Source organism: Elephas maximus, chromosome 24 (genome assembly GCF_024166365.1).
Source record: "Elephas maximus indicus isolate mEleMax1 chromosome 24, mEleMax1 primary haplotype, whole genome shotgun sequence".
NCBI lineage: Eukaryota > Metazoa > Chordata > Mammalia > Proboscidea > Elephantidae > Elephas > Elephas maximus.
Window position 1 is genome coordinate 59,303,937 of NC_064842.1, and position 72,089 is coordinate 59,376,025.

The 72,089-nt window shown below is 38.6% G+C and overlaps 1 long non-coding RNA gene across 2 annotated transcripts; it reads right to left on the bottom strand.

Annotated features, from left to right (window-relative positions):
* Nucleotides 1-7,162: 7,162 nt before the first annotated feature.
* Nucleotides 7,163-44,300, bottom strand: LOC126066821 (uncharacterized). 2 transcript variants are annotated; one of them, XR_007515269.1, is made up of 3 exons: nt 44,225-44,300; nt 43,878-43,979; nt 7,163-7,254 (listed from the first exon to the last, which is right to left on the bottom strand). It is a non-coding gene; the product is annotated as an uncharacterized LOC126066821 (long non-coding RNA). The 2 variants fall into 2 exon arrangements; XR_007515268.1 differs by lacking the exon at nt 7,163-7,254 and adding an exon at nt 32,923-33,014.
* Nucleotides 44,301-72,089: the final 27,789 nt, after the last annotated feature.

Here is a 72,089-nt window from a genome sequence, read left to right on the forward strand (position 1 = left end):
ACTGATGAGCTTTTCCATTGTCTCTTTCCATAGATATAGTTGATTTGATTTCTGTGTTTTCCACTGGTGAGATCCATGTATATAGTTGCTGTTTATGTTGTTGAAAAAAGGTGTTTGCAATGAAGTCATTGGTCTTGCAAAATTCTATCATGAGATCTCTGGCTTTGTTTCTATGACCAAGGCCATATTTTCTGACTACTGATCCTTCTTTTTTTCCAATTTTCACATTCTAATCACCAGTAATTATCAATGTATCCTGATTTGCATGTTTGATCAATTTCAAACTGCATAAGTTGGTAAAAATCTTCAGTTTCTTCATCTTTGGTGTTAGTGGTTGGTGTGTAAATTTGCATAATAGTTGTATTAACTGGTCTTCCTTGTAGGCATATGGATATTATTCTGTCACTGACAACACTGTACTTCAGGATAGATCTTGAAATATTTTTTTGTCAATAAATGCAACACCTCTCCTCTTCAATTTGTCTTTTCAGGCATAGTATACCATATGATTATCTCGTTCTAAATGACCAATACCAGTCCATTTCAGCACACTAATGCCTTGGATATTGATCTTTATGCATTCGATTTCATTTTTGATGACTTCCAATTTTCCTAGGATCATATTTCGTTCATTTCCTATCCTGATTATTAATGGATGTTTGCAGCTGCTTCTCATCTTGAGTTGTACTGTATCAGCAAATGAAGATCCCAAAAGCTTTACTTCATTCATATCATTAAGGTCAACTCTACTTTGAGGAGGCAGCTCTTGTCCAGTTGAATTTTGAGTGCCTTCTAACTTGAGGGGCCCATCTTTTGGCACTATATCAGACAATGTTTTGCTGCTATTCATAAGGTTTTCACTGGCCAATTTTTTCAGAAGTAGGCTACCAGGTTCTTCTTCCTGTTCTGTCTCAGTCTAGAAGCTCTACTGACGCCTGGAGGAATGAGACTGACCAAACAAAGCAAATAAGTAAATATGTACTACATTAGGAGTTGAAAATTATATGATGACATATAAATCAGGTTAAGTTGATAGAAGAATGACAGTAGGTATATAAAGTTTAACATAAGTTGGTCAGAAAGGACAGTTACCTAAAGTAAGGAGGGAGCAATCCAAGCAGATATCTTTGGGGAGAGCATAACAGTTCAAGGGAACAGTGAGTGCAAATGCTCTGCTGAGTGATGAGAGGAGGGTTGGCTTGTCTAAGGTTCTAGAGGAGTGACTAAGGGTGACAGTTGTCAGAGACAAGGTTCTTATAGTCTGGTGTAAAGACTCCGGAATTTTCTCCAAGTGATAAAGAAACCATGAGAAGTTTTCAAGCCAAGGAGTGATCTGATCTGAGTGTATTTTAACACAGGGGCTCTTGCTATTCTGCAAACAATGAATGCAAGGGCAATAGTAGAAGTAAGGAAATTGGTTTGGGAGGTAATTAAAACAGTCTAACCTCCTTCCCTTTCCCATTATCAAATGGTGACTTGGCGGAAGTTGGTGGCAAAGGTAGTGGTGGTGGGGTGCAGAGTCTGAGTGTATTTCCAAGACAGGTGTCTTCTAGAATTGCTGATAAAATAGATATGGCAGAAAGAGAAGTCAAGGATACCTGTCCAAAGTTTTTGGGCTGAGCATCTGGGATGATGGGAATTATTTCTATGGAGGTGGAAAAGTCTGTGTAAGAAGCATATACAGTGACAAAATTAAGAGTGCATTGTTAAAAAAAAATTCTGATGTATAAATTATAATATATTAAAAGCAAAGACAATTTTCTTATTGAGTGGGATGGTTATACAGATATAGATTTTACCTCGGGACTTAATACATGCTGTCAACCATTTACAGGGTATCACGAGTCAGGATATCACGACTCATCATGAGCATTATTAAGTACTCATCTAATGGGCAAAAATCAGACTATCTTTAAAAAACTCAAGTATGTTAACTTTAATAACAATCTGTCAAACTGCAACTTTTACAGGGGACTGCATTATTATTGAATTATTCCTCTTTATCCAGAAATGTTTCTTTTGTGCCTGTGAGCATTTTAGGTAAAACCTGTCATAATTCAGTGTAAGAGAGATTAAATTTTTGTTGGATGCATGTAGTTTCTCTTAAACATTGATAATTGGCATGATGATGGATTCAAGTCCATTTTCAGTCTCTTTCTTTGTGGGGCCAGCAGTTGAAAAGGGAATAGTAATGGAGGCATGGTTGTATGACTTTTGACAAGCCCCTCTTTCTTATCCCTTCTGTCAAACTAGGAATAATCTTTTTCTGTCTCCATTACCTTATCACCACCAAGAGTTGCCCTCAAGTTCTCTCTGATTCATGACGACCCTATGTGTGTCAGAGCAGAAATGTGCTCCATAAGGTGTTCAGTGATTAATTTTTTGGAAGTAGATCACCAGGCTTTTCTCCAGAGATGCGTCTGGATAAACTCAAACCTCCAACCTTTTGGTTAGGAGCCAAGCACGCTAAATTTTTGCACCATCCAGGGGCTCCATAATGATCGAAGTGATGTGCACACTTGTGTGTTGTATACCCTCCATCCCCAGATACTTTTCTTATTGAATCAAGATTGCTGATACACACTGTTTTATTAAAAATTAGAATTTTGACCCTTTAGTTCCTGGATACGCCTTGATATAAATAAAGAATTATAGGACTAAAGAGTTTGATATAAAAAGGGACCACCAAATTTTGTTTTAATGAAACAGTGGTATATTTTCATTTTGAGAAACAAAGGACTGTTTTTGGTAAGGACACTCCATGTTGTTGTCAGTGGAAGCTGTGCATATATTATGTTTGAACCAGACAAATCACAGTCAAGTTGGAGGCTGCCTGAAGCAGCAGACAGAAGCAATGACTGGGAGTCAAGACATTGAGGTCTTCACTTATAAAGTGCTATTTTCTTACTATGAGAGTTTGACCTGGCAGAAAACTTCTGACAGAAAGCATGCAGCCCCAAGTAACAATGTATAAGGCTGATCTTGAAGGATTACTCAGGAGAAAAGGTTTTCAGAAACAACAACAACAAAGCAAAAATCGAAAACCTGCGTTTAGTTGGATGGTGGCTTGGAAGTAGCATGTATGTGTATGCACAGGGTGGCATATATAGATAATGACTTCCTAGGAAGTCTGCTTTTGTTTGTTTGTTTTTTAAATCACACAGCATTGTGACTCCACTTTCTCTGTCTGAGGTAACCTAATATGCATTTTACTTTGAAATCCATCAGTTTTTTGTATGGAAAATGTATGAATAGAAGTTTAAAGTTATTAATGGCATGACTTTTTTGAGGATAAGCGTGTTTCTTGCCTATATTTTGATGTGAAAATACACAAGCATGGAGAAGCTTTGACTGGGCCTGCTACAGGTGCAGCTGCTGTAGAAGAGTATGAAGGTGCCACAAGGCCCTGCCCACCTGCAAATACTTTCTTCCTGCCTCCTCACATATCTTGGCAAGACCACAAAAGTAAAGGCATTTCTGTGAGAAATGGTCCATTTAAACATACGTATCCTGGTGTGAAGTGGTATGTTCTTTTGGAAGTCATTTCCCACTCTAGACTTCTCCTGTACACATGTGAACATGGATGGGCTTGAGAAATTACAAGCTCTTAACTTGTGTGCTTTGTAAAGGAAAAGAGGATGAGATTCGGAAGAGTATTAGTGGAATGGAAATAGTATGGGGCAGGAAAAAGAGAATGTGATACTGTGTGCAGGCCCACGGTGGCCAGGACCCAATGGTGGGATGCTCAGATAAGGCACACTAGAAATGAAGAGAGATTGAAGAAAGTGTGTAGACTTGGGTGTATACTTTGCCTCCTTCACAGCTTTGTCTACCACATTCCTGATGATGCTCTTTGAATTGCTTTTCCCTTAAGACTATTGTACATTTATTCTCCTTGAGAAAAATGAGGATACTTTTTATATCCTAATTGTCTGACATAAGGGAATAGTATATCAAATGAAATTTGACACACTGAGAAAAAAGTTCTGTTTTTAAAAGAGATTTAGAAATGGATAAATATACGAATATACTCAATACTACGAAGAAGTGAACACTCCCCAAAATAATTTCTATTTTTGTCCAAAATACCAAAATGATTTTGGAGGGGAACTAATCAAACTTATGGGGCTAATAGTGGCTCAATGGTAGAATTCTCACCTTCTGTCAGGAGGTGCAGGTTGGAATCCAAGCCTATGGGCCTCATGCAGATCTACCACCTGTCAGTGGAGGCTTGAGTGTTGCTATGATGCTGAACAGGTTTCGGTAGAGGTTCCAGACTAAGAAAGGCCAGGAAGAAAGGCCTGGCAATCTACTTCTGAAAATCAGCCAATAAAAACCTTATGGCTCACAATGCACTGATCCACAACGGATCACATGGTTGGCACAGGACTGGGCAGTTCCTTTGCGCATGGGGTCACAATGAGTCAGGGCCAACTTGAAGACACCTAGCAAAACCAGTCAGGCTAATTGCATTGTGTATATGGAAAAAATAAACATGTAACAGGATAATTCTTTAGGCAGAGATTAATGCAATATTAGTTAGGACAATGTAGAATGAAAGACTGGCATGTGCATTGGTGGATTAGAGCAGCCCAGTGCTTGGAAGTGTGGGCTTGAGGTAGGTTGCCTAGATTTATATCCTGTCTCTGCCACTTACTGGCTGTGGGATTTTGTGGAAATTACCTACTGTTTCTGTCTTTTCCCTACTTTTTTATCTGGATATTAAAATAATATTAATCTCATAGATGTTGGTAAGGGGCTAGATGAGTTAACATACATAAAAGGCTTTAAGCAGCGAGAGTTATCCTCATCAGAGAACAGCGTGATGACCTCTACCACCACCAGCACCCCACCAACAGAACGGAAGAGGAAGTCCAAGGAGAGACCCAAGCACATATGGGGATACTACATGTAGTTCAGATGTAAGTCAGTGAGTGTCATGGATTTTATTGTGTTCCCCCAAAGTACTTGTGGGAATCCTAACCCCTGTTTCTATGGATGTAATCCTGTTTGAGTATAGGATTTTCTTTGTTATGTTAATGAGGCTATATCAGTGTAGGGTGTGCCCTAAACCTAATCACTTCTGAGTTATAAAAGAGCATAGATTAGACATGGAAGTAAGCACAAACGGAAGACAGATGCCTCCTGAAGATTGTCAAAGAGCTAAAGAATGCAGGGGATACTGACACTGAAAGAGACAAGGATCTTCCCCCAGAGCCAACGGAAAGACCCTTTCCCTAAAGCAGAGGTCCTCAATTCAGACTTCTAGCCTCCTGAACTGTGAGAAAATAAATTTCTCTTCTTCAAAGTCACTCGTTTGTAGTATTTTCGTTACAGCAGCCCTAGGAAACTAAGATAGTAAGGAAAACATTATTTAATAAATGATGTTCAGAAAACTAACAAGCCATCAGGAAAAAATATTAGGAACTCCCTCCTGAAACTAAAAAAATTTCCAATGGGTCAATTATATACTTAATAAATGAAAACATACAGTGGAGTCATTGGGAGGCACCAAGAGTTAACTACTCAACTGCTCAACTGCTAATCAAAGGTGAGCCTACCCAGAGGGGCCTCAGAAGAAAAGTCTTACAACCTACTTCTGAAAAATCAGTCATTGAAAACCCTATTCTGACACATATGGGGTGCCCATGATTTGGAGTCAACTCAACTGCAGCTGGTATAGTACATATCAAAATGTGAAGTCTGTATTCTTCATCCTGAATACGGGTTCTGCGATTTCTTGACCAATAGATTATGATCTTTAAGAAACTGAACTCTTCTACTTTCTCTCATTTGAGACACTTGCTTTTGAAACTCAACCACCAAGCTGAGAGGAAGCTCAGGCCACATAAGTCCACGTGTAGGAGTGCTGGCTGAGGGCCTCAGCAGAGGTCTTAGCCAAGAGCTAGAATCAGCTATCAGACGCATGAGTGAGGAAGCCCTTGAGGTGACTCCAGTTCCAGACACTGTATGACTTCAACTCTATGAGAAGTCCTAAGCGAGAACCACCGGCTGAGGCCAGGCAATCTTCAGAACCATTAGAAACAATGATAAAATGATGGTCGTTGTTTTAAGCCACAAAGTTTGGGGGTGATTTGTTCTTCACCATTAGATATCTGGAACAAAAGATCTAAAAAGAAAAATAGGATATTAAAATAAATAACTCTGAACAGAGAGAATTTTTCTGTACATGGCACAAAATACATAAACCATAGAAGAAAAAAATTGATAAGTACATTAACAAAAATTATAATATTTTCTATGGTAAAAAACATGATAAACAAAATTAAAGGACAAACTAGCAAAAATATTTGCCACACATACAACATAGTGTTAAGTGTTTTACTACATCATGAGCATTTAAAAATCAATAAGAAAAACTACTGACAATGTATAAAATGAACACAGAACATAAAATATAATGAAATCTTTATAGTTTTTAAGACCATGAAAAGATAGTCATCTCATTACAATATAAAAAATACAAATCAATGCTACAATACTGTTAGAGATTGAATTACATCCCTCAAAAATATGTATTGTAAGTCCTAACCTCTATGCCTGTGGTTATAATCTCATTTGGGAGGCAAGATTAGTGTAGGGTGTATTTTTAGTTAATCTCTTTTGAGATATAAAAGAGATTAAACAAGCAAGCAAGTAAGCAGAGATGGGGGAAGGTAGGTGTCAAGCCACATGAAGATCATCCAGGAGTAGAAGCTCAAAAGAAACCTGGACCTTTCTCCAAACACAAGAGAGAGAGAGAAACCTTCCCCTAGGGCTGGCACCCTGAATTCCGATTTCTAGCTTCCCAAATTGAGAAATTTTGTTAAAGCCACCTACTTGTGGTATTTCTGTTATAAAATCACTAGATAAATAAGACAAATACAATACAATTTTACCTACCAAACTGGGAAAGATAAAGAGCTTATCTAATCTATCAATGTCATTTTAGGGATGGTGGCTAAACATGCCCTCCAATGTATTCTTGGTGAGTGTGTAAACTGGCTCAACCTCCCTGGGATAATTTAATCTTAACTAGCAAAATTTAAAATGGAGAGACACTTTCTGTTAAGGTAAATAATAACAACATCATCCAATAAAGATTTATTTCTTACTTGAGTCATAATACTGTAGGTATCAGGAATGGGTTGGAGATTCTATTCCATGCAGTCATTCAAGGACCTAGGCTCCTTCTGTGTAGATTCTTTGGTAGGCTGTAGATTTTTGAGTCTTCACTGGATTTTCTGCATCTGGCTGCCAAAGGATGGAAGAGAGAGTGTGTGAAGGTCTGTGGGGAGGGAGAGTAGCAGCCAGGCCTAGAAGTGGCATATATGTTTGTTTGGGTAAATGCATGTGCACGTATGCTATGTTGGTTCAACGGTGCTGGTTAGGTGGGGGAGAGAGCACTCACTGAAAATGATCAATTAAAGTAAATTTTGGGACTGGACTTATTTTAAAGTTCCAGCATTATACAAAGCTTTTTATTCCCTTCAACCAATCCTGACAGGTATTCTTTCTGGATTTCTTTTACATCATTGAGGCAACTTCTAAAAAGATGTTCTTAGTCTCAGAAATCTGCTTCAACTGTTTCTTCAATCTGGGAGCTTTGCATTTTTAAATAAATAGGCACGGTAAGATATTACTTTCATTTGTGTTGGAAGAAATAAGAAGGGAAAAACACAAACAATTTAAGAATGTGTATTAACATTTCAGACCAGAATCTCTCATGGAATAAAAACTACTTGTACATCTAGAGTGCTTCATGTTTCTCAATAAATAGTATGCATGGAAAAAGTACATTGTGATTTTATTTACTTCCATAATTGATTTTTGTGATCATTGTTATTAAAACATATTTTGATATCTGTCTCCTATGAACTCTCTTAATAAGGGACACAATGGGCATGAATTGAGTTTTTGTCTGCATTTATTTGAAGTAAGAGTTACAATTGGCAATGTGACAGGTTTAAAAAACAACACCTTCCCAACTGTATTAAAGAAGGCAATCAGGAAACGTAGATCTGAGGCATCTTAAGTCAAACATAATTAGGTGCACTGTATAAAATATTTCCTGCTGTTCACTTCAGTAATACTTGTGCTGCAGTTAAACAGATTTCCTCCAGTTCTGAACAACCTCATGCCCTCATCTCTGTGGCTGTGAACATAAATGTTCTTCCTGAATGTTCTTCCTCGCATTTTGCTCTAGAAAAATAGAGCCCCTACTCGTTAGTCAATGACCAGATCGGTTGTTATTTCCTTTGTGAAATCAGTGCTGTTCCTTCATAAGATAATTTTTGGAAAAAAATTATTAAAGAGAAGAGGATCTCACTAATAATAGTATTTCACTAATAATAGCATCTTATAAAATTTCAAAATAAACATGATTTTATTTTTCTCTCGTTCAAATTGAACTTCTGTTTGTCATCTTCTCTCAGATCTTGTGATTTGGATGTGAGCCATCCCTCATAGACCCAGCCTGACCCTACACAGTGTTGGATCTTTCTCCTTTCTCTCCTGGCCTGCCACTAGCAACCCAGATTCCTTAATGCTCAGATAATGCGGGTGTCGTGGATTGAATTATGTCCCCCCAAAAATGTGTGTGTTCACTTGGTTAGGCCGTGATTCCCAGTATTCTATGTTGTCCTCCATTTTGTGATTGCAATTTTATGTTAAAGAGATTAGGTTCAGATTGTAACACCCTTACCAGGTCTTATCCCTGATCCAATATAAAGGGAATTTCCCGGGGGTGTGACCTGCACCACCTTTTATCTCTGAAGAGATAAAAAGAAAGGAAAGTAAGCAGAGAGTTAGGGACCTCATACCACCAAGAAAGCAGTGTTGGGAGCAGAGCATGTCCTTTGGACCCAAGGTTCCTGCACTGAGATGCTCCCAGACCAAGGGAAGACTGATGACAAGGACCTTCCTCCAGAGCTGACAGAGAGAGAAAGCCTTCCCCTGGAGCTGGCACCCTGAATTTGGACTTCTAGCATACTGGACTGTGAGAGAATAAACTTCTTTGTCAAAGCCATCCATTTGTGGTATTTCTGTTATAGCAACACTAAATGATGAAGGCAGCAGGTTATTATAGTAGCATGTAACTTGATAAAAAGTTAATTTTATCCTGGAGCTACTAATAAGCAAACCAACCCTACATGTGTTTTACAAAATAGAGAATAGTGTTTGCCAATTTGGCACTGTTAATAATTGTCATTCTACTATGCCAAGACGTGAATGGTCTGACTTCTGAGATACTATGGTAAGAACCAAGACTGAGGAAATTGAGAAATATAAGGAAGTAGTCATAAGTAGGGAGTCCCTGAGTGATGCAAATGGTTAAGCCCTCTACTACTAGTTGAAAGGTTGGAGGTTATAACCCACCCAGAGGTGCCTTGGAAGACATGCCTGATGATCTTCTTCTGAAAGGTCACAGTTTTGAAAACCCTATGGAGCAGTTCTACTCTGCACACATGGATTGCTATGAGTCAGGATCGACTCAAAGGCCACTGATTTTTGGATTTTGGAAGGCTACATTTGGTTTGGGAAAGATAAGCTATCCTAGGTAAAATGATCCCTTCTAATCATTTTCGATTGATTAATAACCAGGGAGAAAACATTTTGTTTTGACATAGTGTTAGTTGCATTGTCTTATCCTAGAAATTGGTCTTAGTTTAAGGAAAGTTTCAAAAATACTGCTAATTATTTCTGAATATTTAAAAGACATTTTTAATTCAAAGCTCACAATTTCTCAGATGGTTTTTTTTTTTTTGAACATATTATTATTTTTGTGTAGAATCAATGTCTGGGGATCTTATGTGGAAGGAAATAAGATAACTGTTTCAAAATTCCCACACTTTGAGGGAAAAATGTGGAAGCTCTTTTGAGAAGTTTTTATACTACATTTCCAAACTGACAATTTGTTTAATTTTGAGAATACTCTTATACTCCAGAAAGAATTTGGACATCTCCTATAATATAGAAAAAGGTTTTGAGCAAAATTTGTTGAATTAAAACAACCAGTAGGATAATATTTAATGTTACCGTCATTTCTATTACCTTAGTTTTTTTTTTAATAAATTTTTATTGTGCTTTAAGTGAAAGTTTAGAAATCAAGTCAGTCTCTCACACAAAAACCCATATACACCTTGCTACACACTCCCAATTACACTCCCCCTAATGAGACAGCCCACTCTCTCCCTCCACTCTCTCTTTTCGTGCCCATTTCACCAGCTTCTAACCCCCTCCACCCTCTTATCTCCCCTCCAGGCAGGAGATGCCAACATAGTCTCAAGTGTCCACCTGATTCAAGAAGCTCACTTCTCACCAGCATCGCACTCCAACCCACTGTCCAGTCCAATCCATGTCTGAAGAGTTGGCTTCGGGAATGGTTCCTGTCCTGGGCCAACAGAAAGTCTGGGGGCCATGATCACGGGGTCCTTCTAGTCTCAGTCAGACCATTAAGTCTAGTCTTATGAGAATTTGGGGTCTGCATCCCACTGCTCTCCTGCTCCCTCAGGGGTTCTCTGTTGTGTTCCCTGTTAGGGCAGTCATCGGTTGTAGTCGGGCACCATCTAGTTCCTCTGGTCTCAGGATGATGTAGTCTCTGATTCACGTGGCTCTTTCTGTCTCTTGGTCTCGTAATCACCTTGCGTCCTTGGTGTTCTTCAATCTCCTTTGATCCAGGTGGGTTGAGACCAGTTGCTTGCTAGTGTTTAAGACCCCAGACGCCACTCTTCAATGTGGGATGCAGAATGTTTCTTAATAGATTTTATTATGCCAATTGATTTAGATGTCCCCTGAAACCATGGTCCCCAGACCCCTGCCCCTGATACGCTGACCTTCAAAGCATTCAGTTCATTCAGGAAATTTCTTTGCTTTTGGTTTAGTCCAATTGTGCTGACCTCCCCCATATTGTGTGCTGTCTGTCCCCTCACCTAAAGTGGTTCTTATCTACTATCTAATTAGTGAATGCCCCTCTCCTACTTTGCCTCCCTCCCCCCTCTCGTAACCACAAAAGAATGTTTTCTTCACAGTTTAAACTATTTCTCAAGTTCTTATAATAGTGGTCTTATACAATATTTGTCCTTTTGCAACTGATTAATTTCACTAACCATAATGTCTTCCAGGTTCCTCCATGTTATGAAATGTTTCACAGATTCGTCACTATTCTCTATCGGTGCGTAGTATTCCATTGTGTATATATACCATAATTCATTTCTCCATTCATCTGTTGATGGGCACCTCGGTTGCTTCCATCTTTTTGCTATTGTAAACAGTGCTACAATAAACATAGGAGTGCATATATCTGTTCATGTAAAGGCTTTTATTTCTCTAGGACATATTCCAAGGAGTGGGATTGCTGGATCTTATGGTAGTTCTATTTCTAGCCTTTTAAGGAAGCGCCAAGTTGATTTCCAAAGTGGTTGTACCATTTGATGTTCCCACCAGCAGTGTAGAAGTGTTCCAATCTCTCCACAGCCTCTCCAACATTTATTATTTTGTGTTTTTTGGATTAATGCCAACCTTGTTGGAGTAAGATGAAATCTCATTATAGTTTTGATCTGCATTTCTCTAATGGCTAATGATCGTGAACATTTCCTCATATATCTGTTAGCTACCTGAATGTCTTCTTTAGTGAAGTGTCTATTCATATCTTTTGCCCATTTTTTAATTGGGTTATTTGTCTTTCTGAAGTTGAGTTTTTGCAGTATCATGTAGATTTGAGAGATCACGTGCTGATCAGAAATGTCATAGCTAAAAACTTTTTCCCAGTCTGTAGGTAGTCTTTCCACTCTTTTGGTGAAGTCGTTGGATGAGCATAGGTGTTTGATTTTTAGGAGCTCCCAGTTATCCGGTTTTTCTTCTGCATTCTTTATAATGTTTTGTATACTCTTTATGCCATGTATTAGGGCTCCTAACGTTGTCCCTATTTTTTCTTCCATGATCTTTACTGTTTTAGATTTTATATTCAGGTCTTTGAACCATTTTGAGTTAGTTTTTTTACATGGAGTGAGATATGGGTCTTGTTTCATTTTTTTGCAGATGGATATCCAGTTATGCCAGCACCATTTGTTAAAAAGACTGTCTTTTCGTTTAACAGTTTTGGGGCCTTCGTTAAATATCAACTGCTCATATGTGGATGGATTTATGTCTGGATTCTCAATTCTGTTCCATTCGTCCATGTATCTGTTGTTGTACCAGTACCAGGCTGTTTTGACTACTGTGGCGGTATAATAGGTTCTAAAATCAGATAAAGTTAGACCTCCCACTTTGTTCTTCTTTTTCAGTAATGCCTTATTTATTCAGGGCCTCTTTCCCTTCCATATGAACATGGTGATTTGTTTCTCCATCACATTAAAGAATGTCCTTGGGATTTGGATCAGAATTGCATTAAATGTATAGACCGCTTTTGGTAGAATAGACCTTTTCACAATGTTAAGTCTTCCTATCCACGAGCAAGTTATGTTCTTCCACTTACGTAATTCTCTTTTGGTTTCTTGCAGAAGTGTACTGTAGTTTTCTTTGTATAAGTCTTTTACATCTCTGGTAAGATTTATTCCTAAGTATTTTGTCTTCTTGGGGGCTACTGCAAATGGTATTGATTTGGTGATTTCTTCTTCTATGTTCTTTTTGTTGGTGTAGAGGAATCCAACTGATTTTTATATGTTTATCTTGTATCCCGATACTCTGCCGAACTCTTCTATTAGTTTCAGTAGTTTACTGTAGGATTCCTTAGGGTTTTCTCTGTATAAGATCATGTCATCTGCAAATAGAGATACTTTTACTTCTTCCTTGCCAATGTGGATGCCCTTTATTTCTTTATCTAGCCTAATTGCTCTGGCTAGGACTTCCAGCACAATGTTGAGTAAGAGTGGTGATAAAGGGCATCCTTGTCTGGTTCCTGATCTCAGTGAGAATGTTTTCAGGCTCTCTCCATTTAGGGTGATGTTGGCTGTTGGCTTTGTATAAATGACCTTTATTATGTTGAGGAATTTTCCTTCTATTCCTATTTCCTGAGAGTTTTTATCACGAATGAGTGTTGAACTTTGTCAAATGCCTTTTCTGCATCAATTGATAAAATAATGTGATTCTTGACTTTTGTTTTATTTATGTGGTGGAGTACATTGATTGATTTTCTAGTGTTGAACCATCCCTGCATACCTGGTATGAATCCCACTTGGTCATGGTGAATTATTTTTTGATATGTTGGTGAATTCTATTGGCTAGAATTTTGATGAGGATTTTTGCAACTACATTTATGAGGGATATAGGTCTATAATTTTCTTTTCTTGTGGTGTCTTTACCTGGTTTTGGTATCAGGGATATGGTGGCTTCATAGAATGAGTTTGGCAGTATTCTGTCCTTTTCTATGCTCTGAAATAGCTTTAGTAGTAGTGTTAACTCTTCTTTGAAAGTTTGGTAGAACTCTGCAATGAAGCCATCCGGACCAGGGCTTTTTTTTTGTTGGGTTTTTTGATTACCTTTTCAATCTCTTGTTATGGGCCTATTTAGTTGTTCTACCTCTGTTTGTGTTAGTTTAGGTAGGTAGTGTGTTTCTAGGAATTCAATCTACTTCTTCTAGGTTTTCAAATTTGTTTGAGTATAGTTTTTCATAGTAATCTGATATGATTCTTTTAATTTCAGTTGTGTCTGTTGTAATATCGCCCATCTCATTTCTTATTTGGGTTATTTGCTTCCTCTCTTGTTTTTTTTTTTGGTCAGTTTGGCAGTGGTTTATCAATTTTGTTTGTTTTTTTCAAAAAACCAGCTTTTGGTCTTGTTAATTTTTTTAATTGTTTTTCTGTTTTCTATTTCATTTAGTTCAGCTCTTATTTTTATTATTTATTTTCTTCTGGTGACTGTGAGTTTCTTTTGTTGCTCTCTTTCTATTTGTTCAAGTTGTAGGGTTAATTCTTTGATTTTGGCCCTTTCTTCTTTTTGGATGTGTGCATTTATTGATATAAATTGGCCTCTGAGCACTGCTTTTGCTGTGTCCCAAAGGTTCTGATCGAAGTGTTTTCATTCTCATTGGAGTCTATGAATTTCTTTATTCCATCCTTAATGTCTTCTATAATCCAGTTTTTTTTTTTTGAGCAGAGTATTGTTCAGTTTCCATGTGTTTGATTTCTTTTCCCGTTTTATTGATTTCCACTTTTATGGCCTTATGGTCAGAGAAGATGCTTTGTAATATTTCAATGTTTTGGATTCTGCTAAGGCTTGCTTTATGACCTAATATGTGGTCTATTCTAGAGAATGTTCCATGTGCACTAGAAAAGAAAGTACAGTTGGCTGCTGTTGGGTGGAGTGTTCTGTATATGTCTATGAGGTCATGTTGGTTGATTGTGGCATTTAGATCTTCCGTGTCTTTATTGAGATTCCTTCTGGATGCCCTGTCCTTCACCAAAAGTGGTTTGTTGAAGTCTCCTACTAATATTGTGGAGCTGTCTATCTCACTTTTCAATGCTGATAGAATTTGTTTTATGTACCTTGAAGCCCTGTCATTGGGTGCATAAATATTTAATATGGTTATATCTTCTTGGTGTATTGTCCCTTTAATCATCAGATAGTCCTTCCTTATCCTTTCTGATGGATTTGATTTTAAAGTCTATTTTGTTAGAAATTAATATTGCCACTCCTGCTGTTTTTTGATTGTTGTTTGCATGATATATATTTTTTTCCATCCTTTGAATTTTAGTTTGTTTGTGTCTCTAATTCTAAGGTCTGTATCTTGTAGGCAGCATATCGAGGGATCTTGTTTTTTAATCCATTCTGTCAGTCACTCTCTGGCTCTTTATTGGTGCATTTAGTCCATTTCCATTCAGGGTAATTATGGATAGGTATGAATTTAGTGCTATCATTTTGATGTCTTTTTTTGTGTGTGTTGTTGACAGTTTCTTTTTCCCACTTGATTTTATGTGCTGAGTAGATTTTCTTTATATATGGTCCTTTCCTCATATTTGTTGTTGTTGATTTTGTTTCTGCTGAGTCTGTATTTTCCCCTTGTATTTTATTTTGATGAGTAGGATAGTTTGTCTCCTTCATGGTTACCTTATTATTTACCCCTATTTTTCTAAATTTAAAACTAACTTTTATTTCTTTGTATCACCGTATCTTCCTCTCCATTAGGAAGGTGTATGATTACATTTCTTAGTCCCTCTTTATTATTTTTATGTCGTCTTCTTTTATGTAACAACATTGCTGTTACCCTGTTTTGGGTTTTTTTTTTTTTAATAATCTTGCTTTGTTTTTTTGGATTTCCCTGTCTGGGTTGACTTCTGGTTGCTCTGCCCAGTGTTTTAATCCTGGTTTGATAGCTGATATTATTCATTTTCTAACCAAAGAATTCCCTTTTGTATTTGTTGTAGTTTTGGTTTGGTTTTTACGAATTCCCTCAATTTGTGTTTATCTGGAAATATCTTAATTTCACCTTCGTAATTAAGAGACAGTTTTGATGGATATATGATTCTTGGCAAGCAATTTTTTTCCTTCAATTTTTTAAGTATGTCATCCCATTGCCTTATTGCCTGCATGGTTTCTGCCGAGTCATCTGAGCGTATTCTTATAGGCTCTCCTTTGTAGGTGACTTTTTGTTTATCTCTCGCTGCTCTTATAATTCTCTTTTTATCTTTAGTTTTGGCAAGTTCGATTATAATATGTCTTGGTGACTTTCTCTTACTATCTACCTCATGTGGAGTTCGATGAGCATCTTGGGTAGATATCTTCTCATCTTTCACAATATCAGGGAAGTTTTCTGCCAACAAATCTTCAACAATTTTCTCTGTATTTTCTGTTATCCCTCCCTGTTCTGGTACTCCAATCACTCGTAGGCTATTTCTCTTGATAGAGTCCCTCATGATTCTTAAGGTTTCTTCATTTTTTAAAATTCTTTTATCTTATTTTTCTTCACTATATTAGTGCCAAGTGATTTATCTTCAAGTTCAGAAATTCTAGCTTCTTTTTGCTCAATTCTGCTCCTCTGACTTTCTATTGAGTTGTCTAATTCTGTAATTTTATTTTTAATCTTCTGAAATTCTGATTGCTCTCTGTCTATTTATTTTTCCAGCTTATTAAACTTTTCATTATGTTCCTGAATAATCTTTCTGAGTTCTTCAGTTGCTTTATCTGTGTGTTCCTTGGCTTGTTCTGCGTGTTGCCTCATTTCCTTCCTGATGTCTTGAAGCGTTCTGTATATTAAACTTTTGCATTCTGCATCTGGTAATTCCAGGAATGCACTTTCATCTAGAAGATCCCTGGATTCTTTGTTTTGAGAGCCTGTTGATGTGATCATGGTCTGTTTCTTTATGGGACTTTATATTGACTGTTTTCTCTGAGCCATCTATAAGTTATTGTATTAGCTTATGCTTGCTTACTGTGTCATAGCTACTTGCTTTGTTTTGTTTTGGTATACCCCTGTGGGTTGCTTAAGTGAGCTAGCTTGATTATTTTCACCTTGGGAGCTCTGGTGTCCTATCCCCAGCTGGCTAGAGCTGTTATCAGGTGTATGAGTCTAGGAGTCTATTCAGTTTTCTTGCATGAATTCAGCTCAGGTTTCCAGGTAGCTGATCATCAAGTGTGTGGTCCAGGCTCTGTCCTACAGTCTTAGGGGGCAGGCGTGATTGGCGTATGTACATACCAGTATCTGATTGCAGCAGGGGTCACACTCTGAACAAGGCAGGGGGCTGAGAACTGACTCCCTAGTGTCTCTGAGGAAAACGTGTCTCTGTTCCCTAGAGTGTGCTGGTGGGTGGGTTGTGCAGAGGGACCATGGACACCCAAAGTTTTTATTGTAAGGACTGGGAGGTACCAGTTATCTTTGGACCCCTGTCACAGGTGGCTGGGTGACCTGAGCGGGGCTACCAGTCCTTAGGTCCCTGATTGGGTAGGTGAAGACCTTGTTTAGTAGGCAAAGCAATGTCATATGTCAACCATCCACCTCTCCACCCCACAGCTGAAATTGTTGGAGTTTGCCAACAAGGGCCTATTCTCCCAAAATAGGCCCACACAGGTCCATGCAGAAGGGAAATGTGCTCAAGGCCCATGGATGGTTTATGCCTGGACAGGAACCACTTCTGTCCTGAGCTTCCCCGGTTAATGGAGCTAGCAAATTATCTTTTCCTCCCAATTGTATTTTTTTTCCTTTCCCAAGGCCAGGAGGATGGCTCTAAGTGCTCACCAGGGTCTATCTCAGGCCCAGGAATTCAGCCGCTGAAGCCGGCTTGGGGGTGGGGGAGCACAAGTATGCAAGTACTTAGCTGTTGCCGAGAGCACCGCTCTCCTCAGGTTCTGAAGGTATGAGTAGGCTGTGTGGCTGGTTGCTTCTCCTTGAGGAAACTGTGGCCGAATGCTAGTACCAGCCCGGTGCCACCCCAGGAACGGTGCCTGAGGGCTCCCCGTTATTCAGGTCTGGTAACTCCTCTCCACTTCTGAACAGTCTCTTCTTCCCTTTGCCCCTCAGTTCATTGTCTAAGCTTGCATTTGATGCTCAGGGCTCCCAGCTTGTCACAAATATACTTATTTCACTTGTTTTTTGGGTCTTTATTGTAGAAAGGGCTCACCGGAAGCATCTATCTATTCTGCCATCTTGGCTCTTCCTCTATTACCTTAGTTTTTTTTACCCTGGTTTTTTCCAGTGTAATTTTTAAATAAAAATATTCTATTGACTGAAATAAGTAGAACAAGAAGTTATGGTCTTTTTTCTGTTTGCTAAATTTCTTTTTCAACCTACTACTTCTATGCTAGAACAATGCCTTGGGGTTTAAACAGTTATAGGATAGATGTGACCAAGAATAGCTGAGATCAGGGACCTAGGCAGGCTCCACAGAGTGAGGGTACAAGTTAAAGACAGACCCCACTGCTTGGAGCTGAAAGAATCTAGACATATAAGGGAATCCTGATATCAAAGAGCATGGCAAAGTTTATATGGAATATGTAACTGTACAAGAATGATGAAACCTTGGACATGTTGTCAGGAGGGACCCAACCATGGAGAAAGACCCCACTTGATAAAACAGACTGTCAGTGAAAAAGGGGAAAACCTTTAAGAGGGTGGATTGACACAGTGGCTGCAACAATGAACTCAAACATAACAATGATTGTGAAGGTGGTATAGGACCGGGCAGCATTTCGTTCTGTTATACATGGAGTCACTGTGAGTTTGAGCTGACTCGACAGCACCTAACAACAACAACTATACAGGTAAAAGTCAGTACCAAGTATAAGCACCAAGAGGTGAACCCTTCAGAAGAGAAGAATATGTAATATGTGGAGCTCTAAATTTGTGGTTGGCAGCAGGTAGGGCTCCAGCCTCAGAGTTAGGATTCAGAGAAGACCCCGATTTCTTGGCCAAGATGTAGAGTTGAGAAGAAATTGAAAGAGCAACTCAAAGGTCAAGTTGTGTAGAAAGCTGTTCTCTGGAGCTATGTGCTGGAGAGCACTGCAGATTTGAGTTTAGTAGCTTGGCAGAGGCTCAATGACAGAAACTGGAGCACTCAGAAAGGTCAAGAATAGCAGCAAAATGAGTTGATGTTGAATTATCTCAGTCCTTCAGTATCATCTCAGCCCTTTCAGTATCCAGGGTAGCGCTAAGCCTGTCTTTGAGGCTTAAATGTTCCAGCTGAGTGTAAAAGAGAAATATAACAGCAGGGAGGCAGACAGATCAGTATATTTGGTTTTAGAATAATTGCTGAAAGCAATGTTTCCATAAGGAGTTTTCATGAATCACTATTCCTATGAGATGCTAATATGGATAATATGGATATGAGAGTTTCCTTCTGACAATGAGACTAGGAAATGCTACATAGATTATCCCCTTCTTGAAGAACTGAACTGCACATTAACACGTTAAAAGCTCTGAGAATTGCTGCAGTAGAGAAAGATTTTTACATCTGGCACTTATTACCATTCCATGGAACCAGACTTCTTTGTAACAAACTTTGAGAATGGTTAGATTAGAAGATCCTCTTTGCAGTAGCAGTCATTGAAAGCTGGAAGCTTTGTGATAAAGCTTTGTGTAAAACTTTGTGATAACTCAAATGGGTAAAGGCTAGAAACACAATATCGATTGCATCTTTAAGAAATAGAGGTTTGGTAAATTTATTGAGAGGAAAACAAAATCTGGTTCAAAATGGTTTTTTATTGTGTCATTAAGATAAAGGTTGTCAAGAGGTAAAAGGGACTGGGTATCCTTGTTTTATTCCTTTGTTAACAGAAATCAGGAAAGAGAAGATATCAGCTTGGTTGCACAGGTGTGGCTGTAACCAGCAGCTGAACAGGAATGAAGGGAGACAGATGTTTCATGTCCTTACATTTCAACATTTCATCTCTAGCCATGGTAATAACCAGTCTTAAGATGGACTAGGCTGGAAAGTTGAAGGAGAGGAGAACCCAAATAGGGTTTATGTCAAGGGTAGGGCCTGGGACAGCAGGAGGCCAGGATAATAGAACACGCTTTGTTAGTGCCATTTATAAGACTCAATTAAGCCTTTAAAATTGGTTTCACATATTCAGTTAACAGGTTTCTACCAATAACCTAATGTTAAATTTATAGGCCATTCTTAGAAAAATGTTTTTTAAAATCAGTGTTTCCTAAAAACACACAACTAAAAGGATTGGTTCTGATTCATGGGATCATTGGTATACCATGTGAACGTAAACAGTTTTTGTTATTACTCAGTTAATTATTTCTTTCTCTTGTATAAATTGAATTATTTTGAGGATTCATCTAAATTTTTTTCCAAAATTTTATATGTGATCAAGAAGCTACTGTGGAAGTAAATATCATGAGTTTGCACATATATCTGTGTATCCACTATGTACCTATATATCAACTATATAATATATATTTGCAATAATACCTCTATCTCTAGATATTTATTGACAAAATGAGAAACCTTGTAAAAAATGTATTTTCATTGGGGAAAACTCTCCGTTTCTTCTATTTATATTTATGTAAATATCTCTATCACAAATGCTCTATTATGTATATCTCAATGCCTGATTTAATAAAGGCATTTATAAGTATACATGTGTGGATCCCATATACACATTCCAGATATAGGTTAAGATATGTGCATATATATTTAAACTCTACCAGGTAATTTATAGATTTTATACTGTGATTCACCTCATTGGAGGTTATTATTATTATTTTATGAAAAGTACTGCATTGGTTTTCATAAACCACTAAATGAACCTGGTCAGAAGCAGCTCCTTTATTTAGGATGATTTCAAAAATCTTCATGATAGAAAATAGTTGGGGTTTGTGCCAACATCTGAGTGGTAATTCAAGGAAATTTTTCCATAATTCAAAAGTCATCACTGCTCTAAATATGCTTCCAAAATTTGTTTAAGAATGAGTATCTCTGAAATCAGAAGACTAAATGCTCCCAAGGTTTGTCGCATTCATACTATCTTTTATGTGCTTCCATTCTTTATGGCCCTTCGTTTTTCAGTGTAAATAGACAAACTACACTACTATTATATACTGAAAGAAAGGGATTTTGGAACCCTAAACTATCTTAAGCTAAGAATTTTAAAGCTTTCGGCAAATGTTAATTAACTCTACCTCCTACCAGCCCTGTAAGTAGTCACAGTAAGCATATCATAATACCCATTTAAGGTGGAATAAAATTGAATAAAAAAATAGAAAGAAAACAAATCAAATACATAGCTTCTCTGGCTGTAAATATTTTCACATATGCATGGAGGACAATCGTACTTATTTAATACACTGAATTCCAAATGTTTCCTACTTTTTGCATAAATTAAAATACATAATAATTTCTATTAAAAATTTACTTTTTATGAAAAACTTTTTGTGGAGCCTCTATTATAGGTAAAACAATCTACTTGATAATGTGGAGGTGATAAAGATATCAGTCAATTCCTGTTTTCAAGGAGTTTACAGCTTACAGTTTGTTGGCTGAGGATGAAGGTGGGTCTGGGTATGGTTGAGAAAATGGGGCAAGCAAAACACGAGGCAGGGGATGGTTTGTAGGGAGCAGAGAAATATATTTACTATGGGGATGAGAAAAACAGTCCTAGTAGGAAGTGAGATAATATACTCCTTGGGAGGTTTGGTAAGTTGGGAGCAGTCAAATATCACAAGTGGTGATCTTTGAAGGTGGTCAGTGTGAGCAGCACAGTGTGGAGGAGGATGACTGAAAGAGGGGATATGGAGGGCTTGGGGAGAAAGAAGAGCTAGAAGGAGAGCAAGAAATAACTGGTGATAAGGTGATGAGAGAAAGAGAGGGGTTACGGGGGACACCGACATCAGAGCAACTGTTAAGTGGTTTAAACCTTTGGAGAAAGGACTGGACGTTAGAATTTTCTAATTTGTGTTGCATTACATAATCTCCTCTTTACTTCCATTTGAAGAAAAGGCGTAGTAAAGAAAGACCCGTTCCCATGTCTTTCGTTGTTGGGTAGGATGGATTTTGATTTATGGTGTTTCATAACAAAAGAGATATGGCTGCTCAACAAGAGATCAGCAATTTGAATCCACCAGTGGCTCCTCGGAACCCTGTGGAGAAGTTCTATGCTGTATAGGGTTGCTGTGAGTTTGAACCTACTTGACAGAAATGATTTTTTGTTGTTGTTGTTTTGGTTTTTATGACTATAGCACCATCCATGCTGAGGCACTTCTTGACTGAGTCCAGTTGTATTTAACTTAGGGTTCATAACAGTGAAAAGGGGGAAGATCCTCAATGAGATTGATTGACACAGTGGCTGCAAAGATGGGCTCAAACATAGCAATGATCGTGAGGTTGGCACAGGACCAAGCAGTGTTTTGATCTGTTGTACATAGGATCCCTAACAACAACAATGTTATGGGAATTTCTAACCACGATTTTGACTTTAATACTTAGGTCTCAAGTTTCAACTCAGATTTAATCATTATTCTACAATCTTGGAAAGAGTGCCGTTTTACTGTATCTGCTAGATTTTGATCATGGATTGAAATGGGGCGAAGCAGATGCTGCATGAGAGCGATGGCCCTGGAAAGCTTTCTAAATGAAAGAGGGGAATGCCGTTATGTTCTGAAACCTCAAGGACCGTCTCTAGGGAATTTGCTCCATGAGACCAGCCATTTTACATATACAGGGCATTTGAAGAATTTGTAAGCTCAGTAAGCCACAGAAACTTCTTTAGAAAGTTGCAGCCTGGAAACTACATTTTCCTACAGCCTCTACAAATTATAAGATATTGGAAGACTTCTGAAACTGGGCGGGGTGGACGCGGAGGGAGATGAAAGACACATTTGACTAGTTCAGGATTTTTTTTCATATTCCCCTGGGGAAAGGGCTGCTGCTGTGGGCAAGCTAATTAAGTAAACATCATAACTCCTGGTGGAGATCTCATTCTACTAGAAATGAGACAATCTTGTGGAGACTAATATAGCCAAAAAGGAGGGAAAAATGAGATTTAGTTAGAACATCCCATTGACACAGAGAAGGGAAATTTCAGGGTTAAAAAATGCCACAAATTTAATGAGACTCTCCAGTGTCCACCTTTAGGAATTTTGTGATCTCAAAGACACGGAGAGATTTCATTATGTGCCAGAATGCCTGATGGTCCAAGAAGTCTTACAGAGCAACCCAGAAAATTATTGAGAATTTGGTGAGGGATAAGGGTGGAACAGAGAACGCAAAAGTGTGACAAGCACATTCGTGGTGGGCACAAATAGGCAGGTTCCTACTCCTCTACTTCAGGACAACAGGACCAGCTTTGGATTGTATAGACAGTGTATGCTGGCTGCATACAGGAAACGAGAGAAAGATTGAGAGCGAGAGAGAACTCAAAAATGATGGATGTTTTTGAGCTTTGCAAATGAGGTTATAGTGTCACTGTTTACAAAACATGGAAGCAAAGAATAAGAACAGTTTTGTTGAGGAATGATGAATTTTTTTACGTGTCCAATTCAGTAACATCAATTACATTAATAATGTTGTGCAAACATCACCAATATCCGTTGCCAAGTTTTCCACCACTTATAAACAGATATTTAATACTTCCCAAACAACATCTATTTTGAGAAATTATAATTTTGATATTAGGCAGGTTGCCTTTGAGATTTTATTAGGCCTTCAAGAGAGAACTCTCAAGCAATTAGAATTTGGAAATCAATGGGCTAGAGCAGAATTGTCCCATAGGGTTTCCAAGGAGTGGGGCTCCTTGGTATAGCTAAACTAGTAAAAACTGGTTTGCTTTAAGCATTGAACTCTTGAGGAATTATCAATGTGCAGTCAGTTTTGAGGACCAGAAAAACCAAGGTCAGACTGGAGGCTGTGTTTTAGGGTAAATTGTTGTCATATAAACACTGCTCTGGCCTCCATTTCCATGGCAATGCTGCTAAGATGTGTTATAAAAATTTTGAAAGTTCTTCTCATCTTCAGTACATTTTTGACTCCCTAGTTATCCCTATTCTCAAATCATATATTCAATAACTTCAATTAATTTTTATTATTGGCTTAATATATTTATTTTAACATTATACAAACACTGTCCTGGCCCTTTTCATGACAATGTTGATAACATGGGGTATAAGAATTTTTTTTTAAGTAATTTTTATTGTGCTTTAACTGAAAGTTTACAAATCAAGTCAGTCTCTCATACATAAACTTATACACACCTTACTACATATTCCCACTTACTCTCCCCCTAATGAGTCAGCCTGCTCCCTCCTTCCAGTCTCTCCTTTCATGATGGTTTTGCCAGTTTCTAACCCCCTCTACTCTCCCATCTCCCCTCCAGACAGGAGATGTCAACACAGTCTCAAGTGTCCACCTGATGCAAGTAGCTCACTCCTCATCAGCATCTCCCTCCAACCCATTGTCCAGTCCAATCCATGTCTGATGAGTTGGCTTCGGGAATGGTTTCTGTCCTGGGCCAACAGAAGTTTTGGGGACCATGACTGCCGGAATTCTTCTAGTCTTAGTCAGACCATTAAGTCTGGTCTTTTTTATGAGAATTTGGGGTCTGCATCCCACTGTTCTGCTCCCTTAGGGGTTCTCTGTTGTGCTCCCTGTCAGGGCAGTTATCAGTTGTGGCCAGGCACCATCTAGTTCTTATGGTCTCAGGATGATGTAGTCTCTAGTTCATGTAGCCCCTTCTGTCTCTTGGTGTCATAATTACCTTGTGACCTTGGTTTTCATTTTCCTTTGATCCAGGTGGGTTGAGACTCATTGATGCATGTTTGATGGCCGCTTGTTAGCAATTAAGACCCCAAATGCCACACTTCAAAGTGGGATGCAGAATATTTTCTTAATAGAATTTATTTTGCCCATTGACTTAGATGTCCCCTGAAGCCACAGTCCCTAAATTCCTGCCCTTGCTCCGCTGACCTTCAAAGCATTCAGTTTATTCAGGAAACTTCTTTGCTTTTGGTCCAGTCCGGTTGAGCTGACCTCCCCTGTATTGAGTGTTGTCCTTCACTTCACCTAAAGTAGTTCTTATCTACTATCTAATCAGTAAATAACCCTCTCGCACCCTCCCTCCCCCCTCTTGTAACTACAAAAGAATATGTTCTTCTCAGTTTAAACTATTTCTCAAAATCTTATACTAGTAGTCTTATACAATATTTGCCCTTTTGCATCTGACTAACTTTTTTTTTTTAATTTCACTCAGCATAATGCCTTCCAGGTTCCTCCATGTTATGAAATGTTTCACAGATTCATCACTGTTCTTTACCGATGCATAGTATTCCGTTGTGTGAATAAACCACAATTTATTTATCCATTCGTCTGTCGAGGGACACCTTGGTTGCTTCCAGGTTTTTGCTATTGTAAATAGTGTTGCAATAAACATGGGCGTGCATATATTTGTTCATGTAAAGGCTCTTATTTCTCTAGGATCTTCTGAGGTATGGGATTTCTAGTTTTGGATGGTACTTCTATTTCTAGCTTTTTAAGGAAGTGCCAAATTGATTTCCGAAGTGGTTGTACCATTTGACATCCCACCAGCAGTGTATAAGTGTTCCAGTCTCTCCACAGCCTCTCCAACGTTTATTATTTTGTGTTTCTTGGGTTAATGCCAGCCTTGTTGGAGTGAGATGGAATCTCATTGTAGTTTTAATTTGCATTTCTCTAGCTAATGATCGAGAGCATTTTCTCCTGTATCTGTTAGCCGCTTGAATATCTTCTTTAGTGAAGTGCGTGTTCATATCCTTTGCCCAATTTTTAATTGGGTTGTTTGTCTTCTTGTGGTTGAGTTTTAACAGAATCATACAGATTTTAGAGATCAGGCTCTGGTCCGAGATGTCATAGCTGAAAATTCTTTCTCAGTCTGTAGGTGGTCTTTTTACTCTTTTGGTGAAGTCTTCAGATGAGCATAGGTGTTTGATTTTTAGGGGCTCCCAGTTATCTGGTTTCTCCTAGTCATTTTTGGTAATATTTTGTATTCTGTTTATGCCTTGTATTAGGGCTTCTAAGGTTGTCCCTATTTTTTCTTCCATGATCTTTATTGTTTTAGTCTTTATGTTTACGTCTTTGATCCATTTGGAGTTAGTTTTTGTGCATGGTGTGAGGTATGGGTCCTGTTTCATTTTTTTGCAAATGGATATCCAGTTATGCCAGCACCATTTGTTAAAAAGGCTATCTTTTCCCCAATTAACTGACACTGGGCCTTTGTCAAATATCAGCTGCTCATATGTGCATGGATTTATATCTGGGTTCTCTATTCTGTTCTACTGGTCTATGTGCCTGTTGTTGTACCGCTACCAGGCTCTTTTGACTACTGTGCTGTATAATATGTTCTAAAATCAGGTAGAGTGAGGCCTCCCACTTTCTTCTTCTTTTTCAGTAATGCTTTATTTCTCCGGGGCTTCTTTCCCTTCCATACTAAGTTGGTGATTTGTTTCTCCATCACATTAAAAAATGTCGTTGGAATTTGGATCAGAAGTGCATTGCATATATAGATGGCTTTTGGTAGAACAGACATTTTTACTATGTTAAGTCTTCCTATCCATGAGCATGGTGTATTTTTCCACTTATGTAGGCCTCTTTTAATTTTTTAGTTTTCTTTGTATAGGTCTTTTACATCTCTGGTAAGATTTATTCCTAAGTATTTTATCTTCTTGGGGGCTACTGTGAGTGGTATTGCTTTGGTGATTTCCTCTTTGATGTTCTTTTTGTTAATGTAGAGGAATCCAACTGATATTTGTATGTCTATTTTGTAACCTGAGACTCTGCCAAACTCTTCTATTAGTTTCAGTAGTTTTCTGGAGGATTCCTTAGGGTTTTCTGTGTATAAGATCATGTCATCTGCAAATAGAGATAATTTTACTTCTTCCTTGCCAATTAGGATGCCCTTTATTTCTTTATAATTGCTATAAATTGCTATAATGGCTATAATTCTAATTGCTCTGGCTAGGACCTCCAACACAATGTTGAATAAGAGCGGTGGTAAAGGGCATCCTTGTGTGGTTCCCATTCTCAAGGGAAATGCTTTCAGGCTCTTTCCATTTGGGGTGATGTGGGCTGTTGGCTTTGTGTAAATGCCCTTTATTATGTTGAGGAATTTTCCTTCTATTCCTATTTTGCTGATAGTTTTTATCATGGGCGGGTGTTGCACTTTGTCAAATGCCTTTTCTGCATCAGTTGATAAGATTATGTGGTTTTTGTCTTTTGTTTTATTTATATGGTGGATTACATTAATTATTTTTCTAATATTGAACCAAGCTTGCATACCTGGTATAAATCCCACTTGGTTATGGTGGCTTATTTTTTGATATGTTATTGAATTCTATTGGCTTAATTTCATTGAGGATTTTTGCATCTATGTTCATGAGGTATATAGTTCTGTAATTTTCTTTTTTTTTGTGGTGACTTTACCTGGTTTTGTTATCAGGGATATGCTGGCTTCATAGAATGAGTTAGGTAGTATTCCATCCTTTTCGATGCTCTGAAATACCTTTAGTAGTAGTGGTGTTAACTCTTCTATGAAAGTTTGGTAGAACTCTGCAGTGAAGCCGTCCAGACCAGGGTTTTTTGTGTTGGGGGTTTTTTGATTGCCTTTCAATCTCTTTTTTTGTTATGGGTCTATTTAGTTGTTCTACTTCTGATTCTGTTAGTTTAGGTAGGTAGTGTGTTTCTAGGAATTCATCCATTTCTTCTAGATTTGCAAATTTGTTAGAGTACAATTTTTTGTAGTAATCTGATATGATTCTTTTAATTTCAGTTGGGTCTGTTGTGATATGGCCCATCTCATTTCTTATTAGGGTTATTTGTTTCCTTTTCTGTATTTCTTTAGTCGGTCTGGCCAATGGTTTATCAATTTTGTTAATTTTTTCAAAGAACCAGCTTTTGGCTTTGTTAATTCTTTCAATTGTTTTTTGTGTTGTCTAATTTTTTTAATTCTGCTCTAATTTTTATTATTTGTTTTCTTCTGGTGCCTTTGGATTTCTTTTGTTGCTCTCTTTCTATTTGTTCAAGTTGTAAGGACAGTTCTCTGATTTTGGCTCTTTCTTCTTTATGTATGTGTGCATTTATCAATATACATTGACCTCTGAGCACTGCTTTTGCTGTGCCCCAGAAGTTTTGATCGGAAGTGTTTTCATTCTCGTTGCATTCTATGAATTTCTTTATTCCCTCCTTAATGTCTCCTATAACCCAGTCTTTTTTGAGCAGGGTATTGATCAGTTTCCAAGTATTTGATTTCTTTTCCCTAATTTTTCTGTTATTTATTTCTTCTTTTATGGCCTTATGGTCTGAGAAGATGCTTTGTAGTGTTTTCATTTTTGGATTCTGCAATGGTTTGTTTTATGACCTAATATGTGATCTATTCTAGAGAATGTTCCATGTGCACTAGAAGGAAAAGTATACTTTGGAGGTGTTGGGTGGAGTGTTCTCTATAAATTTATGAGGTCAAGTTGGTTGATTGTAACAATTAGATCTTCCGTGTCTCTATTGAGCTTCTTATTGGAAATCCTATCCTTCTCTGAAAGTGGTGTGTTGAAGTCTCCTAGAATAATTGTGGAGGTGTTTATCTCACTTTTCAATTCTGTTAAAGTTTGTTTTATGTATCTTACAGCTCTGTCATTGGGTGCATAAATATTTAACATGGTTATATCTTCCCAGTAAATTGTCCATTCAATCATTATGTAGTGTCCTTCTTTATCCTTTGTGGTGGATTTAACTTTAAAGTCTATTTTGTCAGAAATTAAAATTGCCACTCCTGCTCTTTTTTGATTGTTGTTTGCTTGATATATTTTTTTCCATCCTTTGAGTTTTAGTTTGTGTCTCTAAGCTTAAGGTGTGTCTCTTGTAGGCAGCATATAGACGGATCATGCTTTTTCATCCAGTCTGAGATTCTCTGTCTCTTGATTGGTACATTTAGTCCATTTACATTCAGCATAATTATAGATACGTACGAGTTTAGTGCTGTCATTTTGATGCCTTTTTTGTGTGTTGTTGATAATTTCATTTTTCCACTTACTGTTTTGTGCTGAGAATTTTTCTTTGTAAATTGTGTTTTCCTCATTTTCATAGTAGTTGAATTTATTTTTGCTGAGTCATTATGTTTTCCTTGTTTTTATTTGGAAGTATGGAATTGTTAGACCTCTTTGTGGTTACCTTAATATTTACCCCTATTTTTCTAAGTAAAAACCGAACTTGTATCGTCCTATATTGCCTTGTTTTCCTCTCCATGTGGATGATCTAGGCCTCCTGTATTTAGTCCCTCTTTTTTTGATTATTGTAATCTTTTACATAATGACTTCAATGATTCCCTGTTTTGAGCATTTTTTTTCTTTTTTTAAATTAATCTTAATTTGTTTTTGTGATTTCCCTATTTGAGTTGATATCAGGATGTTCAGTTCTGTGACCTTGTGTTGGTATCTGGTATTATTGATTTTCTGACCAAAGTGTTTCTTTTAAGTAATTCTTGTAGCTTTGGTTTGGTTTTTGCAAATTCTCTAAGCTTGTGTTTATCTGTAAATGTTTTAATTTCACCTTCATAATTGAGAGAGAGTTTTGCTGGATATAGGATCCTTGGCTGGCAGTTTTTCTCCTTCAGTGCTCTATATATGTCATCTCATTGCCTTCTTGACTGCATGGTTTCTGTTGTGTAGTCTGCACTTATTCTTATTGATTCTCCTTTGTAGGAGACCTTTCTTTTCTCCCTGGCTGCTTTTAAAATTTTCTCTTTATCTTTGGTTTTGGCATTTTTGATGATAATATGTCTTGGTGATTTTCTTTTTGGATCAGTCTTATATGGGGTTCGATGAGCATCTTGGATAGATATCCTTTCGTCTTTCATGATGCCAGGGACGTTTTCTGCCAACAAATCTTCAGCTATTCTCTCTGCATTTTCTTTTATCCCTCCCTGTTCTGGAACTGCAAACACAGGCAAGTTATTCTTCTTTATAGAGTCCGACATGATTTTTAGGGTTTCTTCATTTTTTTAAAATTTTTTATCTAATTTTTCTTCAACGGTTTTGGTGTAAATTGCCTTATCCTCCAAATCCCCCATTCTGCATTCCAATTCCACGGTTCTGCTCCTCTGACTTCCTACTGAGTTATCTAATTCTGTAATTTTACGGTGAATCTTTTGGATTTCTGAATGTTGTCTCTCTATGGATTCTTGCAACTTATTAATTTTTCCACTGTGTTCTTGAATAGTCTTTTTGATTTCTTCAACTGCTTTATCAGTGTGTTCCTTGGCTTTTTCTGTAGATTGCCTTATTTCATTTCTGAGGTCATCCCTGATGTCTTGAAGCATTCTGTATATTAGTTTTTTTGTATTCTGCATCTGGCAATTGCAGAATTGTATCTTCATTTGGGAAAGATTTTGATTCTTTAATTTGGGGATTTGTAGAAGCAATGGTCTGCTTCTTTATGTGATTTGGTATCGACTGCTGTCCCCGAGCCATCTATAAGATGTTGTAATGATTTATTTTATATTTACTCACTGAGTCTTATCTTCTTGTTTCGTTTCAATATACGCAGGTGGGCTACTAGACTGTGCTGTCTTGATTGTTGTAGCCTTTGAATCACTTATGTCCTATTACCAGCTGGTTTGAGCTGTTACCAGATATATAAGCCTAAGAGTCCATTCACTATTCTTGAATAGAATCAGCTTAGTGTTCTGATTTGGGTTGCCAAGTGTGTGGCATGGACTGTCACCTATTAAGTTAGAGGAGTAGCGGTGATAGTTGTGTGCACCAGATTCTAGTAGCGGCAGGGGGTCACACTCCAAGGAGGGCAGGATGCCAGTGAGGTAGGTGTTCATGTATTCCTAGAGCACTTGGTTGGCTGGGCTCTGCAGCTGTACCTTAGGCACCCAGTGCTTGTACCTCTAAAGATTGGTAGGCGTCACTATCCTCAGACCCTTTAGCAGGTGGCTAGGTGGTTTGCGTGGAGCTTCAGCCCTCAGTTCCCCACTGTGGATCAGCGAGGGCTCTGTTTAATAGGTAGAGAGGTATGAGACCTCGAAAACTTGTCTTTCCACTGCTCTGCTGAAACAATTACAGTCAGATCTGTAAAAGAATTGCCTTTGCATTATAGTAGTCACCTTGTTCCCTGTAGGGAAGAAAGCCAAAGACTGTGGATCTCATACGCTTGGCTGGAGCTAGTTCTGTATTTTTATTCCAGTTTAGGGAAGTCAAGGAAGGACTTTTCCCCCTGGGTTGTTAATAGCTGCTTCTCAGGCCAGGAGAATGGGTTAGGAAACAAGAAAAAAAAAAAACCCTGCAGAGCACTTCATTCCCTGGGCTAGGAAATTCCAATGTTAATGAAGCCACCTGGGGCAGGGAGGGAAGGGATCAGATAGATAGGAGGGGGTAGCCCGAGCCTGTGCAGGCAATATAGACATTATCTTGCTTGGTGATGACTGTTTTATCTGAGGTTCCAGAGGGGCATGTAGGCTGTGTGTGCTGGCTGGGTCAAGATTGCCCCAGAGGGTCAGGCCTGTGTCCCCATGCTTGCGCCGTCTCAGGAAGCCATGATCAGCTCCTCCGCTCCTAGTCCAAAGCCCAGCGCCAAGGTTTTCTGGGTGGGACGCTGAACTCTGAGCTCCAAAACCAGTCTCTGCTTCCCCATGATTTCTCCTCCTGTCAGCCGCATTGCTGTGTAGCCTGCGTGAGCCGGCTGGGTCTCTGCTGACGTTACTTCAGGGGTCTAAGGCTGCATCCTGTGCTTGCGTCGTCTCAGGAAGTCGTGCTCAGCTCCTATGCACTTAGTCCAAAGCCTGGTGCCAAGGTTTTCTGACTGGGATGCTGGCTCCAGGCTCTGAAAGCAGTCGCTGCTTCCCGGTGGTTGCTCGTTCTCTTGTCAGCCACGTCAGTGTGCAGCCTGCTGGTGCTGAGTCTCTACCGAGGTTACTCCAGGGGGTTAGGGAATAGGGCTGTGTCCTGTGCTTACCCCGTTTTAGTAAGCCTCAATCAGCCCCACCACTCTGGCACCAGGGAACCGCAAGAGCTCAAGGCTTTGGTGCGAGACGCCGGTTCCAGAAGTGGTTGCTGTTTCAGGGTGCAGCTTTTCACTCCCCTGTCACTCAGGTCAACTCCTTAGTTCTGTGTTTGATGGTCAGGGTTTGTAGATTGTCATGTATGTGATCGATTCACTTGTTTTTCCAAGTCTTTTTTGCAAGAGGGCTCCACAGTAGCTTCTACCTAGTTAGCCATCTTGGCCCTGCCTTGGGGTATATGAGTTTTTGAAAGTTCTTTTCATCTTTGGAACATTTTTGACTCCCTAGTTGAAATATCGCCTCAATTTGCAAATCGTACATTCAGTAAACCTCAGTCAATTTCTGTTATTGGCTTACTACGAGTTTTTCAAACTCTGGTTACCCTTGAGACTAAGAGTGACTGAGAAGGAGGCTGGGGGAGGAGAGGCAGGGTGTGGTGTTGCCAGTATTTTATTTCTTGGTTTGCATTCTTGTTATATATGTGGGTTCAGTTTGCACTGTACACTTGCGATGTGTGTAATTTTCTTTATGTGTATTTTACTCCAATAAAAAAGTTATTGTGTAATTTCCAGCAAGATAAATGTAGCAGAAATAGGAAACTGCACACAGAAAAAACCAAAAACAGAAATAAAATACCTGAATTACTTTTTAAAAATATTAGTAGGCAACATGAATACACCTCCATGCATTCTTTGTGTAACAAAAACTAACAAATTAATCAAATGAGATTTGATTTTTCATCTAACTCTGGGATCTCTCAGCAACGTTTACATGCAAATATCTGGCCATGAAAGCAGGGAAGTGGGAGTTCAGTAAAACGACTCAAAATCCACTTTGCATATTTTTTAGGCTACAATTGATGTACACATTTTACTAAAGGATTTAATGGAAACACTAGTTAATGAACTGACTAGAGACAGAAAATTAAAAAGTGAATTGGAATTTTCTGTGGGCAATGAATAGAGTTAATTGAAAATTCTGCCTTAAATTTAAAAGTAAACTGTAAGTGGCAGTATCAGTTCAATTCACCAGTCCTATGTAGACACAGCCATGTCACTGGATGCTGTCAAGGTTCCACAAATGCATTCTTATTAAAATTACTTATGGTGATCCTGGGGTATTACTGATGCATAATTTACATATTTGTCTCTGGGACATGAGGGTGTCTTAGATTTGTTCAGAGAAACTCTATTTGCTGAGGTCCTGGGCCATTCCTAGCAGAGCCAGGGAAGTACTTGTGGAAATGCATTTGGGGGTATCACTACGTGCCCCAGATGCCTCAATTCCATTTATGTCACAAAGGATTGCTGCGCTCCATTGAGATCACTGTGTCTCCTTGAGACAATCTGTGCCTTCCAGAGCCAAAGGAGACTTAGTTCTTTCCTCAAACCAGAGAAAAGATGGCTTTGCAAATAATGAAATGCATTACACAGCTCACTTCTTCGATACAATTCTAGAAGTGGTGAACAAGTTCTTTAAAAGAGCTGTTACTTGATAGATGCATTAGTACTGTAGGTGCCTCAAAAATGTTCAGCGGAAACTCAACCATAATTGCTTTCCAAGATGCAAATAGCCTGGGGTGTTCAACTGCCAGTTGGAATCGAAGTGGTTTGCAGCTACAAGAGAAAACAAAGGCATCGAATAAATGCACTCTGCTTCCACTGAGTGTTGTCCTGGAAGCTGTGGTACCCACTGGTCTCATAGGGAGCAGGTAATGGACTGTACGGTCTGGAGGCACATTTTTGTCTGAGATCTCAGAACTTCTCAATCATTCTGTCATGAGAGTTATTAGAAGGCTGTTGAGAATTAACCATTTTGAGCTACTTAATATTCAGAGATTGGGTAGAGGTTATTGATCTTTCATTTACATCTCTTGGTAAAGAGAGGAAACAAAACATTCTCACAAGAAAATCTTATAGTGTGGGAGGCCCATGGGTCAATTACAATTAATAGTAGTAGTGGTAATAGTAATGCGAAACATTGATTGGACACTGACTATACACATTAGGCACTAAGTGCTTTACATCTCATATAATTCTCCTCCATATTTTAAAAGGTAGTTAGTGTTATTAGAAGCTGAGCTGAAGACACTGGCAAAAAACAAGGCTCCAGGAACTGATGGAATACCAGTTGAGATGTTTCAACAAACGGATGCAATACTGGAAGTATTCATTCATCTATGCCAAGAAATTTGGAAAATAGCTACCTGGTCAACCAACTGGAAGAGATACTTGGAAGGTGATCCAACAGAATTCCAGAATTATCGAACAATATCATTCATTTTTTTTATCATTTATTAATATCACGTGCAAGTACAATTTTGCAGAAGATCATTCAAAAGTGGCTGCAGCAGTATCGACAGGAAACTGCCGGAAATTCAAGCTGGATTCAGAAGAGGACTCAGAACCAGGGATATCATTGCTGATGTCAGATGGATCCTGGCTGAAAGCAGAGAATACCAGAAAGATGTTTACCTGTGTTTTATTAACTATGCAGAAGCATTCAACTGTGTGGATTAAAACAAATTATGGATAACGTTGAGAAGAATGGGAATTCCAGAACAGGAACCTGTACATAGATCAAGAGGCAGTCGTTCAGACAGGACAAGGGGATACTGTGTGGTTTAAAGTCAGGAAAAGTGTGCATCAGGATTGTATTCTTTCATCGTACCTATTCAATCTGTATGCTTAGCAAATAACCAGAGAACCTGCTCTATATAAAGAAGAATATGGCATCAGGATTGGAGGAAGAGTTATTAACAACCTGTACTATGCAGATGACACAACCTTGCTTGCTGAAAGTGAGGAGGACTTGAAGCACTTACTGGTGAAGATCAAAGACCACAGCCTTCAGAATGGATTATATCTCAAGACAAGGAAAACAAAAATCCTAACAACTGGACCAATAAGCAACATCATGATAATTGGAGAAAAGATTGAAGTTATCAAGGGTTTCATTTTCATTTCACTTGGATCCACAATCAACACTCATGGAAGCAGGAATCAAGAAATCAAAAGACACATTGCATTGTGCAAATCTGATACAAAAGACCTCTTTTAAAGTGTTGCAAAGCAAAGATGTCACCTTGAAGACTAAGATGCGTCTGACCCAGGAGATGTTTTCAATCTTCTCCTATGCATTTGAAAACTGGACGATGAATAAAGACCAAAGAAGAATTGATGCCTTTGAATTGTGGTGTTGGAGAAGAATATTGAATATACCATGGATTGCCAAAAGAACGAACAAATCTGTCATGGAAGAAGTACAACAAGAATGTTCCTTAGAATCAAGGATGGTGAGACTACGTCTCACATACCTCGGACATGTTGTCAGGTGGGATTAGTCCCTGGAGAAGGACATCATGCTTGGGAAAGTAGAGGGTCAGCAAAAAAGAGGAAGACCCTCAGTTAGATGGATTGACCCAGTGGCTACAACAATGGGCTTAAGCATAACAAGGATTGTTAGGATGGCTTAGGACTGGGCAGTGTTTTGTTCTATTGTACGTGTGGTCACTATGAGTCAGAGCCTACTCTATGGCACCTAACAACAACAACAACGATGTTATTATCCCAGTTTTAAAGATGAGAGAACTGAAACAGAGGTAGAGAGAAAGCAGTGTAATATAGCTCGTGAATGGCAGAGTTGGGGTTTACATTCAAGAAGCCAGTCTCCCCTTATGGTACATTGTCTTATCTTTACCTTTGGATGATGCTGTGGCCCTCAGATTCTTGGATCACAGTGTTTGCCCCAAGGGAAACAGGAATACTTCACAGCTACAATTTTACTTTTATGAATGTAAGTCATATTATACATGTTCTAACAATCTAGAATAATATTTAGAAAAAGAAAGGCGTGTTCAACTTGTGGGTTCTTCTGCTATGGAAAAGGCTCGAATTGTTCAAATGTCTATAAATATCTTTATATAACCCCAGAATCATAGGCCTGGAGAAATCTGTAAGCTCTACTAATTTTAGAGCCTATTCAGTGAGACCTACATACTGCTTAAATTAACCTTTTTGCTTATGTTATCTCTTGGATTTTTACCACACTGCAAAAAGGTAGGCATTAATGAATTAATTTAACTAATTAAAGGAATGCCTACTCCCTTTTTGAAAACCCTATGGGTCAGTTCTACTCTATCCTATAGAGTCACTATGAGTTGGAACCGACTCGAAAGCAGTGGGTTTGTTTATATTTTTATTTTTTTAATTCCCTATTTGCCAGCCATCTTCAAGGAAGAAAGAAACTTGTTAAATTTTGTCGTCTTTTGTGGTTTTGCCACTAATAAATCATTGTTTTGTTGTGGTTAAGTGCTATGACTGCTAACCAAAAAGTCAGCAGTTCGAATCCACCAGGAACTCCTTGGAAACTCTGTGAGGCAGTTCTACTCTGTCCTATAGGGTCTCGACTTGATGGCAATGGGTATTCCTTGGTTAGTTTACAGCCTCATTAGTTCTTGATGGCCTGCGCTCTTTAATATGGTTACACATTCTTATTGGAATTAAAATCACTTTTATCCCTGAAACCCTGTCTGGTATACACCAACCCCTCTGCAAAGCTCTATGATTTTTAGTAATTACCTCCTAGCCTGAAGGCTCAGTGGTTAAGAGCTTGACTGCTAACCAAATGGTCAGCAGTTTCAATCCACCAGCTGCTCCTTGGAAACCCTATGGGACAGTTCAACTCTGTCCTATAGGTTCACTGTGAGTCAGTATCAACTCAGCAGCAACGGGTTTGGTTTTTTTGGCACCCTCTAGCCTGTGGGGTGGTACATAGGGGAATAAACATGGCTCAAACTGACTTTCTATTGGGCTTTCTTGTCTCCTTCCTTGCTTCCTCCCTTCCTCCCTTCCTCCCTCCCTTCCTCCCTCCCTGTCTCCCTCCCTTCCTTCCTTCCTTTCTCCCTCTTTCTCTCCCCCGTTCCCTCCCTCCCTCCCTCCTTTTGTTCATCTCTTCCTTCCTTCCTTTCTTTAGTTCTTTCTTTGTATAATAACAATGGATATTTTTATGTTCAATTAATTAATATTAATTGAACATTTGTTTCTTTGAGGCAACATTCTGGCAACAGTCCTTGCTGATTGTTCTACCCAATATCCAGTCACTTAGCCCATCTATCTTCTTCCTAACAGAACTGTGATTTTGTTTATGGATTCCCACTGCATTTATATAAATTGATTAGGAAACTATTGCAATATAATCTAGGTAAGAGTTTTTAAGGTCCAAATTAAATTCATTTGTTAAGATCTCAAAAATCACAAAAGTCAAATAAAAAATATATTTTGTGTTTTAGCACAAGTACTACTAATTTTCACAATAATCATGTAAGAGAATTCAGGTTGCTTAAGTGACTTCTAGAGCACAGGGATATATTCAATTGTGTTCAACTGTATTTTGAAAGTATTTATATTTTTAAAAATTGTCTTATAGTATGAAAATTTTACATCCATTTAGTATTTACAGTAATTCTCAGTTAAATACATTATTAAGAGTTCCAATCTTCCCACAACCTCTCCAACATTTATTATTTTGGGTCTTTTGGATTAGTGCCAGTATTGTCAGGGTGAAATGGTATCTCAGTGTAGTTTTGATTTGCATTTCTCTAATGGCTAATGATTGTGAGCGTTTCCTCAAGTGTCTATTAGCTGCCTGAATGTCTTCTTTGGTGACGTGGCTATTCACTTCCTTTGCTCATTTTTTAATTAGATTATTTTTCTTTCTGTTGTTGAGATGTTACAGTATCTTATAGATTTTAGAGATTATACCCTTGTTGGATATTCATAGCCAATTTTTTTTTCCCCAGTCTATAGATCCTCTGTTTACTCTTTTGGTGAGCTCTTTTGATGAGTGTCTTGGTTATCTAGTGCTTTTATAACAAGAACACCACAAATGGATGGCTTTAACAAAGAGAATTTATTTTCTTACCATCTAGTAGGCTAGAAGTCCAAATTCAGGGTGTCAGTTCCAGGCAAAGGCTTTCTCTCTCAGTTCTGGAGGAAGGTCCTTGTCATCAATCTTCCCCTGGACTAGGAGCTTCTCTGTGCAGGAACCCCTGCTTTCTTTGTGGTATGAGATCCCCACTCTCTGCTTGCACCCCTTTTTTTTTTTATCTCTTGTAAGATAAAAGGTGGTGCAGGCCATACTCCAGAGAAACTCCCTTTACATTGGATCAGGGATGTGACCTTAGTAAAGGTGTTACAATCCGACCCTAATCCTCTTTAACATAAAGTTACAACCATAAATTGGAGGACAACCACACAATACTGGGAATTATGGCCTAATCAAGTTGACAGATTTTTTGGAGGACACAGTTCAATCCATGACAATGAGCATAAATGTTTAATTTTTAGGAGTTCTCAGTTATCTAGTTTATCTTTTGGTATTTGTGCATTGTTAGTCATGGTTTGTATCCTATTTATGCTATGTATTAGGGTCCCTAGCATTGTCCTTATTTTTTCTTCCGTGATCTTTATCATTTTAGATTTTATATTTAGGTCTTTGATCTATTTTGAGTTAGTTTTTGTGTATGATGTGAGATATGGGTCTTGTTTCATTTTTTTACAGATGGACATCCAGTTTTTTCAGCACCATTTGTTAAAGAGACTCTTTGCCAGTACACAATACTGGGGAAGTCAGTACAACTTGACTAAGGCAAAGTCATGGAAGCTTCATAGACACATCCAAACTCCCAATGGACCTAATTACTGGGCTGAAGGCTGAGGACCATGATCTTGGGGACATCTAGCTTAATTGGCATAACATAGTTTATAAAGAAAATGTTCTATATCCTACTTTGGTGAGTAACGCTGGGGGTCTTAAAAGCTCATGAGCAGCCATCTAAGATACTCCACCTGTCCCACCCCGTATGAAGCAAAGGAGAATGAACAAAACCAAAGACACAAGGGAAAGATTAGTCCAAAGGACTAATGGACCACAACTATCACAGCCTCCACCAGACTGAGTCCAGCACAACTAGATGGTGCCTGGCTACCACCACCAACTGCTCTGACAGGGATCACAATAGAGGGCCCTGGACAGAGCTGGAGAAAAATGGGGAATAAAATTCTAACCCACGAAAAAAGACCAGACTTACTGGTTTGACAGAGACTGGAGAAACTCCAAGAATATGGCCCCAGGACACCTTTTAACTCAGTACTGAAGTCACTCCTGATTAGACATCCAAGTTTAGACAGGCCCATAAAACAAAATGAGACTAAATGGGCACAACCAGGCCAGGGGCAAGGATGAGAAGGCAGGAGGGGACAAGAAAGCTGGTAACAGGGAACCCAAGGTTGAGAAGGGGAGAGTGTTAACATGTTGTGGGACTGGCAACCAGTGTCACAAAACGACATGTGTATTGTTTAATGAGAAACAATTCACTTTGTAAACCTTCATCTAAAGTACAATTAAAAAAAAAAAAAAGACTGGCTTTTCCTCATTTAACAGACTTTGCACTTTGTCAAATATCAACCCCTCATAGATGGATGGATTTAAATCTAGGTTCTTAATTCTGTTCCACTGGTCTATTTATCTGTTGTACCAGCACCAGGATGTTTTGACTACTGTGGCTGAACTTTTATTCACTGCTGGTGGGAAAGTAAAATGGTACAACCTCTTTGGAAAACGAGATGGTGTTTCCTTAAAAAGCTAGAAATAGAAATACCATACGATTCCCACTCCTTGGAATATACCCTAGAGAAATAAGAGCCATCACATAAATAGACATATGCAAACCCATGTTCATTGCAGCACTATTCACAATAGTAAAAAGATGGAAGCAACCTAAATGCCCATCAACAGATGAATAGATAAACAAATTATGGTACATACACACAATGGAATACTATGCAGTGATGAAGAACAATGATGAATCCACAAAACATCTCATAACATGGATGAATCTGGAGGGCATTATGCTGAGTGAAATAAGTCAGTCACAAAATGACAAATGTATGAGGCCACTATTGTAAAAACTCAAGAAAAGGTTTACACACAGAAAGAAACATTATTTAAAGATTACAAGGGTAGGGAGGGAGGGGGAAAGGAAATCGTTAACTAGACAGTAGACAAGTGTCAACTTTGGTGAAGGGAAGGGCAACACACAATATAGGGAAAATCAGCACAATGGAACCAAAGCAAAAGCATAGAAGTTTCCTAAAAACACATCCAAAAACTTTGAGGGGCCGAGTAGCTGCGGCTGGGGACCATAGTCTTGGAGGACATCTAGGTCAATTGGCATAACATAGTTCGTAAAGAAAATGTTCTGCATTCCACTTTGGTGAGTATCACCTGTGGTCTTAAAAGCTTACAAGTGGCTGCCTAAGATACATCTGTTAGTCCCATCTCATCTGGAGCAAAGAAGAATGAAGAAAACCAAAGACACAAGGAGGATGATAGTTTAGGAGACTAAAGGACCACAGGAACCAGAGACTCTACCAGCCTGAGACTAGAACTAGACGATGTCTGGCTACCACCACTGGTTACTACAACGAGAATCACAACAGAGAGTCCCAGATGGAGTGGGAGGGAAATATAAAATAGAATTCAAATTCATGAAAAAAAGACCAGACTTACTGGTCTGACAGAGACTGGGGGAACCCCTGAGACTATGGTCCCTGGACACTCTGCTAACCCGGAACTGAAGTTATTCCCAAAGCCCACTTTTAAGACAAAGATTTGACAGGCCTATAAAACAAAAAATAATACATGTGAGGAATGTACTTCTTAGTTCAATCAAATATACAAGACCAAATAGGCAACTCCTGTCCAAAAGCAAGATGAGAAGGCAGGAAGGGACAGGAACTGGATGAATGGACTTTGGGCATAGGGAACTCAGTTTGGAAAGGGGGAGCATGCTGTCACATTGTAGGGATTGCAACCAATGTCACAAAAAATATGTGATAAATTTTGAATGAGAAATTAACTGGAGCTATAAACTTTCACCTAAAGCACAATAAAACTAAAAAAAAAAAAAAAAAAAGAATATTAAAACAGGGATGTTCCATTCCCTGTCACTTAGGACAAATGGGGAGTGGTTTCATTGTATTTAAAAATTTAATAGTCTCTGTTTTTACTGATTTACAGGAAACTTACAGAACATTTTCATACCTTTATTCCTTAAATACAGATTTTTTTTTTTCCTGAATCTGTTTAGTTGATCTGGCTGTAAATATTCTTTTTTTCCACATCAAAGGAGAAAACAGGCCCATATATTTCAAGTGACATTTTCTCTGGTTAGTGGAGAGTAGAATTGTGGAGAGAAAATACCTAGGAAAAAAAAGCTTTCTGTGCCAGATAACAACAAACCCTAGCAAATCATAGACTGAAACAATAAGAACAACAACAACAAAAAACAAAATAAGAAAGAGATAAGGACATGCCACAGAACAGAAGAGACCAAGACAAGGGTGGGCAACTCATTACAAGTACAGAATAAGACCTTGAATGAATACAAGGTCAAAAAGAGAATTGTCACTTCGGACCTCAATTTCAGGAAACAAATCATATGTGGCCTAGACATTGTCATGAAAGGTTATTTCTTGCCCTCTCATCAAATTTTTTATTGTATTTTTTGATTGATTGTCTCGGCAATACAAAGCAACAATAGGAAACCAGGCAAAGTTATTGGTCATGTATTTAAATATAAAATGATCTGACTCCAGGAATTTGAACACTGTTAACCAGAAAGTGGAAACCCTTGTGGTGTAGTAGTTAGGTGCTACAGCTGCTAACCAAAAGGTCGGCAGTGCAAATCCGTCAGGCGCTCCTTGGAAACTCTATGGGGCAGTTCCACTCTGTCTTATAGGGTCACTATGAGTCAGAACTGACTCGACAGCAGTGGGTTTTTTAACCAGAAAGCAAAGATGTTTAAAAACATCAGTTTTTTTTTTTTTTAACAACACATACCATTGTATTCAGAGTTTTAAGAATTATGCAGAATTTTAAAAAATCACACATTAATAGAAAATAGGTGCATACTCTTTGCTTTCTTCTTATGTCTTTTATAAGCAATGTTAAGTTATATTCAGGTCTTTTGATTACCAGATTTTTAGGGTGAACTCTTCAAATGCCCAGGATGCTTGTTGAGGTTAGACACCATTGACAAAAGACTTTGTCATTTTAGAACTCTCTTTTGTAATTATTAACCCTAAGTTTAAATGGCATCACATTAGTATTTTAAGCATTTCTGGAGAACAGTATCACATTGGCCAACTAAATTTTAATCCACTTTTAAGTATTTATTAAGTGTCCTTTGCATGTGATAAGCAAGATAGACACTGCCTTCTCTTTCTGGAGTTTACAGGGAGAGGTCATTGTTGACCAAGGTATAACTGTAAGTGCTATGGAAGCAGAAAGAGGAAGCAGCTGATATCTGCTGCATGTGGGTGTTGGGACGGATGGTGGGGGACAAGATATTTAAACCAAAAGCCGAAGAGTGAATAGAAATTGTCATGTGACAGGGAAGGGACAGCAAGTACATGGACAGAGAGAATTGTACATGTAAGAGCAAGAGAAAACATGGGTTTTCCAAAAATGAAAAGCTTAATTTTCAAGACAGTTTGTTCTTGAATAGATAGATGGGCAGAGGTGGGGCTGGAAAAGTAAGAACTTCTCTTACCTCCTTGGTTGGAAGAAGATAAACAGATTCTCCACAAACATAAATTCTTAAAGATATTTCACAGGAAGCACCAGGAAAAAAATTCTTTTTGGTTTTTCATTAGATTAATTACCTGATTTCCTTTAGGCAAATCTTGATTTCTGTTAATCCCTGGGCTCATGAGACAGAGCTTTTGCTCTGCTCTAGTACCTCCTTCCATAGTATACTTCCTTTCCTAGCAAATTAAGAAGGCTTATGCCAAGAGTCAATTTCCAACAGGAAACTTGTTGTTCTCCAAGGGAAACACTTGGGGGAGAGAAACATTATATTAAAAAGAATGGATATACTTTCTCATCTTGAAATGTACTTATGAGACTCAGGAGGCAAAATAGAAAGTGGCCAGAAGAGAACTACAGAAATGAGGAGGAATGAGGACTGGGCTCCTTCTCTCTGCAGGTAACCTCATTCTTGTGCTATCTGAGGAACAGAGTCAAAGTTGACATTTTCTTTTAAATACTTTTTTCCAATGGGTTTCATTTCACTCCATGGTTCAAGCAGGGCTTCCTAGCTCCACCTGGAGAGATCCTTAAAGGCATTGTGTTTTATGGAGTCAAGTGAGTAAGTTGTCATCTCTGTACAAATAGCTAAATCTAACAGACTTGAGTGCTGAAAATCCATGGGTGGCATAAACAGTTATGCCAACCATGAGTTTTCAAGACTCAAGCTTAGCAGATTCAACACTCTACTACTAACTGAAAGGTTGGCAGTTTGAACCCACCCAGAGGCTCCTCGGAAGACAGGCCCAGTGATCTGCTTCCGAAAGGTCACACCCTGTGGAGCGAGGCTCTACTCTACACACATGGGGTCACCATGATTGGAATTGACTTGTTGGCAACTAACAACAACAACTGATAGTGGTTTGAATTTTCGATGTACCTCATAGCAGATGGAGTTTGGTAACTGTGGAGATAACAGTATTGTTCCCAAGTCAACAGCACCTTAATTTGTAAGTCCAGTTTTAGGTACTTATCAGTAAACAAGATATAGAATACAGAGTTGAAGACTTAAAATGCCCCAATTTGAGTTCTAGCTGTGTTAGTCATTAACTATGTGACCTTGGACAAATAATTTATTTATAAAAATTTAATTGCCACTTACATGATTCTTATTCTGCTTCTCCTTCTATTATAAGCGCTTTGTAAATATCAACTCATTTGATTCTCATAACGAAGCTGCCAGGCAGATACTATTATTATCTTCATTTAGATGCAGAAACTGAGGTCACAGGAAGCAAGTGGCAGAGCAGGCTGCCTAGCTCACATCTATGCTTTTAATCACTCTACTGTTAATCGTACCATTTCAGAAGGTTTTATGACTTATGGAGTAAGAATTAATATTTTTACTCACTCTACATGTGTTGCTTAACAGAAGGTGTACAACTAGTTGACATGAGAGGACTTACCACAAGTGTGAGCCATTGCTTCCTGAGTTAGCTAAGGAGTTAGCTGATGTGTTTCTGGGTCTGTTGCTTCTTCCTTATGAGAAAGCAATTTCTGAGAGAGATCCTAGCCCGGGATTCTTGCTTAGTTCTGTAATGGACAAGGCTTTAGGGATGAATTAACTACTACACGGGTCCTGGGGGAGAGATTGGTGTCATTCAGAATGATATCGCTATAGCACATGGATGTGTTAGATTTTAGTAGTTGCCTGAACATATGGCCAACATTCTCCCTCAAACTAGCAATTCCTTCTTTCAGATCCTTAAAATGGGTGTGCAAATGAATAGAATTGAGAAGTGGTCTTTCATAAAGTGATTTAGTGAGAATAGGTTAACTCCTGGGGGGAAAAATTCTCAGCAGCTTAATACAAAAAGCCCATTTCTTACCTGCGCAAGGTCTGGCATGGGTTCTCCCTGCAAGCTCTTCTCCAAGCAGTGACTCAAAGACTCGATCTCCCTCTATCCTGTGGCTCTGCACTACGCCAGGTCCTTGGAGAAGAAAGAGAATAGAGGGTTTGTGTGGGAGCGTTTTATGGACCAGACCTACCAGTGGCTTACACCACTTCTACTTATAGTCCACTCAACAGAACTCAGACACATGCTTCATCTAATGCTAAGGGAAGCTGGGAAATGTAAACTATGCCCAGGAAGAAAAGAGAAATGATTTGGAGGACAACTAAAAGGTGTGGAACAGGGAACTAAGCAAAATAATCAGGGAAGAAAGGTTTGTTTACCTTCTCTGGTCGATCATATTGTTGTCCCTAATTATTTATTGGACTCTTCCCTGTGAGAGATTAGACATCCTCCCACTGTGGAAGGAATGTGCTTCCTCTCTCCTTTGAAAGTGGGCTATTTGCTTTGGCCAATGAGATGCAAATTATACCACCTTCTGGCAGAAGCTTAAAGAACCCTTGTGTGTTTGGCTCTTACTTCTTTCTCTGTGCCATAAGAACAGCATGTCCCAAATAGAGCTTGTCCTTCAACCTGTGTCCTGGAACAAGAAGACCTGTGGAGCAGGGCCAAATAGAGCTGAGTAGAGTTGATCACAGCTGCAGCAGCTACAGCTAACTCACAGCCACCAAAGTGTAATGGAAGCAAGAAATAGATACTTGTTATTAAAAGTCACTGAGATTTTGGGGTTATTTGTTGCTTTAGCAAAGGTAACTAAAAATGTCTTCATTTGGCAGGCATGTAATTCCATTATAGATAAGATCATAAAAAAGCAGGAGCAGAGCTGATGAGTGAGTGATACAAATCTTTATTTCTTACAGCTGACTGTCACAACTGACAGTAGTTTGTGTAGTGTGACTTGAGGTATGCATTAGGTCTTCCATCTATTTTCCAAATAGTTAATCAACTTGCCAGGTTGTTTTCCTTCTGCTTCTTTACTTCTGTTATCAAATTTCTAGCAATGGCATCACTAAATAGAGAATAAACATGTTGCTTTTACATATAAATGGTCACTCAATGTATATCATTAGGGGAGAGTGGGAAGGGCTGGGGTAGAGAATGACTAGAGACAGGCTTCCATTAACTTAAAAACATGTTCTAAAATCATAGATAGGCTACATGCTAGAATATAAGTTGATATTTTGCTGGCATATTGGCTCATAAAATTAGATCAGTTACATATTTGGGCCTGGATTGAGGCAAGACATAAAGTTTAGCTGAGCACTAAAACCTATTGCTGTCAAATCGATTCCGATAACGACCCTAGGTCATCTTAAAGATAAGGTGTTCAGTTTGAATTTGATGCTGTTCTCATGTTGATGGACTTGAGGTTGGACTCTTGGTGATCTGAGAGGTAAGATTCCTTTAGTAGTTGCAAATAATGGAAAACCAAACTAGAACTGGCTTGCACATAAAAGGGAATTTGTTGGTCACATTGCTGAAAACACTAGAGCTAGATCAGATTTCTGACACGGTTTAATATAGCTTTTGACTCAGTTTCTCTGTGATTGTCTCAGCTCTCAATTTTGTCATATTTCTACTTTAATCTTAGGCTGGCAACCCTCATGCTTGCTGTATTAGTCAGGGTTCTCCAGAGAAGAAACAGAACTTACACACACACACACAAAGAGATTTAGGAAATTGGCTCACATGGTTGAGGGGGCTGGCAAGTCTGAAATTGACAGGGCAGATCAATAGGCTGAAAAGTCAGGTAAAAGTTGTCATTGCAAGTCTTGAGTTCAAAATCTGTAGGGCAGGCTGGAAACTCAGCAGGATTTCTGTTACAGTTTTGAGGTGCAATTGTTTTTTTTTTTTTGGGAAACCTCAGTTTTTGTTCTCCAGGCCTTCAACTGATTGGATGAGGCCTACCCATATTATCAAGGGTACTCTCTTCTATTTGTGGTCAACTGATGGTAAATGTTAATCACATCTACAAAATGCCTTCACAGCAACAGCTACACTAGTGTTTGAGGAAACAACTGGGCATCATAGCCTACCTAAAACTAACCACCGCACTTACCATATAACTGCCAGCAATAATTAGGGTTACATATTTCTTCATTAACACTCAGGGGGAGAAAGGTCATTGTTTTCCACAAGTACCTCAGAGCTCTTGAACTTCAGTCTGATTATTTCAACTTGAACCTATAACTTTGTCCAGGGGAGTCCCAACTTGAACCTTGGCTGTTGCAAGTTTCTGAAAGCAAGCAACCGAATATCATGTATGGATGACCTGGGTCTATTACCTACTCCAACTTTAGGCTCACTGAGGAAAGTGGGACAAGTAGGGGCTTCAGACTCAAATGGGCCTGCTTTCTGACCTCATTTATGTGACATACAAGTGTGAGAACTTGGATAAATTTTATGAGTCCTGTGAATCCTGGTTTTATTGTCTGTAATAAAGAAATAATACCATATTTCCTTGACTCCTGGATTTCAGTATTGTATTTTTCAGGTACACCATTGACTAACAGATAGCTGTACAGAAAAATAGACATCAAATTAAATGTACAGTACTTAACAATTGTAAGATGCACCCCAATTTCAGAAAATTAAAAAAAAATTAAGTAAAGTGAATTTTAGATTTGAGGAAACAGTAATAATACTTGTCACAGGTTTGTTCTGAAAATTAGAGTATATATATATGTGTGTGTGTGTGTGTGTGTGTGTGCACGTGTGTGTGTATAAATATATGAGTCCCTGAGTGGTACAAATGGTTAGTGCACTTGGCTGCTAACCGAAAAGTTGGAGGTTTGAGTCCACCCAGAGGCACCTCAGAAGAAATTCCTGGCAATCTACTTCTGAAAAAGCAGCCTTTGAAAATCCTTTGGAGCACAGTTCTGCTCTGATGCACATGGTGTCACCATGAATAGTCAGAGTTGGCTAGATGGCAACTGGTTTTTCTTCATAAACACGTATATATAGTGTGTGTGCTATTATATATACATATGTGATATAATACATATATATATCATCAGGCGTATGGGAGGCAATAAATTATTGCATTATTATTTATTTCAGTTGGGCTTGGCTAGTCGTTTTGGAAGGGCTTATCATCTTGATTTTAGTCTTAAATTTTCCTCAAACTAGACATGGGTCTTTGGCAAACACTTCCGTGGTAAGGCCAAGTCCTTCCACTTGTACAATGCATGCTTTGGACTGGATAACCTCTAACGTCTTCCACCTCTATAGCTGAGAGTGCTAGCCAGCACTGACCCACATTTGTAGAACTAACCTGAAATTGAAGCAGCCTCTGAGATTTAGGGGGTAAGTGGCTGAGTGATTGGGTGAATGGCCTTTTCCTTCTAAATTATGTCAGTGTGGCCCACAGGCCTGTGGAAGCCAAATCAGCTCTGTCTGGTTTGCAGTATTGCTGGAACCAAGTAACTCACCTTTTTACAAACCAATGTGGAAAACTTTCAGTGCGTCTGCCACTCTAATTTATACCTAAAAGGGTTAAGTCTGACCGGAAAGGCTGTGGAAATGACTAAATTTATTCCCATTTGTTCAATTACAGTATCTCTTTCAGAAAAGTAGAGTTGTTGTTAAAAGATTTTGAGTATTCACCCTCTTTCCTGGAAGAGCCATGTGTTGGTCATAAAACAAGCAACTTAAAAAATAGTTAACACCTTGAAAATAGCCATAAATTATCCCCTAAACAATTTTTCTAGAGAAATATGAGTCCAAAAGTCTGCGAGTCAAAGATCGCACCACTCTAAGGAGTCTGCCTTTCTATTCATTACCAAAGTTAAATGGCAAAAGGGAAAACTTGTCCATTTTTTTCTAATCCCTTTCTTCATCCCATTCTGTTTAAGATGAACAGGTTTTTCTGCTGAAAATGAGAACTTATTTTATTTCTTCAACTCTTGTTTATAATGAGACCCATATTCCTATCATGCAAACTTACAGTAAATTAAGCTCTTTGAAAAGTGGAATAAATATTTTAAGGCCAATAACCTCTCAATAAGTGTAATGAAGCAACAATTCATTGATGATTATTCATGACTGCCTTAGTCATCTAATGCTGCTGTAACAGAAATACCATAAGCGGATGGCTTTAAGAAAGAGAAATTTATTTCTTCACAGTAAAGTAGGCTAAAAGTCCAAATTCAGGGCATCAGCTCCAGGGGGAGGCTTTCTCTCTCTGTCAGTCTTCTCATCAGTCTTCCCCCAGGCTAGGGGATCCTCTGCGCAGGAATCTAGGGTCCAAAGGATGCACTCTGCTCCCGCACTGCTTTCTTGGTGGCATGAGTTCCCCCTGTCTCTCTGCTCTCTTCATTCTGTTATACCTCAAGAGATTGTCTCGGGACACATTCCAATCCTGTAGATTAAGTCCAGACTCACTAACACAACCTATAGGAAAATCACACAATACAGGGCCCAGCCAAATCATGGCCCAGCCAAAGTGATACACATATTTTGGTGGGGGCATAATTCAATCCATGACAATGACATAACTTTATCAATGTGCCAGATATCTTCTGGAATAATTAAATTTTCTGCAGAGGGAGAGAAGAAAACTAATATCTATTCAAAATGACTATATCAGACTCTGTGACAGGCATTCTCACATAAATTAATGGATTCCTTTCACAACAATAGTATATGTGGAATTATCCAAACAAAAAAAAAAAAAATTTTTTTTTTTTTTCTGTCCTGAGAAGCACAGTTTCTAATGGCGTTATGAAACTCATGGCCAATAAACCAAAAGTCATGATTATAAATAAGTGCTTTTGACTACAAAGCTAATTTTCTTTCTTTTCGATGTGCTCTGATAATCTGGATTTTCATTTTGTAAAGTTCTATGTTGATCATTGGAGTAACAACCACATTTTATTAAATATTTACTCTGTGTCAGGCATCATGCCAAGGACTTTACCTGAATTATTTCATTTAATTCTCATATACAAGCACCTCATGTTATTATCTTCAGTTTGGAGGTAAGAAAATAGAACTAATAAATAGCATGGTGTCTATTCTTTTCTCCATACTGTAGTCAGAGATTTTCCAAAAATCGAAATGGAAGTATGACCGTGTCACTCTCTTGAGGAAAATCTCTCAGCGGTGTCTCTTTCCTATAAGGCAGTGTGTGGCCTGGCCCCTGCTGACGCTCTGACCCCGTCTCGCCTCACCTCTCCACAGTTCTGTGCCTGCCTTCACCTAGCACTTGGGCTCCCTCTGCCAAGAACATCCTCTTCCCCAGCCCTCCACCCAGCCTCTTCACCAGGTTAACTCCTATTTATTCTACAATTCTCTCTACCTTTTTATGGAAATCTTCCAGATACAACATGACGCTATAAAACTAGGACCACGTAATTTTATTTCAGAGCATTACTCACAGCATATAATTAGGCTTTTAATTCTGCAATTTTTAAAATTGCTGCACAATCTATGAAGACAGGTGCTATGTCTTTTTTTTTTAATGATCATCTCTCTGGCAAGCATATTTCCTGGCACTTGTTGTTGTTAGTGCCATTGAGTTGGCCCCTAATTCGTGGTAACCCCATGACAATGGGATCAAACAGTTGTGATCCACTGGATTTTCATTGGCTGATTTTTCAGAAGTAGGTTGCCAGGCCTTTCTTCCTAGCTTGTCTTAGTCTGAAACCTGCTCAGCATCATAGCAACATGACAGCTTCCACTGACAAATGGGTGGTGGCTATGCTTCAAGTACATTGGCTGGGAATCAGACCTGAGTTTTCTGTACGGAAGGTGAGAATTCTACCACTGAACCATCACTTCCCCCTTTCTGGAGCTTAGTGATAATATATGTTTGTTGAATGAACGAAGGACTAGGCCTGAAAATAATTTTTGTTGGGCTCTGAAGCTCTTATCAGGAATTGCTGGGTGGAGTAAACAGTTAAATACGGGGCTACTAGCAGAAAGGTTGCCAGTTTGAACACACCTAGTGACACCATGGAAAAAAAGGCCTGGTGATCTACTTCTGTAAAGATTACAGCCAAGAAAACCCTGTGGAACAGTTCAGCTCTGTGCACAGGGGGTTGCTATGAGTTGGAATCAATTCGATGGCAAATAACAACAAAACTCTTGTCAGTAAGATGTATTGATAGAGAAAACGTCTATGGAGCAGTGTGATATGAGAAGTCTTAAACATTTTATTTATCTTTCCCTAAACTGAGTGATTTTATCCCATTTAAGCAACAAGGATTAAGGCCATCAATGTCCCAATTGGGACAAGAGAAGGTACCTTGGAGAAACTATAGAACTAATGTTACAACACTGGCTCATAACTTCTAAAGACTACAAACAGATGTAAGAAAGGAAATGTATAGGAAACACAATATGTTGGTTGCTTAAGACCCATGGTGGCATAGTGGTTAAGCGCTATGGCTGGTAACCCAAGAGTCAGCAGTTCAAGTCCACCAGGTGCTCCTTGGAAACTCTATGGGGCAGTTTTACTCTGTCCTATAGGGTTGCTACGAGTTGGAAGCGACTCGACGGCATTGGCTTTGGTTTTTTAGGGAGTAAGACAGTTTGATGCTCAATAAGTCAGTTAGATGCTTGTATGGTTGCTCTACATTTGGCCTCCAATCCCTTGGGAGAAGACGACCAACCTCCTCCACTAAATCATGAGAATTGAGAAAAGATGAGAGAATTGACTTATTTTCTGCCATGGTTGTCTAGGAAACTGTAAGTATAACAGAGAATGTCTTGTGCTACTGCAGGTGGGAGGAGATGACTTCATGGGATCACTAGGCAGATGTGCCTGAATGCAGCCTCAAAAAGTGCTCACATACTTTTCCATGTGGCCTCAAGTGGCATGGATACGATGCTGAGAGTTGGTGACCCTCAGAGGTCTTACAGTCATAGCACAGGGATGCAGGCACAGATGAAAGCATGCATTATGCAGGCTGGAGGCCAGATGGTGACCTAACAGCTTTCTGGTTTCTAGCATGGGAGAGTGCAGACAGCTAATGGTCAGTTGTGGAGACGATCAAAGCCATGATGCTATGATTGAACATTTTACAATGGGTTGATTGTACATCCCAGGTAGGGCAGGCCAGAAAAAAACTAAAAGTCCATATGTCCCATGGATCCCCCAATACATTAGGGAGAACAAGAAGATGAAGGCTCAAGTTTGGCTGAGTTAAAACCTTAAGCAATAAAATGAGCATATTTATCTGGAAGTGACTAGAACAAAATTTCATTCTCTCAGAAGCCATAAAGGCTGAAGATAAAAATTAAGTTCAACTACAAAAACCAAAATAAAAACCAAACCCACTGCTGTAGAATCAATTTTGACTCATATTGACCCCATAAAGACCCTATGAACAGAGCAGAACTGCCTCGTAGGGTTTCCAAGGAGTACCTGGTGGGTTCGAACTGCCCACCTTTTGGTTAGCAGTCATAGCTCTTAAACACTACACCATCAGGGTTTCCAGTTCAACTATAAAAAGCCAAACAAGTTTCCATCAAGTCGATTCCGATTCATAGCAACTCTATAGGAAAGAGTAGAACTGCCCCATAGAGTTTCCAAGGGGCACCTAGTGGATTACAACCGCCACCTTTTGGTTAGCAGCCATAGCTCTTAACCACTATGCTGTCAGGGTTTCCAGTTCAACTACAGGGAAGTAAAAAAAAAAAAAAAAAAGTATATGTGTCTATCTATTTAGATAGTTTTACACACGTAAATTTATGGATCATAAGAAATTGTACCTCCTGCAACTCTATTGTGTTTTTCTTTTTCAAATATATTTTACAATAATTAAATTGCCATGTGTTTTAGGTTGTGTGAAATCAATGTGGCTAAAACATACACTGCCCTTCTCCAAATCCCAGCTGAAAAGTGCTTTGCCTTTGGTTCTCAGAATCAGTAAATCCTGTGGTGGTGATTGCCTTCTTCCATTATACCAATAAGACAACATTATACCAATAAGACAATAGGACCTGCATAATTCAAGTAAAGCAAGATATTCAGCCCCCAAAAGTAAATTGCTCACAGAAAAGGAGAAATAACACTTTTTATTATTTTTCCATATAACTTGGTATTATTATGTTGAAGATAAACTGCCTCAAATTCCAATTTACCAAACCAGAATCCTCTAATAAAAGCAAGATCTGTCAGGTGGCCAGATTTAGCCTTTTCATTACTTTGAATCACTGGCAAATACAAAAATTTTCTAATATAGGAATGTTTTCATTTCACACTCTGTTCCGACCTGTAACTGGGGAAAAGTACAAGACTGCTAGATCCAATTTCACCATTTTGAATATTGCCCATTTTGTTGTTTATCAGTAATTTTTTTTTTAATGTTTCCTCAAAACATAAATAGCCTTTTCAGAGCAGTCTGGATTTCTGATATTTTGTTGAATGTTCTTTGAATGTGTGAATAGTTCTTCAAGGAATAAGATGTTTTCAGAGGTTGGTAAAATAGGCACATTCATTTTCATGTCAGGTAATAATTGCTTGGTTTTGTTTTGTTTAATTACTAACTTTGTAACCAGTTTTTTTTTTTTTTGTATAATGTATGTATTACTAGAAAAAATTCTATTTTTCCTACTTCTGTATGAAGAGTCAATCTCATTTTGCATTTGTGACTTATTTTCTCTCATTCTGTTGTTCTAATTTTTTGGGGGGGGGGACAAGGGGTAGTATAAAGTAGTTTTAATGACCACTAGAGCATTTGTTCTTTATTTTATTTTAGCACAGATATGGTCATTTTTCCCCTTAAACTAGCAACGAGGGCAATCCATTATGATGTACCACTAATAAATAATTAAGGCAACTTTAAGTTAAAAAGCCAACAGGTATTCTTTATATAATTCTTTATATAATGCTACTTCGGAGTCTGAGGTATTAGCCTAGAGAGTCTCCACTGATCAATTTACAGGATAATTTCCATAGTTATTGTACAGATGCACTGCCAAGATTGGTCATGTTGGCTCTTAAAGATTGCTCCAGATTTTTATTTCATGTAAATGACTGAAGTGACCAACTGCAGTGAAATAAAAATTACTTATATTGTTAAGTTTTGGCCCCTGATGAAAGAGATCCACAGCCAAACGGAACTTGGATCAGCTTAAAGGATTTTTATTTTTAACATCATTGGTAGAAAACATCTTAATTTTCTATTTAAAATGGCTTGATTAAAGCCATTAGATGAACTAAAATACTAATTCTAATACTTCTATTATTGAATTCAGTGATCACTGCATTGGATAAGAAGTATTTTATAAATTATATAAGGTATAATGGAGTAGCATTTTATGTAGGATTGTATACTACATAAAAGGTGAAAGCTATTTTCAAAATTATCCTTGAAAGTTCTTTGTATCAAATTTATGTTAGTCCGGACATCTTTCCTGTATTCTAGTGTCATATAGTCAACTGTGTGTGCCTATTCACTTCGAATTATAATAGACAACTCACACTTAATATGTCTGAAACTTAATCCCTGATCTCTCCCTCCCCAAATAAACTCTACCTGTACCTTCCTCAACTCAGAGATGGAAAGTCCATCTTTTTTCAGTTGCACGGATCAAAAGGCTTGAGTCATCTTTGACTCTTGTCTTTCTCTTATATGTCACACACAAGCAGTCAAAAGGTGTTAGTGGCTTGACCTTCGAAATATATCTGTTATCCAACCTCTTTTTACTACCTCCACTGTTACCACTCTGGTAGTTATCATCTTTCACCAGGGTTATTGCAGTAGTCTCCTCACTAGTTTTTCTGTTTCTTCTCTTTCATTCCCTCAGTTTAACATGAACATTGTAGTTGGAGTGATCAAATTATGTTATTCCTCTATCCGAAAGTCTTCAATACCTCCCCGATTCACCCAGAGTAAAAACAGCTTACAATGACCTCTAAGAACCTACCTTCCACACCCTTATTACCTCTCTGACTTTTCTTTCCTGCACTCATTTCTCCCCAGCCACACAAGGCTTCCAGATTTCCCTTAAGTAACTCAGGGATACCCTTTTCTCAGAGCTTTTTCATTGACAATTCCCGATGTCCTATGAGTTATTCCTCTGAATAGCTGCATGTGCAACTCTTTTACCTCCTTCAAATCATTGCTCAAAATCTCCTTCTCAATGAGTCCTACCTTATCTACCTATTTGATATTCCCGCCTACTTATTCACATGGCCCTCTCTGTCTTGGTAGTCTTGACCATTCTTATTCAGCTTTACTCTGTCTTTCATTTTTTCATAGAACTTGGGGCCTTTTAACGCATTATATAATTTACTTATTCTTCAGGCTTTTTGTCTATCTTTGCATGCTAGAAGATAAGCTCTGTGAGTGCAAGGATTTTTGTTTTGTTTTGTTCACTTGCAAATATATACATTCAAAAAGTAATTAAACAATTAAAATTAATTAAACCTGAATCATTGGAAACCCAAAAGCCAAGGATTAACTTATTTTGTCATGTTTTTACATTTAAGATTTAGCTTGCTTTTCTTAGGATGATGAGAACAAAGTGTAGTTTAGATGGTTGCCCTAATGACCTTATGCTTTGATCTCAACCCTACCAAGAAGTGAATAAATGAATACTCTTTTTTTCTCCCTTTGCTGTGCCTTTCAGCCTAATGTATATATTTGAAATTATACAAGTTAAATTCCTCTATGTTACAACTCCAATGTATCATTTTGTAGAATGGAAGACCTCAGGGCTAAAAGGAGTCATATCACCTTGAGCTTGAGATCTGACTTTGCTATAAAGCTAATGTAGTATGAGCTTGAGAATAATATTTTTAATATATGAAGTGAGGATATTAAACAATTCATAGGTTATTTTGAATTCTAATAATATATGGTTCAATGATCTAGCAAGTAAGTATTACTTCGCAGACCGCTCTACTAAAAAAGAATGGTAAAGAGTGACTGAATCACTCTACCTACCTAGTAGAGAATCTACCTAGTTTGGGAAAGAAATAAACCAGGAGAGGGCTAAGAGGGAGGAAGTAGATGTGTCAATGGACTGGTTTTTCCCAAAAGGAATGAAGATGAAAGAAATGGGAATAGCTAAAAATAAGCATACACTTTTTTGGTCAGAAAGAACGCTTGATGTAGTGATTAGTAGCTGGAATGGTTTTGAGTGTTCCATGCTAAGGGCCATTTTGTGACTTTAGGAGTTTGTGGCTGAAAGGAAGCATGGGAAAAGGTGACTGCAAGTGATGAAGTGAAGGAAATACGGGGCCGTTGGTTAGATTGGTCCCTTGTGTGGATGTTGGCATCGCCAAGATGATGGTAGAATAGAAGACTGTGAGTAAAGCGGCATCCTTCAGAATATGAGGTAAAATTCTTGATAGTATTAAGATCAAAGCAACCAGGAGAGGGAGATTATATTGTCCGTTGGATAGACTAACAGTAAAGATTTTAAAAGATCAAAGGGGTGGCAATGAAGAGTGGAAAAATAGTCACCATTAGAGAGAGACAGGAAGACAGATACACAGGGGAGAGTCAGTTATCAGTTAGAACAAGAAGCTGAATGAAATTGGGCACATGTTCTGCCATGGAATGGCAAGTAATGCCAACGTGTATGTAGGGGAGATTTGCAAAACAAGTGTTACCACTGAAAGTGTTACCATTTCACTCAAATGAAAAAGCTTAATTGGGGTTGAATTTAATCAACTAAGAGTTCATGGTTTATTGGCTTATGCTGTTATACTGAGTGTAGGTCATTCAGTAAGCCAGGTGATTAAAATTCTTTAGAGGTGATCATTCTTTCCTCTTGGAGTCTGAACAAGCATGATGTCCGATTGAACACTGGTCTTCCTTCCAGGTTTTACAAGATATATTTTGAGCTTCATGGAATCCATTTAATTTCTATCCCATTCATCATCCATATACTTACCTGGAACACCTCACAGTATACGCACTTGTGTTATACAAAATCACGCTACAACTGCGACACTTTGGATGCCATTTTATTGGTAGCTGTACTTAAGTTCAAAGGGATATTTTTGTATTAAGAGTCTTGAAAGAAAAGACTTAACAGATTTCTTAAAACATAAAATTATACTGTAGCTATAAGAAGTAGGCTAAATAAACTATGTTGAACATTTACCTTAGGACTGAAGATACATTAGAAGAATAGTCTTTCTTTTTTTCTGTCCATATGCTAGTGCTTTTATGCGTGAAAGAAAAAAAAATCTTTCTTCCATTTTCATTTCCTCATTAGAAAACCTGTTGGCATGCAAACTAGTCAACTCATGATTTCTGATAAAGTATGGCACCAGTTTCTTTAAATGTGTGGAGTCCATAGTGTTCACCAGCCATAGGCAATTTTACACTAATATAAGTTAAATATTTCTATTACTAATGATCTGACCTACTTTATCAATTTCACAGCAGTAATTCATGTATATCAATACATCAGTAAATGATTTGATAAATACTCTTTTAGTAGTTAATCTAAATAACTATACAGAAAAAGTGTGGATATGTTGTTTTCTATAATTGTTTAGTTCTGTTTGTGGTAAAGAACTGAAGTGCTTTTTAACATATGGAAAGACATTAATTTCGAAAGCCTTTACTTTGAAAAAATTTTCATTGGATTAACTTTGTCATTGTCGTTAGGTGCTGTTGAGTCAGTTCCAACTCATAGCGACCCTATGAACCGCAGAAGGAAACACTGCTCCGTCCTGTGCCATCCTCACAATCGTTGTTATGCTTGAGGCCATTGTTGCAGCCACTGCATCGATCCATCTTGTTGAGGGTCTTCCTCTTTTCTGCTGACCCTGTACTTTACCAAGCACGATGTCCTTTTCCAAGGACTGATCCCTCCTGATAACATGCCCAAAGTATGTGAGATGCAGTCTCACCATCATTGCTTCTAAGGAGCATTCTAGTTGTACTTCTTCTAAGACAGATTTGTTCGTTCTTTTGGCAGTCCATGGTATTCAATATTCTCCACCAACACAATTCAAAGGCATCAATTCTTCTTCGGCCTCCCTTATTCGTTATCCAGCTTTTACATGCGTATGATGTGATTGAAAATACCATGGCTTGGGTCAGGTACACCTTAGTATTCAAGGTAACATCTTTGCTCTTCAACACTTTAAAGAGGTCCTTTGCAGCAGATTTGCCCAATGTGATGCATCTTTTGATTTCTTGACTGCTGCTTAACTTTAGAATCAAAATATATACTGTAGGCATGTGTTAGATGTATATTTCAATTTTATGGACATATTCCAGAAAAAGAACTATGTTTTTTACTTTTGGAGTATTTTTTCTGCTACCAAAGATAACCTAAACAGATAGGCAAAGTAATACACGAATGATGAAAGACTCTGAAATGCATTTTGGAGAGGGGGAATCATAAAACAGAGATTGAAAATAAAATAATGACTTCAGTGGATATGGGTGCCATGGTAAACAGAAATTACTCACAGTAAAGCATGCACTTTAAGTTGTCAGGTAACCCTCTTGAGCGATTTATAATGATTTAGCCAAGCTCTGCCATTATTGTCAGATGTTAGGTATAAGCTAGATGAGTTGGGGTTAGAGGTGCAGTATGCGAAGCTACTCACTTGCATAGTGACTATATCAGGACCTTGGCCTTCTTAACGTAATGTTCTAATCATAGATAATTTTGTAATCACCCACATGTGGAGCATTTTTTTGTGATATTTTCCTCCAAATAATACGTTTATTTCCTTTTTTGTTATTATGGCACATACAGAGCTAGTGATGAATTACACTACTAATTGATCTAATTAAAATCAGTTCATCTCCAGCTTTCTAACTCTGGGCCATAAAATGCATGCAAAATCTCTTTTCTGGGCTTATAAAGGCATCACAAACTAAACAATGTGGTGGTGCTCAATTATTTAAAATACTGAGTTGGCTTCCATACCTTTCCCAGCCCACTTGCAGTTAGATGGAACTGTTTGACTCTTTAGGCCAATAGTCTGTGGACAGAAGTGATGTCTACCATGCAGGGGCAAAATTACAGAGCCCTATCCTCCCTCTGTGTCGTCTGGCATAGGACAGAGTGCTCCAACTAGAGCAGTGAGAGTTTGTTGGAGTAGCTATTGGCCTGGGTCTCACCCCCTGCAACCCTCCTACACTGCACTTGGATTTTGGGATCTATCTTGGTGTTATGGGTTTTTTGTTCTCCCAAAGGTATTTCAAATCCCAACTCCTAGTACCTGTGAATGCGACCTTCTTTGGAAATGGCCTTTTTACAGATGTAATTAGCTAAGTTCACATGAGGTCATACTGGAGTAGGGTGGGCCTAATGCAATATGACTAGTGTCCTTTTAAGGAGACTATAGGAGGCACAGAGACGGGGAAGACGGGCACTTAAAGACGGAGCCAGAGGCTGGAGCTATGCTACCACAAGCCAAGGAACACCGGGGCTACCAGAAACTGAAAGAGACAATGAAGAACTTTCCCCTAGAGTCTTCAGAGAGAGTACTGCTCTGCCAACACCCTGAATTCAGACTTATAGCCTCCAGAACTGTGAGGGAATAACTTTCTGTTACTTTAAATGACCTAGTTTGTGGTACTTTGCTTGTGATAATCCGGGGACATGGACACACTCGGCTAATTCAACTGCAATTTACCATAATGACAAAAATAAATGCTGGTAAATGTTAACAAGAAAAAAGAATATACGCAAAATTACTTTGAAAACTTAGATGACCAGTCCACAGGGAACAGTCTGGGCAAAGACCGGGAGTCACGAATTGACATGAATGCTAGGGGAACTGCCTCTTGATTGGCTATAGCAGACACTGCGAGGGAAGGAAGGGAAGCTGGTGAGGCCACGGGGTGGTCACAGGTTGTGCTGCATTTAGAAATTTTGATTTTATCACGTAGTGGTTGGGGAGTTGCTAAAGCCATTAGCTCATATGGTTTATATGGCTGGACCATATATATTTGTGGTAGCCCTCGTGGCACAGTGGTTAAAAGCTCGGTTGCTAACCAAAAGGTCAGCAGTCTGAACCCACCAGCTGTTCCTTGGAAACCCTATGGGGCAGTTCTACTCTGTCCTATAGTGTTGCTATGAGTCGGAATGAACTCAATGGCAATGGGTTTGGTTTGGTTTTCGATACACAGTTATACTGGTGATAAAGGCAAGAGAACATACATCATTCAAACTCTTTCTTGACAGAAACCTGAATGCTTAAGAGCTTCAAACTATTCATCACCCGTTAGTCATGATCATGGTCCACAGGTATTTTTCTGTCAGTCTTCTACATTACTACTGACTCCCAAGTACAATAGAAAATGATCCCATAGGGCATAAGGTCATAATGTTCACACAACCATTCCTTCTAGAACAATGATTCTCAACCTTAACTAAACGGGAGAAATTCCTAGAGGGCTGTAAAACTTCCCTGATGCCCAAGCCACATCAATGACTAATTAAATCAGAATCTCTGGGACAGCACCCAGGCATCTGTATTTTGTAAGGCTCCTTCTTGTGTGCAGTCTAGTGAATCCTGATGCACAACTCTTTGTGACAGAGTAGAACTGTCCCACAGGGTTTTCTAGGCTATAATCTTTTTTTTTTTTTAATTTTTATTGTGCTTTAAGTGAAAGTTTACAAATCGAGTCAGTCTCTCATACAAAAATTTATATACACCTTGCTGTATACTCCTAATTGCTCTCCCCCTAACGAGACAGCACACTTCTTGCCTCCACTATCTATTTTCTTGTCCATTTGGCCAGCTTCTGACTCCCTCTGCCCTCTCATCTCCCCTCCAGACGGGAGATACCAACACAGTCTCATGTGTCTACCTGATCCAAGGAGCTCACTCTTCATCAGTATCATTTTCTACCCCATAGTCCAGTCTAATCCCTGTCTGAAGAGTTGGCTTTGGAAATGGTTCCTGTCCTGGGCTAACAGAAGGTCTGGGGACCATGACCATCAGGGTCCTTCTAGCCTCAGTCAGACCATTAAGTCTGGCCTTTTTACGAGAATCTGGGATCTGCATCCCACTGCTCTCCTGCTCCCACTAGGCTGTAATCTTAACGGAAACTGGTTGCCACACCTTTCTCCCCCTGAGCAGCTGTGGGTTGGAACCGCCCAACTTTTGGTTAACAGCTGAGCCTTAACCAGAGCGCAGCCACCAGGGCTCCTTGTAAAACTTCCTAGGTGATTACAAGATGCAGCCAAAGTTGAGAACTACTCTTCCAATGAGGAGAAATTTTTTATTACATAATGTATGCATCTTAGTCTTTAGTCAAAGGAGCCCTGGTGGTGCAGTGGTTAAGAGTTTGTTACTAACCAAAAGGTCAGAGGTTGAAACCCCCAAGCTGCTCCTTGGGGGAAAGATGTGGCAGTTTTTACAGCCTTGGCAACTCTATGGGGGCAGTTCTACTCTGTCCTATAGGGTCATTATGAATCAGAACTGTCGCAAAAGCAACGAGTTTTATTTGGGTTTTAGTCTTTGGTATACAAAAAAACTTGTAAAAGACAAATTTTTTTTCCACCCTAATAATACCTTCCCATTGGTTTATGGAATGTGCAACATGTTGCCATTTCTAATGACCAAGTTTCCTTGTTTGGTCAAACTGCCTTTTTACTATGAGTGTTATTTGAGAAGAACAATAGCAGTATCTGTGGGGAAATCTTAGAAATTCCAGGATTCCCTATTGTTTCAAGGGCTGGATTAGAGTTTTCCCAGGTTATGATCCATTAATTTATTTCCTCAAGACCTTAGCTAGACAAGGCAAGTGCCATGTGGGAACTGACTTTCAAATAAAATCACTACATGTGTTTGTTTGAAGGTAATTATTGAAGTAAACACACTTGACATTATTCCACTGTGCCAGGTGTAGGATATACGTGTAGACAAATGTGTGTGTCTTGGGAACAGAAACATATCTTTGGTGTATTAAAAAGTTTGTTAAGAAAAATACTTGATGTTTACATACTGGAAGAAGACTTTTTAAAGCTCTTGCATCTTTATGAAGTCCTCGCAAAGCCTGAATTTGTGGGTACAAGTAAATTCCATCTGCTGCTCTGAAAGAACACTTACTTCCTCTTCATGTTTGGAAAGATACGAGTGAAATAAATACATATACAGGAGTATGTCATCATATAAATATGTATTTATACTGATACAAATAGTATGTTGGTCTGCGCGAATGTTCATAAATTTTCTCATGTAATCAGCTTCCTGAACTATTGATGTGTGATATGTTTTTATTTCTAAACATCCCTAAACAGGGAGTATTCTTGGTGATTAAGCCATGGACTTTGAAGCCCAACTGCTTGGGTTTGAATTCCAGCCACTTACTAAGTTGCATGGCTTTGTGAAATGTACTAAATGTCTCTGTGTCTCAGTGTCTTCATCCTAAAAGTGAGGGATGATACTAACAGTGTTTACTTTTCTAGTGTTGTGAATGAGGTAATATATTTAAAGTGTTTAGAACAGGGCCTGGCATACAGGCAATGCTAAAACATATTTGCTGTTACCCAGAACAATCTAAAATACAGGACAAGATAGCATATCCTCAATGTATATAAATAATAATTAAAAAAGAATCATACCCGATTCACAGTGACCCTATAGGACGGAGCAGAACTGCCCCATAGGGTTTCCAAGGAGCCACAGGTAAATCTGAACCGCCAACCTTTTGTTTCGCAGCCAAGCTTTTAATCACTGTGAAATCAGGGTTTCTTTCAATTAAAATCTGGTCAGTATCATGTTTAAAAATCAATTGCTGTTGGGGTGATTCTGACTCATGATGACACCATGTGTTATGGATTGAATTGTGTCCCCCCCAAAATGTGTCTACTTGATCAGGCCATGATTCTGAATATTGTGTGGTTATCCTCCATTTCGTGATTGGTGTAATTTTCCTATGTGTTGTAAACCCTAATCTCTGCCTGTGGTTAATGAGGCAAGATTGGGTTATGTTAAAGAGGATTGGGGTGGGATGCAACACCCTTACTCAGGTCATAGCCCAGATATGATGTAATGGGAGTTTCCCTGGAGTGTGGCCTGCATCACCTTTTATCTTACAAGAGATAAAAGGAAAGAGAAATGAGCAGAGAGAGACCTCATGCTACCAAAAAAGCAGTGCCAGGAACAAAGCGTGTCCTTTGGACCCTGGGGTTCCTGTGCGGAGAAGCTCTTAGACCAAGGGAAGATTGATGATGAGGATCTTCCTCCAGAGCTGACAGAGAAAAAAAGCCTTCTGCTAGAGCTGGAGCCCTGAATTTGGATTTCTAGAATGTGAAAGAATAAAATTCTCTTTGTTAAAGCCATCCACTTGTGGCATTTCTGTTACAGCGGCACCGGATAACTAAGACACTATATGTTTTGGAGCAGAGCTGTGCTACACAGGGTTTCTATGGCTGTAACCTTTTGGAAGTAGATCACCAAGTCTTTCTTCTGAGGTACCACTGGGTGGATTTGAACTGCTAACCTTTCAGTTAGTACCAAGTGCTTAAAAGTTTCCATCACCCAGGGACTCCTAAGTAACACAGATAGCCTACAAGAAGTTTATGTTGTTGTGTGCTGTCAAGTTGATTCTGACTCATGGTGACCCTATACGACATAGGAGAACTAAGAATTAATGTTAGAATCTGTTGACCCTTGTTTTGTCATTTGGTTTTCCTTTACTGTGGTTTACTGTACTAATTCCGTGTGGTGGGTAGAAGTTTATCCACTCCACTAGCACTTACCCATGCATTACATTCTTGACAATCTCCAAGTACTAAGGTCTCTATTGAGTATTCCTGCAGATTTTTCTACATAGATAGTTTATTGCTGGGGGAAAAAAAAAAAAAAAACCATCTGCCACATATTTGATTTCTTCTGCCTTCACTCAAAATTTACCACTTTTATGTTTTATTCTTTCAGGGATCATCTGGTGACTAACTATCCAGAGTGAAGTTGCCTTTAAATGAGACCTTTAGATGCCAAATATCATAATTCAACAAAACAAACCTCTAATGAAATTCTGGGCACCATGGCTAATTGATGAAGAAATCTGAGGGTGGGATGTATAAGACACCATTTTCAAGCCATTCCTGGTTATCTCTACTAAAACTGTCCCTTTAGATAAAAAGACTATTTTGCTGTATGATTTTATTCATGTTTTAAAACATACAAGGTAATGGAAATAACTTTAAATTATGTGTTTTCTAAAATATAAGGGTTTAAACTACCAATGAAAGAGCCTTCATAGTATTGCCACAATATGCCAGTGGGGCAGTTTCTGTGAAACAATCCAGCTAGGAAATTTTTTTTCTTTAATCAGTCATTTAAGTGCCATCAGCAGCAAGGAGTCATCTACTAATCTTGTTTCTTGACACTGTGAATTAGGGTGATGCTGGCACCTTTAAGGGAATTATAAACCGGCCACCTATCTGCTAATGGATATTTTATATCAGCATTGCATTTAAAATTTTAGTCAATTAGAGCTTCTTTTGTTACTTGCTCACAGAAAGAAAAAGGAACATATCAAATATTGAGATTAATTATGGCTAACCCAAGGTTGTTTCATTTACGCTTAATGAGAATTTGTTCTGGTATAGAAGTAATGCAGCAAGTTAAGGCAGTCTCTTTAGGTGACGCTTTAGAAATAGCCAGCCTAAAAGAGAGAGATCACAGTGCTTTTTACCGCCGGAAAATTTCATCTTTTAAAGCTTTTTTTGGGTATCTGGTAAAAAAAAAAAAAAAAGAATATGAAAGAGGGAGCACGAGTGAAGTGCTAAAGTCATGGCATCTAAAAGCTGATATCTTAATTTGGCTCGTATTAGCCATATCTTCCAATTAATTTCCATGAAAATTCTCGCAAGAATGGAGTCCTCAGATTATTCTTCAGTTTATTAGAAAATTGTTAATCACGTTTTAAACGCCTCAAAAATCCCAATGTAGAAGATGTTTGGGTGTTCATTAGGTGCATATATAGGACTGAAGGACTGCAGAGGGGGTCAAGGTCCATGCTCTGTTTTGCTACCACTTTCGTTTGCTTGGAGTCCCCGGATGGTTCAACTGGTTAACACTCTTTGCTGCTAATTAAAAGGTTAGAGGTTCAAGTCCATCCTGAGGTGCCTCAGAAGAAAGGCTTCGGCATCTATTTCCAATCAGTCATTGAAAACCTTGTGGAGCACAGTTCTACTCTAGCACACATGCAGTTGCCATGAGTTGGAGTTGACTTGACTGCAACTGGTTTCTTTTGCTTTTTATTACCTTTAATTATCGTCAGCGCTAGGAAGTACGCAACAGCTAATATAATGTTGGAAGAGAATTCTTCAGGTCTTGAGAATGAGAGAGACACCGACTGCTTTTTTTCTAAATATATATTTTCTTTGAGTATTTATTTATTTATTTAAATTTTATTGTGTTTTAGGTAAAAATTTACAGAGCAAATTAGTTTCTCATTAAACTGTTAATGCACAAATTGTTTTGTTACATAGGTTGCCAACCCCGTGATGTGTCAACACTCTCGCCTTCTCCATCCCAGTTTCCCTGTTTCCATTCATCCAGCCTTCCTTTGCCTTCTTACTCTCTCATCTTTGCTTTCGGGCTGGTACAGCCTTGTATACACGATTGAACTACCAAGCATGTTCCTCATGTGTGTTATTGTTGGCCCTACAGACCCGTTTAACCTTTGGCTGAAGGGTGAACCTTAGAGCTTAGACTTCAGTATTGTGTTAAAAGCGTGTCTGTGGGTCAAACTCTGGGGGTTTCTCCAGTCTCTCAGACCAGCAAGCCTGTTTTGTGTGTGTCTGTGTGTGTGTGAATTTGGATTTTGTTCTACTTTATACCTTGCTCTGTCCAGGGCCCTTTACTGTGATCCCTGTCAGAGCACTCAGTGATGGTAACTGGGCACCATCTGGTTCTGGCTCAGTCTGGTGGAGGTTATGGTAGTTGTGGTATATTAATCTTTTGGACTAATCTTTTCCTTGTGTCTTTGGTTTTCTTCATTCTCGTTTGCTCCAGCCAGAATGGGACCAGTAGATGTATTTTTTTTCTGGACCGTCTTTTCAAGGGCTTTTGTATTGTGATCAGCCTTGGAAGTTATAGTATCTCCCTCTGGAGCAAAGAATAGGCCTTTTTATTGAACATTATGGAGCCTTGGTGGTGCAGTGGTTAAGAGCTACCGGTGCTAACCAAAAGGTCGGAAGTTCCAATCCACCAGCCACTGCTCGCAAACCCTATTGGGACAGCTCTACTCTGCCTGTAGGGTTACCACAACTCCGAATCAACTAGACAGCAATGGGTTTGGTTTTTTGGTTTTATTGCCCGTTGTAAAAGATTTGGTTTTACTAAGCTCAGAGTTCTCCTGTAACACAATCTACTATGTGTGCAGGTGACACCTAACCCTCTTTGTGTAGCTCTGTGAGAACCGGAGCTTGGGAAACCTGCACAAATGCTGAAACTCTGACTACAGCTACTGCTATTGCTGTAACAAACTGTCCTTTGCCTCTGACCTAGGAGTCTCATGCACTCTGCCAGCATCCATGAACTGTGCCAGCCTAACTTGTTAACTTGTAACCCATTGCCATCGAGTCGACTGGAACTCATAGCAACCCTACAGGACAGAGTAAAACTGCTCCATAGGATTTCCAAGGAACAGCTGGTGGATTCGAACTGCTGGCCTTTTGGCTAGGAGCTGAATGCTTAACCACTGAACCACCAGGGCTTTTTGTTAGCTTTTAAGGAGAGAAAAATCCCAGACTCTTTCTAATATACACTTAAAATTCAGAACTTTCTGCTTGGCTCTTCTAATATTATTGCTTTAGATTTCTTCCTCATTATTCCTAGTTTGGGATCTGGGATTAGTCAGTTTTCCCAACTGAGCCTCAGTTTACTGAACATACGGCCTATCCGAAGGATTAAATGAAGTAATAAATGTAAAAAAAAAAACCCAAAACTTTGTAAGCTGTAAAGCAGTGTGTTGCTTTTAGTAATTTCGGTGATTCATTCTTTAGTTTACATTAAGTATTCTGTTAAAATGTGCTAGTGGTCTTTGACATGTTGAAAATAATTTTAATAATCTGTCATTAGGAGACTCTAAAGCATCCAAGAGAAGTTAGAAAATAGGGGCAGAATTTTTTATCTTCTCGTTTCAGTTGGAAAATGAAGACAAAGAAATGTTGAAATATTTTTTTCCATAATGTCACAGGTTTTAGGGCTAAGTCAGGTATCCTAGGAAGCAGTCATAATTTATGCATGGAAACCCATGGCTGTTTCTATCTATGAAATATTATTTCTGAAATTTCATTTTCATTCATAAATGAGATCATTGAATTTTAACTATTTTAAACATTTCTAAAAAATAAAAAACATATTACTGAATACTTTTATATAAGGATACCTTCTTTTTGACATATCACAAAGTTCTAAGTTTAAAAATTACACATATTATTCTGAATAATTTAGCCTCAGAATTAGACCCAGTTAACTAACAATTCTTATTTATTCTATCTTACCTAACCTTAGCTGTGTTCTGGTGTATATGCTATATGTTTCCAAAGGATTAGGGAGGGATGATAGAGGATAGGACAATGGATCCTAAACGGAAAAAAAAAAAAAAAAAAAAAAACTTGAATTCTAGCTTATGTAACTTATTCCACAGAGTCATTTCTCATAAATCCAAAATTCCTATGTTGACTTTCCTCAAGCAACTCCTAACCGTGGATTTCCTGTTAACATTCAACAGATAAAATCCCTTCTCCTACGAAATATCATTCCTGCATTTGCTCCAACATCCAGTTATCCTCTTGACAAAGAGATTAGATCAGGTCGTCTGCTTTCTTTTTTCTCTGGTAAAGAGGGAACTGAACTCAAACCAGCAGCTTTAACTCTCTCCTCCCCAGGTACAAAAGGAGGAAAATGAGAGTCTGTTTTTGACATTTTAAACAGTATGTTTAGAACTAATCTTGATGTCTTTGCTAAAATTTGGTTAAATTTATATATGTATTGCCTCATTTCATCATAAAAATAACACAACAAGATAGGAGCACTATTCGACACTTATAAATGAGGAAATTGAACTTCAAAGGAAGTAAATATTTTTTCCAAGTGTATGTAGGTAATAACCGTTGGAGTCAATCACAAAGTCGCTAATCACAAAGTCCATGCAGTTTTCATGTATCACACTGATTTACCTTAAACCTCAAAAACTTTGATCCAAGTGCATATTATCCATGTATTTCAAAGTAGGTTTTCTGTAGCTTGTGTCTGTAGTGGTTTGGTTTTCCCCAAGGCAGTGACTGTCCTGGCAGAAACCATCAACTAATTTGGAGGAGCAGGTTCTGAGCATCTAAAATCCAACACAGAGACTCCTCTTCAGTTGGCACTGGCATATACTGAAAGTGAGTCTAGCAGTTAAAAAAAAAAAAATTAAATTCTGTCCACATATTTTATTTCACTTACCCTTCTACTGATATGAAATAACTAAAATGGCAGTTATCAAAATACGAAACTTTAAAATTCTTATGATCAAGAGCATGGAGAAGAGAAGGACTTGTGAATACTTAGGAAATAATAGAACTCCACAAGTGTATTCTGACCAAAATCTAAATTCAGACAGCAGACAGAGGTTGAATTAGATGCACTCAGGGCCCAAGCACCTTTCTGGGTGAACAGTAAGGGCCTCTGCCTCCTCAACAATGCCTCTGTGATTCTTTCCCCCTTTCTTTCCCCAAGTGCACACACAAAATACTTTTATTGACTTAGCATTATGTGTTGAGCAGCTATTCTATTTTCAATAGCCCTCATCTTTCCAACAACACAAAACTTCTGGCCACCCTATCCTTATCCTCCCTTTTCTCTACTTTTTTTGGGGATAGCCAAGTAGCTTAGACTGTTAGTAAGAGAGTTTGTCTTTGTGTATATCTGCACATAGGGGAGTGGTAGGTGGAGGATAAACAGCAGTTCACAAATTTTGAAAATCTGTGCTCTGGAAGGCTGTTGAAAGTGCTTGAAAATATAGTTTGAGGGTTCTTCAAAACAAGTAGTTTTTTTTTTTTTTAATCAGTAATTTGGAAGTAGTCCTACAGGATTTATTATTTTGGTTTTCTTTTTATAAATCACATGAACTGAATCATTTGTGAAAGATGAATAACATATTTGTTAACACAGTATTTAAGTAGGTATTTTTATGGTGTATTTTCCACCCATTATATATAATGAATGATGAATGCCTTTATTATCTAAAATATTTGTTTTTCCTTCTTATACCACCCCATGTCTGTCAGTTTGTTCTACTGTGGGGGCTTGTGTGTTGCTGTGATGCTGGAAGCTATGCCACCGGTATTCAGATACCAGCAGGGTCACCCATGGGGGACAGGTTTCAGCTGAGCTTTCAGACTAAGACAGACTAGGAAGAAGGACCTGGCAGTCTACTTCTGAAAAGTATTAGCCAGTGAAAACCTTATGGACAGCAGTGGAACATTGTCTGATATAATGCTGGAAGATGAGCCTCCCGGGTTGGAAGGCACTCAAAAGATGACTGGGGAAGAGCTGCCTCTTCAAAGTAGAGTTGACCTTAATGACGTGGATGGAGTAAAGATTTTGGGACCCTCATTTGCTGATGTGGCACAACTCAAAATGAGAAGAAACAGCTGCAAACATCCATTAATAATCGGAACCTGAAAAGTACGAAGTATGGATCTAGGAAAATTAGCGATTGTCAAAAATGAAATGGAATGCATAAACATCAATATCCTAGGCATTAGTGAACTGAAATGGACTGGTATTGACCATTTTGGATCAGACAATCATAAAGTCTACTACGCTGGGAATGACAACTTGAAGAGGAATGGTGTTGCATTCATTGTCAAAAAGAACATTTCAAGATCTATCCTGAAGTACAATGCTGTCAGTGATAGGATAATATCCATACGCCTACAAGGAAGACCAGTTAATACGACTATTATTCAAATATACGCACCGACCACTAGGGCCAAAGATGAAGAAATAGAACATTTTTATCAGCGGCTGCAGTCTGAAATTGATCAAATATGCAATCAAGAGACATTGATAATTACTGGCGATTGGAATGTGAAAGTTGAAAACAAAGAAGAAGGCTCAGTAGTTGGAAAATATGGCCTTGGTGATAGAAACAATGCCGGAGATTGAATGATAGAATTTTGCAAGACCAACAACTTCATCATTGCAAATACCTTCTTTCACCAACATAAATGGCGACTATACACATGGACCTCGCCAGATGGAACACACAGAAATCAAATTGACTACATCTGTGGAAAGAGACGATGGAAAAGCTCAATATCATCAGTCAGAACGAGGCCAAGGGCCGACTGTGGAACTGACCATCAATTGCTCATATGTAAGTTCAAGCTGAAACTGAAGAAAAACACAGTAAGTCCACGAGTACATCCCACATGAATTTAGAGACTATCTGAAGAATAGATTTGACACGTTGAACGCTGGTGACTGAAGACTGGATGAGTTGTGGAATGACATCAAGGATGTCATCCATGAAGAAAGCAAGAGGTCATCGAAAAGACAGGAAAGAAAGAAAAGGCCAAGACAGATGTTGGAGGAGACTCTGAAACTTGCTCTTGAATGTCGAGCAGCTAAAGCAAAAGGAAGAATTGATGATGTAAAAGAACTGAACAGAAGATTTCAAAGGGTGGCTCAAGAAGACAAAGTAAAGTATTCTAATGACATGTGCAAAGAGCTGGAAATGGAAAACCAAAAGGGAAGAACACTCTCTGTGTTTCTCAAGCTGAAAGAATTGAGGAAAAAATTCAAGCCTCGAGTTGCAATAGTGAAGGATTCTATGGGGAAAATATTAAATGATGCAGGAAGCATCAAAAGAAGATGGAAGGAATACACAGACTCATTATACCAAAAAGAATTAGTCGATGTTTAACCATTTCAAGAGGTAGCATATGATCAGGAACCGATAGTACTGAAGGAAGAAGCCCAAGCTCCTCTGAAGGCATTGGCAAAAAACAAGGCTCCAGGAATTGATGGAATATCAATTGAGATGTTTCAACAAACAAATGCAGCACTGGAGGTGCTCACTCATCTATGCCAAGAAATCTGGAAGACAACTTCCTGACCAACTGACTGGAAGAGATCCATATTTATGCCTATTCCCAAGAAAGGTGATCCAACCGAATGTAGAAATTATAGAACAATGTCATTAATATCACACGCAAGCAAAATGTTGCTGAAGATCATTCAAAAACAGCTGCAGCAGTATATTGACAGGGAAATGCCAGAAATTCGGGCCAGTTTCAAAAGAGGATATGGAACCAGGGGTATCGTTGCTGATGTCTGATGGATCCTGGCTGAAAGTAGAGAATACCAGAAGGATGTTTACCTGTGTTTTATTGACTATGCAAAGGCATTTGACTGTGTGGATCATAACAAATTATGGATAACATTGGGAAGAATGGGAATTCCAGAACACTTAATTGTGTTCTTGAGGAACCTTTACATAGATCAAGAGGCAGTTTTTTGGACAGAACAAGGGGATACTGATTGGTTTAAAGTCATGAAAGTTGTGCGTCAGGGTTGTATTCTTTCACCATTTCTATTCGATCTTTATGGTGAGCAACTAATCCAAGAAGCTGGACTATATGAAGAAGAATGGGGCATCAAGATTGGAGGAAGACTCTTTAACAACGTGCGTTATGCAGATGACACAACCTTGCTTGCTGACGGTGAAGAGGACTTGAAGTACTTACTAACGAAGTTCAAAGACCACAGCCTTCAGTATGGATTATACCTCAACATAAAGAAAACAAAAATCCTCACAACTGGACCAATGAGCAACATCATGATAAACGGAGAAAAGACTGAAATTGTCAAGGGTTTCATTTTACTTGGATCCACAATCAACAACCATGGAAGCAGCAGCCAGTAAATCAAAAGAGGCATTGCATTGGGCAAATCTGCTGCAAAGGACTTCTTTAAAGTGTCGAAGAGCGAAGATGTCACCTTGAAGACTAAGGTCCGCCTGACCCAAGCCATGGTATTTTCAATCACATCACATGCATGTGAAAGCTGGGCAATGAATAAGGAAGACGGAAGAAGAGTTGACGCCTTTGAATTGTGGTGTTGGCAAAGAATATTGACTATACCATGGACTGCCAAAAGAATGAACAAATCTGTCTTGGAAGAAGTAAAACCAGAATGCTCCTTAGAAGCAAGGATGGCCAGACTGCGTCTTACATGCTTTGGACATGTTGTCGGGAGGGATCAGTCTCTGGAGAAGGGCATCATGCTTGGCAAAGTACAGGGTCAGCGGAAAAGAGGAAGACCCTCAACCAGGTGGATTGACACAGTGACTGCAACAATGGGCTCAAGCATAACGACGATTGTAAGGATAGCCCAGGACTGGGCAGTGTTTTGTTCTGTTGTGCATAGGGTCGCTATGAGTTGGAGCTGATTCGATGGCACCTACCAACAACAGCAACAACCATGGCCTATTTAAGCTGTAATTACTAAAAAGCAAAGTAATAAGATTACAGAGATGTGACACCCTAAAACAAGAATTATAGGTTTTATCACACTATTTGGAGTCTCTGGGTGGTACAAACGGTTAATATGCTTGGATGGTAACCAAAGTTTGGGAGTATGAATCAGCCCAGAGGCCCCTCAGAAGAAAGGCCTGGTGATTTACTTTTGAAAAATCAGCTGTCGAAAACCCCATGGAGCAAAGTTCTACTCTGACACACATGGAGTTGCCATGAGTCAGAATTAACTCATCTGCAACTGGTTGTCACACTACTTGTTTCTATGTGTGTGTGTGTGTGTAGTAATTTATATCTATATCTGGAGCCCCGGTGGCAGAGTGGTTTAAATCCACCAGCCGGTCCTTGGAAACCCTATGGGCAATTCTACTCTGTCCTGTGGGGTCACTCTGAGTCAGAATCAACTCACGGCAATGGGTTTCTTTTTTCAGTATGTATATATCTATATCATCTATATCTACACCTACATCTACATATCTGTCTATGTATCTATAGGAAACCCTGGTGGCACAGTGGGCAAGCGCTACAGCTGCTAAGCAGAACGTCAGCAGTTCAAATCCACCAGGAGCTCCTTGGAAACTCTGTGGGGCAGTTCTACTTTGTCCTACAGTGTCACTATGAGCCAGAATCTACTCGACAGCAACGGGGTTTTTTTTTTTCCAATCTATCTATGCATAACAAAACATTAAAAATTTGCCATTTTATCATTTTTTACATGTACAATTCAATGATATTAATTATGTTTATCATGCTATG